At 37.5% G+C, this 63668-nt stretch overlaps 2 protein-coding genes, 1 long non-coding RNA gene and 1 pseudogene across 3 annotated transcripts; 2 read left to right on the plus strand and 2 right to left on the minus strand.

Annotated features, from left to right (window-relative positions):
- Window positions 1-11368: 11368 nt before the first annotated feature.
- Window positions 11369-12313, minus strand: LOC140845945 (olfactory receptor 14A2-like). The gene has a single exon (XM_073221263.1). The coding sequence runs from the start codon at window positions 12311-12313 to the stop codon at window positions 11369-11371; it is 945 nt and encodes a 314-aa protein (XP_073077364.1).
- An 11404-nt stretch (window positions 12314-23717) lies between these two features.
- Window positions 23718-24660, minus strand: LOC140845943 (olfactory receptor 14A2-like; annotated as a pseudogene).
- A 2012-nt stretch (window positions 24661-26672) lies between these two features.
- Window positions 26673-35572, plus strand: LOC118973752 (uncharacterized). The gene is made up of 4 exons (XR_012125103.1): window positions 26673-26786; window positions 31873-31944; window positions 33314-33502; window positions 34309-35572. It is a non-coding gene; the product is annotated as an uncharacterized lncRNA (long non-coding RNA).
- A 15682-nt stretch (window positions 35573-51254) lies between these two features.
- On the plus strand, window positions 51255-52199 carry LOC140846298 (olfactory receptor 14K1-like). Its single transcript, XM_073222169.1, has one exon. The coding sequence runs from the start codon at window positions 51255-51257 to the stop codon at window positions 52197-52199; it is 945 nt and encodes a 314-aa protein (XP_073078270.1).
- The last annotated feature ends 11469 nt before the right edge of the window (window positions 52200-63668 follow it).

The following is a 63668-nucleotide window of genomic DNA, read 5'->3' on the forward strand; positions in this document are numbered from 1 at the left end:
TCATGAAACCATAAGAGTCTTAGAAAAAAACATAGGCTAAAATCTCTTGGACATTAACATGAGCAACTTCTTCATGAACATATCTCCGCAGGCAAGGGAAACAAAAGCAAAATTGAACGAGTGAGACTATATCAAGCTGAAAAGCTTCTGTACATCAATGGACACTATCAATAGAACAAAAATGCATCCTACAGTATGGGAGAATATATTCATAAATGACAGACCCTATAAAGGATCAACATCCAAAATATATAAAGAGCTCATGCACCTCAACAAACAAAAAGCAAATAATCCAATAAAAAATGGGCTGAGGATCTGAACAGACAGTTCTGCAAAGAAGAAATTCAGATGGCCAACAGACATATGAAAAGATGCTCCACATCATTAGTCATCAGAGAAATGCAAATTAAAACCACAATGAGATATCACCTTACACTGGTAAGGATCACCACCATCCAAAAGACAAACAACAACAAATGTTGGTGAGGTTGTGGAGAAAGGGGAACCCTCCTACACTGCTGGTGGGAATGTAAATTAGTTTAACCATTGTGGAAAGCAGTATGGAGTTTCTTCAAAAAGCTCAAAGTAGAAATACCATTTGACCCAGGAATTCCATTTCTAGGAATTTACCCTAGGAATACAGCAGCCCAGTTTGAAAAAGACAGATGCACCCCTATGTTTATTGCAGCATTATTTACAATAGCCAAGAAATGGAAGCAACCTAAATGTCCATCAGTAGATGAATGGATAAAGAAGATATGGTACATGTACACTATGGAATATTATTCAGCCACAAGAAGAAAATGAATCTTACCATTTGCAACAATATGGATGGAGCTAGAGGGTATTATGCTCAGTGAAATAAGCCAGGTGGAGAAAGACAAGTACCAAATGATTTCACTCATATGTGGAGTATAAGGACAAAGAAAAAACTGAAGGAACAAAACAGCAGCAGACTCACAGAACCCACGAATGGACTAACAGTTATCAAAGGGAAAAGGACTGGGGAGGATGGGTGCGAAGGGAAGGATAAGGGAGGGGAAAAGAAAGGGGGCACTACCATTAGCATGTATAATGTTGGGGGACTCACACGGAGGGCTGTACAACACAGAGCAAACAAGTAGTGATTCTACAGCATCTTACAACACTGATTGACAGTGACTGTAATGGAGATTGTGGGGCGGGTGGGACTTGGTGAAGGGGAGAGCCTAGTAAACATAATATTCCTCATGTAATTGTAGATTAATGAAACCAAAAAAAATACATCAAGAGGAATATACAACATGATCAAGTGGGATTCATCCTAGGGATGCAAGGGTGGTATAACATTTGAAAAGCCATCAACATCATCCACCACATCAACAAAAAGGACAAAAACTACATGATTATCTCCATAGATGCTGAAAAAGCATTTGACAAAGTTCAACATTCATTTACAATAAAAACTCTCAACAAAATGGGTATATAGGGCAAGTAGCTCAACATAATAAAGGCCATATATGACAAACCCACAGCCAACATTATACTTAACAGTGAAAAGCTAAAAGCTTTTCCTCTAAGATTGGGAGCTAAGCAAGGATGCCTATTCTCCCCAATTTTTCAACATAATACTAGAGGTCCTAGGCATGGAAATCAGACAACACAAAGAAATAAAAGGCATCCAGATTGGTAAGGAAGAAGTTAAACTGTCACTGTTTGTAGATGACATGACATTGTAGATAAAAACCCTAAAAAATCCACTCCAAAACTACTAGAACTAATAACTGAATTCTGTAAAGTTGCAAGATACAAAATTAATATACAGAAATTTGTGGCTTTCCTATATACTAATGATAAACTTTCAGAAAGAGAAATCTGGAAAACAATTCCATTTACAATTGCATCAAAAAAGAAAAGTCAACCTAGGAATAAACCTAAGCAAGGAAGTGAAAGACCTATATCCTGAAAACTACAAGATACTCATGAGAGAAATTAAAAAGACACCAGTAAATGGAAATACATCCCATACTCATGGATAGGAAGAATCAATATTGCCAAAATGGCCATCCTGCCTAAAGCAATATACAGATTCAAAGTAATCCCTATCAAAATACCAACAGCATTCTTCAATGAACTATATCAAATAACTCTAAAATTCATATGGAACCACAAAGGACACCAAATAGCCAAAATATCCTTACAAGGAAGAATAAGGTGGGGGGAATTATACTCCCTAACTTCAAGTTCTGCTACAAAGCCACAGTAATGAAGACAATTTGTTACTGGCACAAGAACAGACCCAGTCCAGTGGAATAGAACAGAGACTGGGTATTGGGGGGAAGAGAGCACAAACATCCCATTTTATCATGACTATGTTCTGATGGTCTAATGTACAGCATGGTGATTGTAGTTAAATAATACTGCTGTGTATACTTGAAATTTATAAAAAGTAGGTGTCAGTTATCCTTATAAACACACACAGAAAGTTAACTTTGTTAGGTGATGGATATGTTACCTTGGTATTGGTAAAGATATCACAATATATACATACTTAAACATCACATTGTAAACCTTAAATTTATAGTCTTTATCAATCATGCCTCAATATAGCTGTAAAAAATATAGTGTCTATAATCATGATGTGCTGAATACAGACAGTACTCATACCACTATATTCTTGCAGTAATTGCCAAAGAAGAAATTACAATTATCTGGAAGCATCTATACAAAATTCAGGATATATTTTCCTCCTCTTTTATAAAGAGGTTTTCTGGACCGCAATCCCACCAACTCTTACAGGTGAAAACCATTTTTAAAGGCATGTTGCTTCCTGGAGAACATGAATTACCTTATGCATAGGGTTTATAATCACTTATTTTAACTGCCAGGGGACAAAACCACCTTGCATTACTTTTATTAACAAAATACCCAGTTACTCTAGGGTCAGAAAATACAGGAACTTTCCTAATGGGAGTGCAAGTCTTGAGAGAGCTAATCATTGACTTATTTTTATTCAGTCCGAAAATACAATGCTGAATGAATTTTAAATATATCAATATGTATTAGTAAATCATTAGTAAAGCAAGCACTAGTGTATACAGTATAACAAATACAGGGGGATTAATATATTTTGTGACATATCAACTTAATTTTGGGAAAGTGAAGAAATGAGCTAAAAAAATCATTGCATCATTGAGAAGCTTACCTTTTCTTTGAAAATTGTATAGAAATAGTTTAATTTACAGATTAGTTGGGAAGGTAGAATTAATCCCTATGTCTTCCATTCTCAGTTTCTTGTATTAGTAACATTACAAATTAATATGAGAATTTGTTGAAATTAATGAACCAATATTGACACATATTAGCTAATAAGCTAAAGTCTGTACTTTATCCAAATGTCCTTAGCGTTTACCTAATGCTCCTTTTCTTTTCAGAATAGTGCATCTATTTGTCATGTCACCAGGGTTACCCTGGCTGTAAAACATCATTGTTATGTCTCCTAGTGCAGTGATTTGATGGTAGTTATGTGACAAGGGTTCTTCAGTTCCTTCAAAGTTCAGATGAGAAAGCTAATAAATACAGATATCAATTATCCAAAAATTGATTTATATGTCTGATACTACTCCAATCAATATGACACCGTAGACATAGACAACCTTATACTAAAATTTTAGTGGAAAGATACATACATGAGAGTAGGTATAACAATTCTGGAACTAAAAATAATTTAGAAATAAGTACTTCAACAATATTATTCTCTAGATACCATAAGACTGGCTTTGTTGTTTACACTGTAGGATAGGCACATGAATCAGTGGAACAGATGAGAGAATCCAGAAACAGACTGTAGAATTATGACAGTGTTTTTTGACAAAGTTTAAAGCAATTGGTGGAGGAAAGATTGCTTTTTATGCAATTGGTGCTGGAGAAATTGGGCACGAATAGCTGAAGAAAAAATTACTACAGTTCACTCTATTGGTTCACATTAACACAAATTAATTCAACATGGATATCATAGGAATTCATTTATTTGTGGAATATAAAAACAAAGCCAAACAGAATGAGCAAAATAGCAGTAGACTCATAGACACTCAGAAATGACTAGTGGTTCCTAAGGGGGAGGGTCTGGGGCGGGTGGGCAGTGAAGGTGAGGGAGATCAAGGGGCACAGAAATTCTTTATCATGATATAAGTTGGTCACGGTGATAGGAACACAGCACAGGAATACAGTCATGGTTCTGTAACATCTCTCTGTGTTGACAGATAGTAACCACAACAGTGGGGGTGAGGGTTTAATAACATGGGTAACTGTGGAACCACTGTGTTGTATACTTGAAACCAACATGAGACTGTATATCAATGATACTTCAATAAAACCAATAAAAAATATTAAACTGGATCTTATCACAATTAAAATAATTTTCTCTGCAAAAGCTAACATAAAGAATTTGAAAAGAGAAGGTATATGAACACAGTGAGATAACACTGGACAATTGTTAGAACTTCCAAAATAAGAATGCCAACAGCACTCAGGGCTCTCAGGGATGCGAAGCGGCAGAAGCTCTCACCTCCGGCCCGTGAGAACGTGACCTGGTGCAGCTGTCACACTGGAAGGCAGTTTGGCCATTTCTTACAGGTCTAAGCAGACCCTTAGCACATAATCCAGCAATTGCCAGTAAAATGATTGTTATATTTTAGTTTAGTTTTGCAGAATGTTACCATGGTGAGATACTGAGTGCAGTGTACAATGTACATTTTTGGTGTTATTTCTTACATGTTAATTTTGTGACCTCAGTACCAGTTTCAATAAAAAAAATAAACTTGAACACATGGAAAGCCAGCCCATGTTCTAAGTTGGGAAATCTCACTAAGTGGTGAGTTCTGTCATTTTATTAAATTTAAAATAATATCAATAAAATTTCCAAGGAGCATTTTTATTGAGCTAGATAAATGATCATAAATTTCCCATGGAAAGAAATGCGTAAGATAAGTTTGGAAAATACTGTTCAGGAAGAGTAATGAAGGGGGTTGTGCTCTAACACACACTGAAAATATTGCAGCAACTGTAGTAAGAGAGTGAAGTATTCTTAGCTGCATTGAGAGCATAAGGGAATGGGAGCGCAGTGTCAGGTAAGGAAAGGGAGAGAGAAGGAAAAGGAGGGTCCAGGTGTTCCCGACAGGACGTTGTTCAGGCAGAGGAGCTGGACGTGACTACGGAGGGGTGGGCCATCCTATGAGATTGGTTTGGGGAGCATATCTGGCTTTCTCTGGTTGGTCCTTAAATGAAAATGGGGCAAAAAATTTGGAAACAGGTAGTTACTGACCGAGTCCTGGCCCTGCTGCTGATGCTGCAGGGGCTGCGGTCTGACTCCCTGAGCTGACTGCTTGGGAGGTTGGAGTCAGAGCTCTGTTTCATCTGCGGTCAGGCCATAGTCTGTTTTTACGTTTAGTCTAAAAAATGAATGAGTCTTTGCTCACATGCAATCATCAATTGACTCTTCATTAAGAAACCTTCATTGAAAAGTGACGCTTTGAAAATTTAGAAGGTTGAACATTGTACGTCAGGAATCTGGAGACCCTGGAGGTGACAGAACTCTCACAAAGTTTGCTTGATTAGGTAGTAAAGGACCCAAATTATTAATTCATTAACTTAATAAAGAAATAAATAACAGTAATTGAGGAGTAAGACAGAATAGTAAGGAATACAAAGAAAAGATGTTCAAGAGCAATAAATCCTAAATAATGGGTTTTACAAATTTATTAAACCTAATATGTAGCAACGTCTGAATCACTTATGGCCAACCAGTATATGTAAAAACAGTCTTCTAGTTCAAAATTGTTAATTTCTTTGGTGTTGTCCAGTTCTTTAAAACTGTAGTCAAGGAGCTGCCATGTAAATGTAAACTCCTAACAGCTAACAGTGAGGAACATATGACAAACGCTCACTTGACGGTCATAGCCTACTATCTAACATGATCTTTGTGAGTCATTACTTTGGTTCTTACTGTTAAATAACTAGTTTTAAAGATGAGAAAACTGAAACACAGTGAAGCTAGAGAAGCTGTCCCAAGTGGAGCTATGATGATCAATTCAATGTCCAACCCCAGAGGCACGGACTTTGGACTTTCTGCTTTAAGAGACATTTTTTTTCCACAGGTCTCTATGGTATCTGTTTGGTTGGTTCAAGCAAATGGTATTTTAATCAATTTTCAAACTCGTCAAAGCCTTTGCTAAAATATGCTAGTATGAAATAATTCTATCCTAACTTGTGTAAGTAATGTGTATGACTATATATATAATTTCCCAATCTTAATGTTTTAAAATGGATTTGTGAGGACTTAAAAGTGGAGAGTAAATTGTATATCCACTACCAAATTAGGAGTGGCATTTTCAGATTTCACGTTCAATTACATTGTTTAATTTGTCAGATGCCATGGACAAACAATATTTGTTTTAAGCATGCAATGATTATGCCCCATATTTGAAAACCTGTATGTATTGCTATACATTTAAGTAGTTTCAGTATTAAGTCTAAGATGGTCTATATGGGACTCTATGCATATGACTCAACAAGATTTTTAAAAACTGGAAAAATAATTTGATTTATTGATTTTGGATTAATAACCTTTTAGTTTTACAAATTACCTAATAGGTTGATCTTTATTATAAGAAAGAGTTCAAGTTTTTAACAATCTGCTGACTGGCAGCAGAATAAGAAAAGAATTAGAAAAAGTAAAGACAACTTAAGGGATATTTTGGACAACACCAAGTTGAGTAACATTCATATTATAGGGGTCTTACAGGGTGAAGAGAGAGAAAGGGTTGCAAAAATAATTTCAAGAAACAATGAATGATTCAAGTGGGAAGTATTAAGTTCTGCCCTAATCTGGGGAAGGAATCAGGCACCCAGGTACAGGAAGCCCAGAGAGCTTCAAAAAGGATGATGCCAAAGATATCCACACCAAGATACATTATAATTGAACTGCACAAGTTGAAGACAAAAATAAAATATGGAAAACAACAAGAGAAAACAGCTTGTCACATACAGGGGAAACCCCATAAATCTATAAGCAGATATTTTAGCAGAAACTTTACAGGCCAAAAGGAACAGCATTACATATTCAAAGTGCTGAAAGGAAGCAAACAAACAAACTCCCAATCAAAAATTCTCTACCCAGCAAGACTAATATTCAGAATTGAAGAAGGGATTAAGAGCATTTAAAGTTGGCAAAAGTTAAAGAAGTAGATCACTACTAAAAACCCTACATGAAATTTTAGAGGCACTTCTTTAAGCCAAAAAGAACAGAAATTAGTTCATGATAAGAAAAAATACAAAAGTACCAACCTCCTGTAATAGATAACGAGGGGATAAAGGTAGTGAATCAATCATTTACAAAGTAAGCATGACAGTTAAAAGGCAACAGTAGGACATTTAACTAAAATTGCAAAAATTAGATAAAGGAGGCATTGATAAAAAGAAAAATGCATCATTAAAATATAAAATGGGAGGAGTAGAAAGGTAACATGCTGGAATATGTTTAAATTCAGTGTTTGTAAGTTTAAAACAGTTATTTATGCAGAATATTTTATGTGAACCTTACCTTAACCACAAAGAACAAAAACTTAACAGCAAATACAGAAATGAAAATTAGAAAGGAGTCTATACATAACAAGGAAGGTCATCAAACCACAGTGTTTTGCAACAGTGGAAGATACAGAGATGATCTACAAAAACAACCACAAAAAGGGGGAACAATAGTGACAATATTTGATATCTTGATCTGAGAGATGGTTACATAAGTGTATAAACACATCAAAATTTATGGAGTTAAACACTAAAATTTGTGTATTTTATTGTATGTACCTTAATATAAATACTTAAAAAAATAAATAAAACCATTGATTCTGGGGGAAAAATAGCCACAGAACAATGAACAGTGTGAATAAGTATATACTATTCATTATTGCTTTATTGTTTTAAATGTAAATGGACTATGTTTGCCAATCAAAAAAACGGGGAGTGCTTGTATGGATAAAAACACAAGACATATCTATGTTGACTGCAAGAGACTCACTTGAGAAGTAAGGACATATATGCATCCCTATATTTACTGCTGCATTATTTACAATAGCCAAGATATGGGAGCTACCAAAATGCCCCACAATAGATGAATGGATGAAGAAGAAGTGATCCATATACACAATGGAATATGAGCCAGCCATAAAAAAGAAAGAAACCCTGTTATTTGCAACAACATGGTTTGATCTAGCGGGTATGATGTTAAATGAAATCAGCCAGACAGTGAATGACAAATACCATGTGATTTCACTTACATGTAGGATATAAAAACAAAACAAAATGAAATGAAAACAGCAGTAGACTCACAAACACTGAGAAGTTACTGGTGGTTACCAAAGGGGAAGTGTTGACATGGGTGCGTGGGTGGGGTATGTGAGGGGGATAAAGAGGCAGAAAATCTCAATCACAGTATAAGTTGGTATTGGGGATGGAAAAGCAGTATGTAACACCTTTTTATGTTGGCAGATAGTAACTACACTCTTTGGGGTGACAATTTAATAATGTGTGTAATTGTTCAATCACAAATTTCTATTCTTGAAACATAAGATTGTGTATTAACTAAACCTCAATGAAATAAAATAAAACATTCATAGAGATTTAAGTACAGCATAGGGAATATAGTCAGTAATATTATAATTTATTTGGTGACACGTGGTAACCACAGTTTTTTTTTTTGAACATGTGGTGATGTATATGTTGGTCAAATCACTATGTTGTACATCTGAAACCAACACAGCATTGTATACTAGCTAAATTTCAATTAAGAAATGCACTTCTCTGAAGGTTCTGAACCACTCTAAAAGATAGCCAAAAGACATAGACAACCTCTCCCGATATCTGCCAGGATGAGTAGGATGTTACCTGTAGATGGGGTGTAGCTCACATTTCTCTCTGGCCGTATAATAAATAAAGCCCCCACTTGACAGCTGTCCTCCTGCACAGGCAAGAGAAGGCAGCTGGCGTCCGTGGTAGGAGGAAAAGAAAGACAAGTCCTCAAGAGCCACAGGAAAGGTGTGACTGTATATGAAAGAGGAAGGACCTGCAGAGCGCGTGGGCGCCCCCGAGTCACAGGGACGGGAGCCACAATGCACAGAACTTTTAAGGCAGAGATCCAGAAGAGCGGACTTGGATAACAGGTGTTAGCCTGTGCCGTCCTCTTCTAGTTTTCCCAGGAGCCTCTCTGCGGACTCTCCAGTGGGGTGTCCCGGCCATTCCTGCTGGGGTGCCGGAAACAGTAGTGGTAGAAAGTGCGTTTCCCTCCCCCCTTGAAGTGCTTGACCGGAACCTCTGTAACAAGATTATTTCATACACATTTATTTATATAAGTTTTCCTCCATGGGAAAAAAAGACCCAAAGAAATGGTGAAACCTGAGAGTCCTTATGCTCGGTTCGGTGAAGAGGAGGATACTGTGGAGAGGCGGGATGGGACAAAAGTTTGAGCTGACCGCACACTGGGAAGGACTTCGTGAGGCTGGTTTAACAGTTTCCTCCCGGTCTCTGGGAATAAAGAGGCTGGTGGTTACCAAGGGGGAAGGGTTGGCATGGGTGGGTGGGTGAGGGATGTATATCTCTGGGTGTAGAGAGGGCACCTTCTCATGTAAGTGTTTCATCATCTGCTTCATAGGAAGATCAGAAATTCCTTCCTGCCCTTGTCATTTCCTAAATTCCTTCTGTTTGAAAATCCAGAATTCCCAGTCGTCATCGTCACGTGAGAACCTAGTTCCCTCACAGGGCTCCCCCTGCCGTCGGGGTGCCCACTGCGGATCACCGCTTGGATTAATCATGATATAGATGATTAAACATTATGACTTTTCTAACTGTATCTTTGCTTCTCTATTTACCAGCTGCCACTCTTCTGAAGGAAATATAATAACTTTTAATCAGTGTTTTCTCTAGTAATAAAATATATTATAGACAATGAAGGAACTGAAGTATCTCCAAGGATTTTCATAAAGAATTCAAATTCTGAAATATTTAAACCAGTTCTACTTTATCACAACAAATTTAATTGAGGACAACCTAATAATCTTTTCTGTGGTGACAATCTTCCTTGACAGTAACCTTGACACATGGTGAACCTTTACATGAAATTAATTAATATTTACATATGTCTTTCTTTAAGGAAAAAGAAAAAAATTTTTTGGTGTTTTATTTCCATTGACCATGGAAAATCTTAAGGATAATTTTATATGTAAGAGAAACAAAAATTTTATTTTATCTTATCATATTTTTACAATATCTAGTATTGGTATGGTAAGAATCAAAAGTTATCAGAGGGTATTTGGGAACATGTTAAATGATGTCGCATGACTGAGAAACAATGCAGAATCATACATTTACACCAAGTGATAATGAAACAAACACTGGCATCACATTGCAGAAAAACATAACATGATTGAAACAGTGTATTTTTTTATCTTAAGGAAAGAACAAAGTCAATGTTAAATACAAGAAAGTTACTTGATAACACATAAAATAAATCATGGATTACATTTTGCATAATGAAAAATCTTTCGCATCGTAGGAATAATTAGCGAGTAGCTCATCTTCAATTGAACTACTTCCATAATTTTAACACATATCCTATCTTCTTTCCAGACCTAGTTTAGATACCTTATCTATGGCTCAAGTAGAGGTAAAAGGCTCTCTGAATTATAGACAACTAAACGCTCAGGCACACACACAGCTTCAGACCTCTGCCTGGTGTCTTCCAGGAAATAATATTCACCAGGAAGGGCACTATTTATCTTTGGTAACTGGATCACCTTCCTCTAGGGTGTTGTCTCTGCTTCAGGTGTCTCTCCAAAGGACTGTTTATTGATAGGGGCACAATCCTAAAGTGGCCCTGAGCACACCATGTTAATTTTGCCTGCTTTTTATTCTGCTTCAGCACTAGACAGTCAGATCCTTCAGGAAAGTCAGGAGTAAATTTAACCTTTGTAGATCAAATGCTTCATGTACTGTCCTCATTGAAGCACCCCAATATTTTTTTTGTTTTCAGTTAATGAAATAGAGAAAATGAGTTGAAAGATGACCAAAATCAAAACTTATAAAAAGAGAAACAATTCTTTCAGAGCTGTGCCACAAAGGGAGGACCAATTTCTTGCAAATGACCAACTGAGCACACGCCCCCGTGTGTCAGCCTGACGGGATTCAATTCTCTGAACTTTGCAACAGTCATTCAGGCTTTTGAGCACTTAGGACACTGTGTTCTTTCCTCAGTCTTTCCCAAATTTATGAATAAGTTAAATGATGAGAAAAAATGTCCAGCGATCTGAAAGCGCTCTGTCCCTGCGGATGTTTGGATGTATCACATGAAGTGAGAGTCTTGGCCATGTGTCCTATGCAGCAATCCCAGCAGAGCCTGCTTCATGTCCTTGTTCCTGAGGCTGTAGATTACAGGGTTCACTGTTGGAGGTACCACAGTGTAGATCACAGAAAGCAGCCTCTCAGTAACTGAAGGTGAGTTTGAAGGTGGTTTGAGATCAACAAAACAGGCAGTTATAATAAAAATGGTGACAACAATGAGATGGGGAAGGCATGTAGAGAAAGCTCTAGACTGACTTTTCGTGGTAGGAATCTTCAGCACCGTGGAGAAAATATAAATGTAAGAGATCATGATACAGATAAAACAAGACATGCCTAAACACATACCTAGTCCAATACTCACATAAACTATCATTGATGTTTCAGAGCAGGACATCCTTAGTAATGAGGAGACATCACAGAAAAACTGTGGAATCACATTGGAGCCACAGAAGGGCATGGAAAATGTGCCAGCTGTGTACACAGCTCCAAATAACCCCCCAGTAACCCAGGAAACAGCAGCCATCAGGGCACAGGTGCCACTACTCATGAAGACCTCATAGTGCAGGGGACAGCAAATCGCCACATAGCGGTCATAGGACATGGCAGTGAGCACAAATATCTCACCTGCTGAAAAGGAAGTCATTAAGAGTACTTGGGAAGCACATCCTAAAATGGAAATTGAAGTGTTGTGAGTTAGGTTGTTGACAATGAATTTTGGGATTGGGACAGACACGAGGAAGACATCCAGTAAGGACAAATTCTTCAGGAAGAAGTACATGGGTGTTTGTAGCTGCAGGTCTAGGGTGATGAGAGTAATGATCAGAAGGTTACTCATTATAACAGCCAGGTAAACCACTAGGAAGAGCACACCGTGTACAATCTGGAGCTCCCAGACTTCAGAAAACCCCAGAAGAAAAAATACTGTTACAAAGGTGACATTGGCCATGCTAGATTCTCCTCACTGTCTGTCAAGACAAGGAGATATGCAAAGGAACATCAATTTACACTTTCTAACAAGAATCATGTTGTTACCCAGAATAACATCAGAGAAAAAGAGGCATATGCCTTCTTTAAATAACTCAAGAATTACTAACAAGTTCCTTTTTTAAAAAGTAATGGGATTCCATGAGTTATGTGTGCAGTCAAATAGTCTTTGTGTGAGTTACACATGCTCCTGTAGTCTCAACCTTAACTAGCCACCAGAAAATATAATTTGAGTAAATACAGGACTTTTACTGTATTATTTGTATCATAGTGACATTGTTCTATGATTAATGAAAAATACTTTTGTTTTAAAACAATCCAAACTCCTGTCTTTAGGACTTTTATGGTATCATCCCTAATAGTATAACTGGAGCAATTTATCAATTCTCCTTTGTTCTAAGTATTATGACCTCACATTTGTGCTATTTAATACTCCAACATAGCCAAATAAATATTTTAACCTTATGGGTCTAAAGAAAGGAATATTAAAAATGATTCTATGTTCAATGATTGTATTGTCTTGAGATCATGTAATTCACATATGTTGAACATTTTATTTATGTGTGTGAAAGAATAATTTAGGAAAATTTCAATTCCTTTGAATATGCACATGTGTAGAGAATGCTGTTATTAGGAAATGTTCCCAAAGGTTGATATTTTTATAAGGGTGTATCTTAGAGTCACCGTAATAAAATTTCTTCCCCTATCTGAGTGAACATGTTTTCTTTGTCATGTGTTGTCTATTTTAATATCAGATATCTGCTTTCAGAGTTCAAAATGTTTCCTACATTATTATTTACTAGTACACATTTATTTATTTATTCTCTATTGAAAATATCAGGAAGTGCTCCATATTTATTGGGCACCAAACTGTTTAGTAGAGATGTATTTTTTTTGAAAGGCTTATTACTGAGAGCTTCCTGTCAATGTAAGGGGACAGACAATGATGAATAAAAATACATATAAAAAAGAAAGAAAACCAATGGTGATGGGTGTCTTTAAAATAAGAAAAATCTATTATTTTAGAGATCAACAAAGTATCTGAGATTGGAGGTGGATGATTCGATTGCTCCCTGTTGGGGTGACCTTGAAACCGACCCAAATGGGAAGAGAACGAGAAAACAGGCCAGAGACCAGCGGGGGAGCCTCTCGGGGAGCAGGGCTCAGGCGGCAGAGTAGGGCGATGGGCGTCCAGGGCGCATGCGGAGAGTCTGTGTGTGGTGAGTGGCAAGAACACACAGTGCAGACATCAGATGGCTTGGAAGGCATTTATCACTCTATTCCAATTTTCTGGAGAAATACCCAGAGACCTAGCAAAATAGGAACAAGAGTGAAAAAATATGTTGATGTCCTCCCTAAATTTCACAAAATTGTTTAAGACTCACAAATCATTATTTTGGAATAGTGTTTTAACAATAGAAACATTTTACCAATAGAAACTTGAAATGCATACCTCAAAATAATTCCAGTTCTTCAATCACCTGTGAAGGATTATTTTTAGATGATTCCACCAAGTGCTCTGGAAAGTGAAAATATTTAGTATATCACTTAAGCTCCTGGAATTAAAACAGAACTGTATCTTCCTTTGGAATTTCTCTGTCATTAGAGCATATAGTTGTATTTCTAGTCTTCTGTGGAGGACTGAAAAATGACTGTTAAGATGTGGTAGTTTCTTAACATGGAAAGACAAAATTTAAGCAACCAGGAAATTCATTTGCTTCTTTTATTTTAAAATTGACATCATTGTTGTAGACAATAAGTGTCTACAACAAATTATTTTTAATGTGACTGATGCTTAGAATTCCCCAAAGAAGAACGTCCTAAGAGTCCTCTGAGTAGACTTCATACATAATTACCTCTTAAGGCCTTAGAGTTATAATTACAGGTATTTTCCAGAGGCAGAACTGTTCACACCCCAGAAAACATTCTGGAATGCACCATGAAGGACATGAGTCAGACTTTGGGTAGAAAAATAACAGAGTATTTAAATGGTCCCTTTAATTCCGCTTATTAATAGACTATAGGCTAGTGATTGCCACTTTATAATTGATGATTATCACTTGGGCATGTGGGCACTTGGCTAAAAATGATGATTGCTGTCAGATATTGCTAATTTATGACTCAGTGGGTCATGGCAAAGTTGGAGAACATAATTTAGTCTGTCAAATGGGCAAACCAGATGGATCTTATGCTTTGCATATCCTTGCTGTAGACCTATTCATCTAACACAAAAATCAAAAGACATTTTATTGTTCATCTGGTTAAGGCCCTCAGTGTAGAGTAATGGAACTGGACTAAATTTTAAAGAGAGAGAATTTGAAAATGAGGTGATTTTGGCTTATTTGTGAGGGTTTTTTTCTTTGGCTTTTAATGTGTCTTACTAGCATTAATCATTTTTAGTTATTTTATTTGAAAATACTTGCAACTACTTGAGTTATAATTAACAAAATGCCATTGTGTACTACATAGTTCCAGGAAATTATTTTAGTAATGAAACTGAATAAAATTCAGAGCACACTATATCCACCTATCTTTATTTTGTTAAATGGATTTTGAGCCATGGTTATTATTTGTTTGTGTGCCAGTTACCGTTTCTGGGAACAGACGCTTAGGTGGAGTAGTGCTGGAGAATGTTTCTTGGGTGATTAAGAATGTTGAATAGAAAAGAAAGAAAGCAAAAATGGTATTTAGAAACAATGACCTGGGCTCAAATTTTGGTCATGGCTACTGGGGATTCATTGATTTTATATATTTTTGGCAGAATGTATATAATAAGTTCATACTGGAGATTTTTCATTTCAATCCAACTCCAACTAGATTTTCCTGTTCTTCACTTCTTCCATTTTCTGTACTGACAACCTGGATCTCAAAAATACTATTTCTGGATTTTCACAGTCTTAAAATGTGCATAACACAGTTAATCCCTAGTCACACCACTACAGTGACCAGTTTACATAAGATAGTTGAAGATTCTTTGTAGTCCTCTTTCTTTTCCTTCTACCTTAAGTATATATGTTCAAGATGCTCTGGCCAAAGTTATGCTGAATGAATTCCTTTTAAAAAAATCTATCTTCATAGCTTTGCTCTTCATCTGGTATAGTTATTTCATTTGATTCAGTCTGCACTCACTTAAAATTTTTCTTTACTTTTGATGACAACTTTTTAATGGGTGGAAAATTAACATGTCTTCCAAAAATAATGAAAAATATTTGAAAACAATATCTGTGATAACAATAACAAAATACATATCATTGAAATTCCACTTCCTTCCCATACTTTTTACTCTAATCCTCAGTATCATCCAGGAAACGAGTCTCAAGGTTTAATGGACTATTTTCACGTTTTATTTTTTTGAAAAAAGAAGAGTGACATATGTTTTCTTATTACATAGCATACTGTGAAAACTGTTTTGCCTTAGATATTTCACTTAATATTTTCTGGGAATCACTACAGATCAGTTCTAGAGATTGCCTTCCATCTCTTTTATAAACCAAAGAATAACTCATTTTATTATATGTGCCATAGCTTAAGTAATATCCTGTGTTTGGACATTGAGCTACTTTCTAAAATTTGGCAACTACAAATAATGGTGCAAATAAAAAGCCTGTGAAAATGTAGTACTGAATACAGGATTTGCATCTTCCAGGTATTATCTAACTGAGCTGATGATTGCCCCTGTTTATTGGCCCCTATTTTGTTACTTCGTCACTGCAGTCTATGACTATACTTCGAAGCCCAGTGACCCTAAACTCATTTTTACATATCCACTTGTTTTGAATACAGCAAAATAAATTAAGATGAAGTAAAAATTTTTGGTCTATAGAAATTTCCTACCTCATGTACCCCACAAATGGCACCACAATATCTCTTAATAACAAAGACACAGTCTGAGACAATAAAGTTAGTGAGTCTGCCAGTTAATTTTCGTTTCCAACTCTTCTTTTTTTTTTCATTACCTCTATTTCAACTTTCCTGGCAATTTTTAGGGATTACCTATACATTTTTTTTATAATCTACTTATAAAATTTCATTGGATTTCTATTTTTATTTCCTATAGCAGTTCTAGGAATTACATGCTTGTCTTTGCTAAGTCACTTAAAATTATTATTCTACTATTCTTGAAAATATAATAATATTTGCAATCACATGGAATCACACATATTGTCAATCATACTTCCATATGTGCTATAAACCCAACAAGGCCATGTTAAATATTTAGTTTTTAAACATTCATAAAGCTTATAAAGAAATGAAGTTGGAAATTGTCCAAAAATTAAAAATGAATTATTGGCACTTATCCACATATTCATTTCTTATACTATTTAATAATTTTTCTCAGGAATGGAGTATACTTCTCATAACATTTTATTCAGTTTGAATAATTTACTTCAGCATATTTTGTACAACAATTCTTCCACCAACACATTCTCTTAGTCCTCTATAAAATGATGTCTTTATTTTTATTTCAATCTATGTATGACACTCATCAATGCTGTGTTTACTGTGCAAATTACACACATCTAACTCTTAAAGCTGAGATGGATGAAACCTGTATGTTACTCCTGCAATTGAGCAGGATCTGCTTGCCAGGGTCTGCTACTGATCATTCTCCAACAATATCAGGTATTTACACCATAGATTAAGTTTGGGTTTTACATTTGTTTTCTATCAGAGAAGAGGAATGCTCAGAAAGTGTTCTTTCCTAGTCCATCATTTTCAGAAGTAAAACATTTCTTTCGACAAGACCAAACATGAATATATAATCTGATCAGTAAAACTTGTTTTCTGGTACTTACTAATGTCCAAACAAACCCTGCAAATGATTCAGTAGTTGTATCACCAAAGATGAAAGCAACTAAGGACTCCTTCAATAGGAGATCGGGTGAACAAAGCGTAGTCCAATCATACAATGAATACTATTCAGCAATATAAATGCATAAATTATTAAAGCATACAAAAACCATACATCAATTTTGAATGCCTCATGTGAAGTGAAAGAAGTCAACATGATTCTAATTACTTTTCTTTGGAGAAGCAAAATTATAGACACAGAACAAATCAGTGTTCTTTATGTTTTAAGGGGGAGTAGGTTGACTACCTCATAAGAGATTTCTTAAATAAACTTTTAAGAATATACTTTAGATTATTTTATTTTGTAAAATACATATCACATAAAATTTCTATTTTAGTCATTTTAAAGCTATAATTTGGTGGTATTAAATATATTCATAGTGTACAATCCTCACCAACATCCATTTCATGAACTCTTGTCATATTCAAAACCAACTATATCCATTAGGTAGTTATCATATTGATCTTCTCACTCTGGCCCCTGGAAATCCCCATTCTACCCTTTTTATTATTACTGTCCTCAGCTTTTGCCCATGTCCAGCCTCTGGTAGTCACCATTCTACCCTCAGCTATTTTTATATATGAAGAACATTCCATCCAGAAACAGTAAAATATACATTCTTCTCACATGCACATGGCATATTCTTCAGGGTAGACTGCATGTTGGACCACAAAAGAAGTCTCAATAAATTCAAGATAATTAAAATTATGTCAAGCAACATTTCCAGTTATAGTCACATGAAAACAGGAGTTTATTACAAGAAGGAAATGGTAAAATGCAATATTCACAAAGAAGAATAAAGCTGGAAGTATCACGCTCCCTGATTTCAAACTATATTACACACTTTAGTCATCAAAACTATTACAAAAATAGACACACAGGTCAATAGAAATGAGAGACCAGAACAAACCTACACATATATGTACAATTAATCTAAGACAACGGAGCCAAGGGCATACAATGCAGAAAAGGCAGCTTTAGAGTAAACAGTGTTGAACAAACTGGAAAGATACATGTAAAAGAATGAAATAAGATCATTCAGAGAAAATTAATTCAAAATGGAGAGACTGAATGTAAGATCCAAATCCAGAAAGTTCCTAAAAGAACTCTTGGTAGTAAATTGGCATTTGTCTTAAGGACATCTTTGTGGATATGACTCCAAAAGCGCAGGAAGTAAAAACAAATATAACAATAGGAGTGCATTAAACTGAAGTGCTCTTATGCAGAACAGGAAAACATTATTAAATGAAGAAGCAACTTACTAAATACAAAGATATTTGAAAGCAAGTATTACATAGGTGGTTAGTATCCAAAATACATAAGGAACTCACACAATTCAACAGTAACAGCAAAAATCCCATACATTTCAGTTAAAAATGTACAAGAGATCAGGATAAATATTTCTACAGAGAATAGGTACAGATGGCTGACAGGCACATAAAAATACTCAAATCACTAATTAGAGGAATGAAAAAACAAATCACAGTGACATTGTCACTTAACTTCTGTTGAGTGTTTGTTATGAAAAAGACAAGAAATAACAAATGTTGAAGAGGATGTGAATAAAAATTGTTCCCAGGATTGTTAATTGGTGTAGTCCCTAGGGAAAAGAGTATGGGAATTCATCAAGCATTAAGAATAGAACTTCCATGTGACCCATCTATTCCACGTCTGGGTATTTGCTGAATGAAAACAAAAGCAGTAATTCGAAAAGATATATGGACCCCTGTATTAACTGCAGCATTATTTATAACAGGCAATAAATTGGAACAACCTACTTGACCATCAATAGGTGAATGAATAAAGTGTAAGGGTTTATGTATAAAATGGAATACAACCAAGACAAAAAAAAGGAATAGAACCATGTCGTTTGTAACAAGGTCTATGTATGGATATGAAGTTATTACACTAAGTGAAATAAGTCAGATGTAAGATGAAATAATTCAGAAATAAGATGAATACCTTATGGTTTCACTCTTACTTGTAATCTAAAAAAACTGAAAATATTCAATAAATAAATAAAATAAAAACAACTTATAGATGCAGAGAATAGCCAACTAAATACCAGAAGGAAAGGGGTTAGGGGTGAGAAAAATGGGTGAAGGACGTCACATACTGTGATAGATGGTAAATGAACTTGTAGTGATCACTGCAGTGTATACAGATATATAATTATAAGGCTATACAACTGAAAATTATGTAATGAAATAATCATACTTGATTGCTCAAAGAAGATTCATGAGACATTAATCAACTCATGCCATCATCACAATTAACCATTTTTTGTTGAGAAATTAAGTAAATATTGCACAAAGAAAATCACAGAAGGTAAAAGCCAAAAAAAGATGAGCATTTGATTATTTTTAGTGATGTGCCTGTCATGTATCATGAAATCAATTTTTTCAGTACATTTTGTTCAAAGGAATAATTTATAATTTTATAATTTTAAATATCAAGTAGAAATAACATAAGCCTGCTCATCTCCTAAACCTAGGGAAAAAATACTGTATGTTCACATTATATTTAATGCTGGCAAATCAAAGTTAAATGTGTTTTTATTTTACTAACAATTTTAAAACTGGTTTTATTTACCTAAGATCACTTCAGATAGTGTATACTTTAAAAATATTGGTTTAAATTCTTTATTTCTGAAAGATTTAGATACCTAATTTATGTAAATGCTCATTTATCTCTAGAAATTGTGAATATAACTTCTTTAAGAAAGTTTTTAAATTAATTTAGCAACACCACATGTGGATAGAAAGACATCACACAGATTTAACATACGTATAAGCAGACATACATGAACATGCATAAAGATGGAAACAGAGCTTTTTCTACTTTGTGTTTCCAAATTTGCAGCCATGGGTCAATAGAACTTAGTAATAGAGACTCTGGTTTCTTTGAAATAATTAGTTCTTGTCTTTTCTCCACATAACATATCTTTTTCTGAATTGTGTTTCTGTCAAGTAGGAAAAATGAAGGGTACCTGTTTCCTAATATTTTCTGGAGGAGAATTTCAAGTCCCTCCCTTGACCTGAAATGTAATATTAAGGAGGCAGTGGACCAAATTTTAGGAGACTGACCAAGGAGACATCTATGGTCTGTCTGAATCTTACAAGAAAAACTAGTGGCCCAAGAATCCATTATATTTCCGATTCATTTTTTTTCCTTCTCAGACGGTGGTTGGCCCTCCGGGGGAGTGTCTCTGGGTGCCTGAGAGTCCCCCCGTGAGGAGGGGCCCAGAGCTCAGGTGACGGTCAGGACTGCAGCAGGAAAGGATGAGACAGCGGGGAAAGGGTGACAGAGGAGCAGAGGTCCGAAGGGGGGCCTCTCAAGGAGAGCAGGGGAACTGGGTGAGAGCTCCGAGGCGGCAGGGAGGGAAGGGGGCAAAGCCCTCGGCGGGAGGCGGGCTTCCAGGGGTCACACTGGGGGGCATAAGTTTCACAAGGAAGCCAGTGAAACAGCAAATTGCCTTCAGCAAAATCATGCCAGTGAGGAGATGGTCAGAGCTGTCAGATCACAGAGTCAGCGGGCATTCAGACAGGGGCTCAAGTCAGCGGGGACATTCCCACGGACAAAGCAGGCTCAGGCTGAGATGGAAGGAAAGAGGGCTTTAAACCGACGGCTTCTGCGGGACTGTCATCATCCGCTTCCGATTAGGCCAACCTCTGACCACAGAGCTCTTTACAAATACAGTTCAGAAGTGGCGTCATCTAATATCATCTTGGACACAAAGACATTCCTGGGAATATTGAAGTCTTTTAAATTATTTTATCTTTTAAACCAGAAATAAACTTAGAAAGGTACTCAAGACTAAAATAATAAGCCTTTTATTATATAACCATAGACTCTAGAGGCATCCCCAAAGGCAGGGTACAATATTACAATTTTAACATAAATTAGTCATGGGAGTGGAAGTCCAGAAATAGGATGATAGCCAATAATACTCTAATTCTTTAAGTGTTGCCAGGGGATAACTATGCTTGATGTGGTAAACATTTAGTAATGTATATATTTGTCAAATCAGTATGTTGTGCACCTGAAACCAATCTTATAAAGTATATCAACAATATTTTGAATAAAACAATGAAGCCCTCTCAAAGTCCAGAACGCCTCCCAAAGCGAGCTGCAAGGCTGAGACAACTCACAGCCTCCCCTGAGATCCGGCAAAGGCCGGCAGGATGTCAGCTGCAGATGGGGCACGACTCACATCTCTCTCCAGCCTTGTGACGGGCCCCCAGTCTGACAGCCGGCCTCCTGCACACACAGAAGCAACGCCCTGGATCCTGGTAGGAGGAAAGCAAGGCAAGTTCTTAGGAGCAACAGGAAAGTAATGACTGTCCCAGGGACAGAGAAGATCTATGACCAGTTCCAGTGTGAGCAGAGTCACAGTGCAGAGAAAGCTTTTACAAGTAATTTTGTCCTGCTCATCTGAATGGGGAAAAGAAGAAAAATGGGACAAATTTATTTTTCTTTCTCTCTCACCCAGTCAGCACAGAGACCCAGGAGATCTGAGTCTGATAATAATTATTGCCCTTTGACAGCTTCTGCCAATTTTCCCAGGACGTCTTCCTCAGGCTTTGGAAGGAATGGGTTTTCCTAGCCATCCCTGTTAGGGCGTCAGAAACTGCAGAAGAAATATTTACCTTCCCTCTTTCTTTTTAGTTCTTGAGTAGGACCCCTGAATAAGATAAATCATATAAGATTAATCAATGTATGTTTTATGTATATAGGAGCCTCTCTAAATGAAGTAAAGACCTGTAGAAGTGGTTCATACTGAGAAATTTGCTCTAGTTAATGAAGGGGGAAACGCTGTGGAAAGCTGCGGAGGGACGAAGAGTCGGGGCTGAGTGTGGTGAGCCGTGGGAGCCCTACCAGGGCTGGCCTGCTCAGACGCCGCTGTGCTCCTGGTCGGGGAGCCGAGGAAGCTCCTTGCCGCTGGGTACACAGACGGCACCGCTCACATTAGCGTTTCATGATCCACTCCACAGGAAGGTCAGAAAGTCCTTTCTGCACCTGCCATTTCTCAATTCTTTCAGTTTGAAATATTCACCAGTTACCATTATGAGAGTATATTAACCTTTTGCAACTCTTATCCTAATGGATTTCATGTCCATTATTGATCACCACTTGAAGGAATTATAATTTTGAATATTAAAATTATTATTCTATAATTTTTTCCATAAAACACACTGCCACTCTTCTAAGGAAAAAATAGGTTTTTAATCACTGTTTTATCTGGTAATAAAAAGATAATATAGAGAGTAAGGGAACTAAACATTTCCAGGGATCTCCACAAAACACACAAGTTCTGAAATATTTAAACTAATACTCTTTTACCAAGACTGGTTTAACTGATGCAGAATAACATTCTTTTCTGTTGTCACAACTCTTCCCAACTACCTTGACATGTGAACATATCTAATTGTGTCCACAATAACTACTTCTTTAAGGTAAATGAACATATAATTTGGGGAATTTTTCCATAGACCCTATGGGAAATCTTAAATATATCTTTATGTATAAGAAACACAAAAGTTTTATTTTATCATATTCAGGTTTTTTCTCCAATCTGATATTAGTATAATAAGAATCAAGAGTTGTCAGAAGATACTTGGGGACATGTTAAATGAGATTGCATGTGAATAAGAAACAGTAACTAACCATATATCTAAACCAAGAGACCATAAAGAATTTGGTATCATCCTTAAAACCGACATAACATGATTTAAGCATTCGAAGAAAACTTTGTATGCTTTTGTTAAGTAATTAAGAACAGAATAAATCAATATAAGGCCAAAAACATAATTTTGATGAGACACACACTCTATAGGTAATGACATTCAATGCCATGAAAATCTTCCATTGAACAACATCTGCTATAATTTTAAGGTACTTCATGGCTTCTTTTTAGACTCAGATTAGAAATATTAATATTAACTTGAGACATCGTTCAGATGCAGTTTCCTCTAGGATTTGTGTCTGCTTTAGGTGTCCCTCCCAAGGACTCTGGAAGGGTCTGCGTGCACGTCCACAATGGCCCTGAGCCTACTGCATTATTTTCGCCTGCTGTTTGTTTCACCTCAGCACTAGATGCACCTTCAGTCAAGTCACATGTAAATTTCATCTTGGCAGCTCATATATATTTCATGGTACTGCACTCATTCAAGAGTTTCATTTTTTTGTTTTGAGTGAATCAAATAGAGAAAGTAAGTTATTAGGTGACCAAAAATAAAAACTCTTCATGAAAAATAAAACAATACCTTTGTTGTTACATCGCAGAGAGAGTGGATCCTGGTCAAAGAAGATCAGGAGGTGGGAGCTGCACTGTCTGATGTGGTGCAATTATCTAAACTTTGAAACAATCAGGCTCTTCAGCGTTCATTTCCTTAAGTGTGTATGAATACAGTCCTTTCTTTCCTCAGGTCTTTCCAAAGTTAAGGATGAGGCCAAAGAAGAATAAATGTCCAGCGATCTGAAAGCGCTCTGTCCCTGGGGATGTTTGGATGTATCACATGAAGTGAGAGTCTTGGCCATGTGTCCTATGCAGCAATCCCAGCAGAACCTGCTTCATGTCCTTGTTCCTGAGGCTGTAGATTACAGGGTTCACTGTTGGAGGTACCACAGTGTAGATCACAGAAAGCAGCCTCTCAGTAACTGAAGGTGAGTTTGAAGGTGGTTTGAGATCAACAAAACAGGCAGTTATAATAAAAATGGTGACAACAATGAGATGGGGAAGGCATGTGGAGAAAGCTCTAGACTGACTTTTCGTGGTAGGAATCTTCAGCACCGTGGAGAAAATATAAATGTAAGAGATCATGATACAGATAAAACAAGACATGCCTAAACACATACCTAGTCCAATACTCACATAAACTATCATTGATGTTTCAGAGCAGGACATCCTTAGTAATGAGGAGACATCACAGAAAAACTGGAATCACATCGGAGCCACAGAAGGGCATGGAAAATGTGCCAACTGTGTACACAGCTCCAAATAACCCCCCAGTAACCCAGGAAACAGCAGCCATCATGGCACAGGTGCCACCACTCCTGAAGACCTCATAGTGCAGGGGACAACAAATCGCCACATAGCGGTCATAGGACATGGCAGTGAGCACAAATATCTCACCTGCTGAAAAGGAAGTCATTAAAAGTAGCTGGAAAGCACACCCCAAAATGGAAATTGAATTGTTGTGAGTTAGGCTATTGACAATGAATTTTGGGATTGGGACAGACACGAGGAAGACATCCAGTAAGGACAAATTCTTCAGGAAGAAGTACATGGGTGTTTGTAGCTGCAGGTCTAGGGCGATGAGAGTGATGATCAGGAGGTTACTCACTAGGACAGCCAGGTAAACCACTAGGAAGAGCACACCGTGTACAATCTGGAGCTCCCAGACTTCAGAAAACCCCCGAAGAAGAAACCCTATGGCCATTGTGGCATTGACCATATGCTGGATTCTCTTCACTGCCTGTCAAGAGAAGGAGATATGCAAAGAAACATTAATTTACAGGAACCATACTGATATACAGAATCATTTCATTGAAGAAGAGGCATAGATCCACCTTAAATGCCTCTGAAGAGTACTGAAAAGTTCATTTTTTAAGATAAAAGGATTCCATGAATGATACATGAAGTCCGTAATTCCTTATATGAGTTACACCTCACCCTGTAGCCTCTGCTATAACTTCCTACCAGATAAATACAATAAATTATAATTTATTATAATTTAATAAATTTTCCCAGCCCAGTTAGTGCTGCAATAATATTGTGCTGTTATTAATGAGAAATTCTTTTGCTTTCAGAAAGGAATCTAAAGGCCTTTAACTGTAGGATTTTTATGTTATTATCCCTAATTGTCTAAAAGGAGTAAATTTTAAATTCTCTATTTTTCATAATAATCATGATCTCTCATTTACAAAGCATTTAATAATCAAACATAGCCTAATAATTTATTCTTACCTTATACACACAAAGGAATATCAAAAATTAATTATTTGTTAAATGTTTGTATTGGACATTAAACTGGCAGAGACAAATTTTTTAAAAGGTTGATTTTGGGGAGCTTGCTGTGAATGGGAGGAGAAAATTAATAAACATACCTATAAAGACACATTGCAAATAGTTTTTGTGTCATTAAAATAACACAAATGCATTATCTGACAGATTACCTGGGTCATAGTGGAGACTGGAGGTGGGCAGTGGCTCCCTGCTGGGGGACCAAGAATCTGAAACCCAAGTGAAGAGAAGAATGCAGGACAAAGGCCATTGAAGGAGACACTCTGGGAAGCACAGCTGAAACAAAAGAGAAAACGCAGCGGGCATCTGAATTACATATGGAGAATCCCTGTGTGGTGAACGGGAAGAATGCATGATGCAGAAATAAAATAACTTTGAAGAACATTTATCACCCTATTCTAATTTTCTCCAGAAATACCCAGAGAGGGGTCAAAAGAGAAAGAAGAGTAGAGAAATCGGCTACTGCGTTTCACTGCTTTTGGTGCATTTCATAAATTTCCACAAGATTTAGATATTATTATTTTGTAAGAGTATTTTAACATTTCACCAATAAAACATTGAAATTCATACCTTAAAATAATACCAATGCTTCAACCACTGGACAAAGGATTACTTTATAGATGATTCTAACATGTAAATGAAAAGTGGAAATTCTGAAAAAAGAAATATATACCAAAGAATATACCAAAGAATATCTAAAATTAATCACCTGAAATTAAAACAGACCTATATCTTCTTTTGGAATCTCTCTATCATTATAGGATATAGTTGTATTTCTGTTCTTCTGTGGAAGGGCTAAAAGATGTCTACTAAGATGTGATAGTTTCTTCAGAGAGAAAGATTAATATTTAAGCAACCAAGAAATTCATTTGCCTCTTTTATTTTAAACTTGACATCATTTGAAACATTCTTTAGTCAAAGTGTCTACAACAAATTATTTTTAAAGTATGTGACTGATGCTTAGAATTCCCCAAAGAAGAATGTCTTAGGAGTCCTCTGAGCAGCCTTATTATGTAATTGTCTCTTATGGCCGTACAATTGTAATTGTTGGTATTTTCTGGAGGCAGACTGTTCACACCCCAGAAAACTTTCTGAAATACACTGTGAAGGATATTATCCAGACTTTGAGAATAATAATAATAGAGTGCTTGAATATATCCCTTAATTCTGCTCATTCATAGGCTATATGCTAGTGGTTACCACTTCATAATTGTCAATAATCACTGGGCACTTTGGTAAATGCGAAGATTCCTGTCAAACATTGCTAATTACTGACTGAGTGGGTCACGGTGAAGTTGGAGAAAATAATTTAGTCAGTCAAATTGTCAAAGCAGATGGATATTATGCTTTGCAAATCCTTTCTGCAGACTGAGTCATCTCGTTGCCAGGCAGCCGCATCTAGGGAAGTCTCCCCCTGGGCACTCGGTGGGATCTCAGCCTGGAGGTGGGACTGCTGGTGACTCTGATGGAGCAGGAATTCTCAAGCAGCTCAGAGGCAGCAGTTAAGGAAGGGATTCATTAAGGCAAGAGCAGCAGCGAATGGCAGCTGCCCTGCAGGTAGGAGAGAGCAAGGAGGAGCAGAGGGAGCAGAGGGGAGGAAGGACAGCTTGTTGCCCTCCTGCTTGGCCACGGGTAGATTCCCTTGCCAGCTCCTGAAGCCAGGGCCCCCGGGTGGCCCATTTCCACTTGGATCTGAATGTCATGGGGACTAGCCACTACCACCCCAGGATTTGGGGGAGCCACAAAGCACAGGATGGAGGGAGATTATGTTCTGAGAACTTTCAAAAGAAAGGAGATTTTCAGGCAGGCTGCTAAAAGCCGATGCACAGCTGCAGTTCTGCCTGGGTCACTCCGGCGATGGGAACTTGCAGGCCCAAATCAGAGCTCTCAGGAGCCCCACCCTGCATGTCAGGCATACAGTGGAGACAGAATAAAGACTGGGAAATAAAATGAAATAGCAGAGCCAACAAAGACAATTGCCACTGGAAGAGGGCAGAGACAAGACACAACAAGCTGGGCAGTGAGAAGGTTTGTTTAAGAGCATGCACTTAGAAAGGGGTGCAGGCCACCTCAGAGAGCAGGTGTGCTAAAGGGCTGGGGATTCTGGCTTTCAAGGCTTTCAAGAATGGGGCAAAGGGTGGAGGGGCGCTGTGGGACCTAGGCCTGACCTGCAGTCTGATGATGTCCGTCCCCAGTGAGGGACACTGCGTCCTCACGTACAGTCAGTTCTCTAGGTAATTCTGTAAGATAAACTGAACCCAGGGTGTTTACTGATCTGGTTCCCCTCCAAGGGAGTGGCTTCCCTCAAGCACTGGGACCACATCAGTTAACACTGCATGCACCGCCTTAAGATCGGGTGGGTTACTGTCTCATTACCAAAGAATATCTTAGGAATCTTACCTCTTAACTCTCTGGTTTTCAAAATGGAATCTTAACCATAAGAAGGGGTCCCTCTTGTTCTTTCTATACTGTTTATATCTTGGTGTTTTCATCAGTCAGGAAAAGTTATTCATGGTGCTTCTCCCATGCTGTTCAGCTACCTCAGCCTAACATAAAAAACAAAGCACATTTTATTCTTCATCTGGTTAAGGCCCTCATTGTAGAGTAAAGGAACTGGAATAAATTTTAAAGATATAGAATATGGAAATGAGGAGATTTTGTTTGTGCATTTATTTTTTTTTTTGCTTTGGCTTTTAATAAGTCTTAAAACATTAGACACTTTTAGCTTGTTTCTTTGAAAATAATTTTGACTACTCAAGACATAGTTGTCAATATGCCATTCATCTACTACATAGTTTCAGGAAAATCTTTTAAACAATAAAGCTGATCAATCTTACATGGAGAATTAATAATATCAATTATGCAGTAGAGAATTAAGTGAGATTGTTTAAGAATCAAATACACAGCAGTGTATATATTAACAATATTAAAATACTGACTTCTTTTTTAATGAGTATTAACCATATTTTCTTTTTGTAACAAAACCAATATTCAGAATAAAAGTCTGTTTTTATTTTGTATTAGAACATAGAATTTTAGTATGCAGGATCAATAGGTCAAGACATCAAATTGAAATACTACTTATCTTATTAAGTCATGAGATTATTAACTCTTACTAAATATGTCATTAAATATGCATTTGGAAATTATTAAAAATATGCATTAGTTTATTTGCTATAATCTTGTTTTACATGGACACTCCCTAATTGTGTTTTAAGTAATTTTAAATTTACAGAAAAGTGCAAGGATGTTGTAGAAAACTCTTAAGTAAACTTAGCAACAATTCCCCATGTTTCAATACTTTGCCTAAGTTCAGTCATCAGAAAAAATAAAGAAAAATACAATAATTGTATTTAACTCTTGTTCATTTTGAAATTAGTTTCAGTATCATGTGTTGTGTATAGTTGCATTGTTCATTTAATCATTTAATCTATCACCTGAAACAGCTCTTCAGTCTGTCTTTGTCTTTCCTGATGTTGACACTTGAAAAACAGGATTGTTTGTAATGGAAATGTGCTTTTTGAGGGGCAATATTCTATTTTTTCCTCATTACATTTAGGTTAGCGTTTTTTACCAGAATATTATCTCTGGATCAAACTCAGAGATACACCATATCGACCTACCTTTATTTTAGTCGGTAGGTTTTGAGCCACTACTGTTTGTATATATCTGTGGGGCACTTGTGGTCTGAGAGGAGGTGCTTGGATGTAGAGGGCTGACAGCATTCCTTGGGAGAACAACAGGGAATGAAAAGGAAAGGATGCTGGGGTTTAGAAACCGAGGCTTGGGCCTCAGTGTCAGTCACTGCCGCTGGGATCCCATTGATTCTGTGTGTTACTAGGGGAACTTACATCACACACTCTCACTGGTGGTTTCTCATTTCAAAGACCTACCAGGGTTTTCCTTTTCTTCACTTCTTCCATTTTTTCCATACTGGAAGCACTGAATCCCACAAAATATTAAATTATTCACTGATGTGCACAATCCTAAAATATGCATACATAATCCAAGCTTTCCACATCATACCCTTTGATGACCAGTCTACATTAAATAGTTTTGGAATTTATGTAGTTCTTTTTCTCTTCTAAACTAAGTATATATATTGCATGTACACTGCTTAAAAGTTGTGGAATGAGGTCTTTTACATGTACTTTCCAACATGCTTATTTTCATTTGAACTGCAGTTATTTCATTTGATTGAGTTTGCATTCAGTTTCAATTTTTGTTCACATTTGGTCACTTCACTTTTTTAATATTTAGAAAAATAGTATGTCTGCTCCAAGAAAAGAAAACTGTTTAAAAACAGTGTCAACAATAAAAACAAAATCTATGTTCAGTGAAATGCCACTCCTTTCCCATCCGTTTCAGCCAATCACACAGCACCTTGTGAGGAAAAACACTCTCAGCCTTTCAGGGATTAACTTTAATGTGTTTGTTTTTTAAAAAGAAGAGTTATGTATGTTTACTTATTGCACAGCATACTATGAAAACTCTCTTGTGTTAGATTTTTCACTTATTGCATGGTGGGAATCACTACTTATCAGCTCTAGAGATTGCCTTCCTTGTATTTTATAGTCAAAGAATAACCCACTATTATATACCATAGTTTTACTAATATCTTGGGTTTTGACATTGAAGTATTTTCCAAATTTTTCAATTGCCCATAATGCTGCTAATAAAAAACATGTGGAAAATGCATTACTGAACACAGGAGGTGCACCTTCAGGGTATTATCTTATCCGGTGATTGTCCCTGTTTATTAGACCCTGTGTTGTTTACTTTCGCACAGCAGTTTACGCCTGCACTTGAAGCCCAGCACTAAGTTCAAGTTTTAAACATTCAATTTTTTTTAATATACCAATAGAAAAAATAAGGGTAAGGGATTATTTTGGCCACATAGAGACTTCCTGCTTCACATACCCACAGAACTGTATGGAATACCCGCCAGCCCTCAATGTCACCCTCCGGGCCTACAAAATATTCCACCTCAGGGAATCAGCCTGATCATTTGCTTCCAATGCTTTTCTTTTATCCTTTCCATTTCTTTTACTAGGAAATTTTTAGGATATTTTATAGTTATTAGAATTTCTCTTTTAGTTTTGTTAGCTTTATAGCTATTTTTGTTGCATATGTCTGCCCCAGGAATTACAACACACCTATTTAAATTTATAGAAGTTTTATGATTATTAATCTGTACCTTCTTGTAAAATATAAAAATTTTGAAATCATATAGAATCACTTAAGTTGTCAAATATATTTCCATATGCATTATAAACTCCACATGGCGATGTTAATATTTTAGTTTTTAAACAGTTATATAGAGCTTATGAAGAAATGCAGTGGTCACTGTCCAAAAGGAAAAAAAAATAACTTACATTTATCCACAAAGTCACCATTTTTACCCTATTCACAAATTTCTTAGGGATGAAGTCTACATGTAACATTTCCTCCAGTCCGAAGCATTTAATTTCATATTTCTTTTACAGTAAGCTTGCAGTAAACATATTCTTTGTCTTTTATACAATGGTATCTTTGCTTTTATTTAACTTCCAATCATATTTTTGAAAGACATAGAAATTTGGCTGATCATTCACATCACTTTCAGTACTGTAAAATTATTTTTCTACCATCTTTTGTCTACCATGGTTTTTAGTGAGAAAATACCCAGTATTTGGGGCACTTTCTCGTTTTATTTCTGGGCCCTTTCTTTTTCTTAAGTGTATTTTTTTATTGATATAGTGGAAATACAATATTGGTTTGAAGCACACAACACAGGGGTTCAATAGTTACACACATTGTTAAATCCTCCCTCCTGCTAGTGCCGCTAGTCTTTGTCAACATAGGAAAATGTTACAGAACCACTGACTATATTCTCCATGCTTCACTTCCATCCCATGACCAACTTATATTATGACTGAGAGTCTGTGCTTCTGTATACCCCTCACCCACCCCACCCCCTATCAGGACCCCGCCCCCATGGTAACCACCAGTCACTTCTTAGGGACAATGGGTGTACTGCTGTTTTGTTCATTTTGTTTTGTATTGTTTTTAAATCCCACACATAAGTGAAAGCATATGGTATTTGTGTTTCTCCACCTGGCTTATTTCACTTAACATAATACCCTCTAGGTCCACCCATGTTGTCACAAATGGCAGGATTTCTTTGCCTTTTATGGCTGAATAATATTCTTTTGTGTATATGTACCAGCACTTTTTTATCTATTCATATCTGTAAGGACTTTGGTTGCTTCCATATCTTGGCTACTATAAATAATGTGGCAATAAACATAGGGCTATGTATATATTTACAAATCAGAGATGTTGTTTTCTTTGGTTAAATTCTTAAAAGTGGAGTTACTAGGTCTATGGCATATATTTTTTAAATTTTTGTGGAACCTCCATTATTCTTTCCATAGTGGCTGCATCAATTTTCATTCCCACCAACAGTGTAAAAGGGTTTCCTCTTCTTCACATCTTCGCCTACCCATGTTCTTTCTGGTCTTTTGCCCAGTGGGATGCTGGGCTCTCTAGCCCATTCCTCGGGACTACAGTCTCCTGACCCGCCCTTGGAGACATCTGGGATGGGAAGAGTTGTGTTTCAGGTGTTGGGACACTAACTTCTAACCCATTTCTTTCTTCCTAGGTGGGCCACGTCACTGGGCTGCATTCTCCCCCAATGAACCCAATTCGACCCTGAGACTCTCAAAAGGAAAAGGTAATACTCTTCTGCAACACATCTTGGCCGCAACACCAACTAGGAGACCAAGAACAATGGCTTAATCCTAACACTTTTACTGAATTGAATCTTTTCTGGAAATGGGCAAACAAAAAGGGCAGAAGTGCCTTATGCTCAGACTTGCTTCTATGTCAGAAGCTGAAAAGGCCACGCCAAGCTTGCCAACTTGCTGCAGCCCTCTCTCCACTCCTCTTCCTACTTTACCTCTGCACCAGTGTCAGCTAAAGCCGACCTTAGGTGAGCAAGAGAGAGTTATTAAAGAGGCTTGTAAGTTTTCTAGCAGCCTTCACTTGTCTAATACTGTTTCCCATTAGAGAGACTGCTGTTCCCTCAGTAGACCGTAACAGGACCCTAAGTGTTCCAAAGATACTCTGTGGGAAAAAAACCTCTTTTCCTTGTGCATAAAGACAGGGCTAAAGAAAGCTAGTATAACAGTTCACAATTGCTTCTTATTTTCACTGAAAATTAAGGTTTCTAAGGGTTTTAATTTCTAATTAAGGCTACTGGAAATAATAAGGGCAACGTCTGCATGCTAGAAAAGATGTGTTTTGTTAAGAGAAGGTATGAGGAATGGAAATGCATTTTTATTGAGGGAAAAGAAGGTAATTTCATCCTAAAGTACAGCTGGTTATTTTAAGAGGGAGAACTCTGAATGGAAAAATAAAGTTGTAGAAATTTTGTGGAAGAAGAAATTAATGTCATGCTATATGAGATTGAAGTAAATGAAGCTTAATATAAAGTACACCATGAGATTAGAATTTTGCTTTCTATTAAAAGGACAAAGTTTTCTCAAACTATTGTTCTATTCTTAATATTAAGATATTGCAAAAAGTTTTTCTAATTCTATCAATTTCTCATGTTTAATGTCTAAATAAGGTGTTTGAGTACTTAAGAAAACAAAATCATAATATTAAAAAGCTATGAGCTAAGTTTTGCAACAACTATGTAACTTTCTGTATTTGGTATTTAACTACCTACATTTTAAAGTATTTTGTCATGTTTAGATACTGTTTCACTTCAGAACTATTTGAGAACAACTAGATTCAAGCAGAACAAGATTTAATTACATAAGATGGAGTAAACTAAGGGGGACGATTTTACTTTTTAAGACATTTTTGTTTCATATGTTGTTGATCTTTTAAAGTAAGTGTCTGTTTTAAACCTTTCTCTTAAGCTGACTTATAACAGTTTAGGAAATTATACCTTTATAAACAAAATTGAAAACATGTATTTTTCTCTCTGTACCTGATCCCTCCAGAATTCAGAAACTCTCAGTGAGTATTTTTATATGTTAGGGCAATATTCTTATTTAAATAAATTCAATAAGAATTTGCTCTCCTTGTGACAGGACACAATTGAAAACACTGGTTATATTATCAAAGCTGTGACTGAAGTGACATATTTGAGAGAGGCACACGTATACTCAGACATGACCAGGCAGCTTGAAGGAGCCAACATTGACTTTATGGGGCCAACAAAGCCCCTCAGAAGAACTTGCCTACAACCTTGCTTACAGGGGTCCCAGCTGCCTTACAGGGTGAGTAAGAAGGTCACTACCTGACAAATGTATGAACCTCAGAGTATCTTGGGGACCTTGAGGAGAGAGTAGTTCACCCAATTTCTACAGGTACTGAAGGCTTGGATTTCCTTTCCTCGAGATGCCTTTAAACGTTCAATCTGCAATTCCTTACAACAAAGCACACGTAAGAGCCTGTGCAATCAACTGCTCTTCTTGCTGCATTTATGTAAACAATCAAGCCAAGTGTTTTGAAGCTAAACTTATTTTAAACTTGAATTTTAAACTAAAATTATTTTCAATTTTAATTTGAAGCTAAACAAATTAGTCTTACTATGATTGCCTCTAATTAAAATGAAGGTGATTTTGGGAGAAAAGAATTATGTTTCAATAGTGCAGCCTTATCTATACTAGATTCTAATACTTGTGATTGTGAAATAGACTGGATCCTGAAATCTGCTTTCCAATTTTTTGGAAATGTTTCCAATTTTCTTCCATCACTTCAGTTGAAGTCTTACTGCTCCTAGTCTCATATTTAGCCGTGCATTCTTAATCTCCTGGTCAAATTTATTCCTTCCAGAATGGAAAATCCAACTGCAGTTATTGCTCAGATAAGGACTTCAACCTCTGTCTCTGACAATCAATGAAGAAACCAGCTGATCAAGTCTCTCAGATTCTTCAGAGGCTCTCAGAATCATGAATTCAGTCTCACTTTTAGAACTGGGATCCTAGCAACTATCCTTCATTGGACTCCCACTAATTCTTCTACTAGCCCCAATGTGTGAACCATGCTTACTAAACCTCTTAACTAAATTTATGTCTTCCAGACTACAGTCACTCAAGGTTAAAGCCCTGCTGTCATGAAGATTCAAGCCCTTACCAATTGATGAACCATGCAACTTCCTGAGACCCTCGATGGGAACCCTTATGGTCCCAATCTACACCATCCCGACAGTCAGCTAGCAGAGGGACCCAATGACCACACCATCCCTCACAAGCAGGAAGCAGTCAGATTGGCCATTGCCCCTCACCCGGATGATTTGGATTGCAACTACGTGAGGCAGGAATGTTAGACAGAAGAATAAATATGTGTGAGGTGGAAAGAGAATAAGGCCAGTAAAGCCCACTAGAAGAGACTCAAAGACTTAGCCAAATAGAACTAGAGCCAGAAAGGAGTATAGAGTTAATGGGTTAATTAGTTGAAGCTGCAAAGTCCAGAAGTAACTTGGAATATCCAGAAATTTCCCAAATAAAGAAAACTATCTGAGCATGGCCCATGTCTTCATTGTATCAATTAGATGATGTCATTGCAAAATCTACTTAGCCTGATAAAAGGCCCATTTTATTCTTTAACTTAACCTATATGCTGTTTTTTTCTCTCCTCCAGCCCCTAATCAATAAACTTTGCAACTAGGACAGGAAGCCTACCTCAGAGGTGTAAATAAGCCTATGTGGAAAAAGAATGCTGAGGTCCCAAACCAACATAGTCACCTAGATAAGCCTATTCTTAAAACAAAGCTTCAAAGGAATTATAAATCACCTGTTCATGCCTTATGCTGACCCTTATCCAAGAAAGCCTTATAAAAACCAGAGCCCAAACCCTTAAGTGCACCTCCTCTCTGAGGTTGCCCACGCTTGCCTTTCTTTGAGTGTGTCACTCTCTAGATCCTACTCCATATAAGTAGGGAGGGGCTGCTGGGAGCTCTGATCTGGGGCTTGCGAGTTCCTGTCACCTGGATGATCCAGACGGGATTGCAGCTGTACCATCCTGCTCTTTAGTAGCCTGCCTGAAAATCTCCTATATCTTTAGGAGGTTCTCAGAATGTAATCTCAGTCATCCAGTGCTCTGCAGCTCCCCCACATACTAGGTGGGAGGGGACCAGTTCCAATTCTGTTCAGATCCAAGGAATCACTGGACACCAGGTGACCCTGGCTTAAGGAGTTAGCAGGGATCTGTCCCATGCTGAGTAACAATTCAATGAGTATCCCTTTGCTTACTTTTCCCTTCCTCTCTGCTTTAGTCAAGTAAACCTGCCTTTGTCTGTCTTGACTCTGTCCTGCTTCTCTTTTTGGGGTGCATTCATATAAAACTTTTACTCTGCTTCACTAATTGTCTCTGCTTTCATTTCTTTGCTGTGGTGGGAACAAGAACTGAGGAAAAAAAATCAACTGCCATTAACAGTAAAAAATAATATGTAGAGAATTAAATGATTTTCCAACCATCATATATACAGCAACATTGGTATGATTATAATTTAATATTCTTAAATATTGGCTTATCTTTTTCATGAATATGAAAGAGACTGTGTTTTTGCCAAAAAGGAAGGTACATTTAAAAATAAAAATCAGGTAGGTGGGTTGCTTCAGATAGACTTTTAGTATGAGGAACAATTATGTCCCCAAATTTTGAATTATAATAGTGCTAATTTTATTAAATTATCACTATATTAACTTATACTAAATATGACTTTAAAGTTTTAAATTATCACAAAATATACATGGCTTATTTGGTATATATTTTTTACTCTGATGCACCCTAATTTTTTCAAATAATTTTAAACTTACAGAAAAGTTCAGTGATATTGTGAAGAACTCTCAAATAACCTTACCATGTATCCCCAGTTTTCAATCCTTTTTTGCATTAGAGGCATGTGATAAAAGATATTAAATATACTATAATTATATTTGATTGTATTCCCTGTTTTTGTTGATTTTTTTTTATTTTTGCATTTCAGGATCAGGGTTTTTAGTTGCAGTGCCCCTTTAGTCTTCTATAACCTGAAACAGTTCTTCAGTCTCTGTCTTTCATGACATTGGCATTTTTTGAAACACATTACTGTTATTAAAGGAAATGTGCCATTATTTGGATTTCCTTTTTTACCTCGTAATTTGTAGTTAGCATTTTTGACCAGAATATTACATTAGGATCAAACTCAAGGCACACTATGACAACATATCTTTATTTTATTTAATGGATTTTGAGATGTTACTGTTTTTATTTATTTGTACTCCAGTTGTGATCTCTGAGGCTTGAGAGGTTAACACCTATGAATACAAAGGAAAGAGAGGTTTCTAAATTGGTAATTAGTAACTCAGATATGGGCCTGAGGTTTGGTCACTGCTGCTGAGGTTTCAGAGATTGTACATCTTGTTGGGAGAACTTATATCATGGGTTTCCACTGAGAGGTGCTGTTTCAGTACAACGCATGCTGGATTCCTCCTTTCCTTCACTTCTTCCAAATTTCCATACTGGAAAGACAGGATTTAAAAAGTTAAATAATTTATTGTTTTCACAATCTTAAAATATCAATGACACAATGTATTACTTCCATAATAACACCAATACAACGTCCTGCTTATATAAAATAGTGAAAATTCATTATAGAGCTTTTTTCCCTTCTAGATTAAGTACATATATTCAGAGTTCACTGTGTAAAAGCTACGTGGAATAGTTTCCTTTTAAAAAAAAATCAACAGGTTATGTTTTTCAATTGAAATGCAGTTATTTCATTTGAGTCAATATTCATCAATTTTGATTTTTACTTCCACCTCTCATGACTTACCTTTTGCATACAAAGTATAAATATGCCACCCCAAAGGAAAAAAATACAAATAAATATGTTTATATAAATAAATAAATATAAACATATAAATTGTACATGTATAAACAATAAAATCTATACTCAACAAAATCTCACTCACTTCTGATTTTTTTCACTATTTCTGTCAGCACCTCAGAAGAAACCACTCTCACAGTTTTAAGGATTATCTCTCTTGTTGTAACTCTGGGAGAAAATATGTTCCTAGCCTGGGGAAAATTACCTTTGAAGCCAAAATCAGTTAAAGGGAGAAATAAAGTGGAAGAAACACATTTATTGCTTACACGCAGTTGTCTATTTCTGCTCACCAGTGTCTCTCGTGACCCAGCTTCCAAAAGGGATCCCACCCAACCACTCTGGCCCAGTCATGCCCTCACTCCCCTTGTAATTATCTATTGATATGGAGATAGACTACTTCTCTCCACTCTTTGGAAACACCTATTGATATGGAGATGCACTGAGGCCAGCTGAGAGCTTCAAGAAATATTACAATTTTATCCGGAGCACACCCCTTCAGAAATCTCACCTCACAATCTACTCACTCCCCATCTTTCACAATGGCACCTGTGTGAGAAAGGTGGAGCACTGTAACCAGACTAATAATATACAACAACTACAGCAAGAAAATCATGATAATCCTCAGGCCAGAGGATTCAGCTAGATTCAAAGTCCTATGCAGTTTAAGGCCATAACTCACCCATTCCACAGGCAGTCAGCAGGTGAACAGGTAGGGAGTTCACAGCAATCACCATGAGGAAACTGCAGCCAGGGGTCAGGTCCAGGCCACAGGGACTGTAGAAGCAAATAACTTTAATGAAGATAAGATGCATGTTTTAATGACACCAGCAAAGTCAAATCTTGTCCATCAGGTAGGATGCATCCAAGAGAGTGGTCCTGTGACAGGACAGTGGCAGGTGAGGGGCTGCGAGGGAGGGAGTCCGAGGGAGTCTGAGGGAGTCTGAGGGAGCTCAAGGGAGTCCGAGGGAGTCCTAGGGAGGAGCAGGGATTCCAGGGATTCCAAAGGAGGGTGAGGGATTCCGAGGGAGGGCGAGGGAGGGCGTGGGATTCTGAGAGAGTCCAAGTGAAGGCGAGGGTGTCCGAGGGAATCCGAGGGAGGGCGAGGGATTCTGAGAGAGTCTGGGTGAGGGCAAGGGTGTCCGAGGGAATCCGAGGGAGGGTGAGGGACTACAAGGGAGTCCATTGGAGGGCGAGGGAGTCCGAGTGAGGGCGAGGGAAAGCAAGAGAGGGCATGGGAGTCCGAGGGATTCCGAGTGAGGGCGAGGGTGTCCGAGGGAACCCGAGGGAGTCCGAGGGAGGGCAGTGGGATCTGTGGGAGTAGGAGGGATCCCGAGGGAGGCCAGGCCAGACACTTAGATTTTAGTCTGTATCCCATTTTTTTCTGGCTATGATTTTGGCAAGTCACAAAACCCCTGTGGGACTCAATTTCTTCATTTATAGAAATGGGAGGTACGTGCACAGACCATAAAGATAAAGAAAACTTCCCTGTAAGATGCTCTTACATCCTGAATGTTTTAGGTAAACTACCATGACCATTGGGTGTCATTCCGCTGTTATTCCAGTAACATAGTAACATACAGGAGGCCAGCTCCAGGCATTTTCCCAAGGTGCCAGAAGGGCCAGCCATTGCTGGACCATGTGTCAGAATGTCCAGGGCGGTGTCCACTCAACAGAGTCTCCAGGGTTTAATGCATTTGGGACTGGCAGCAGGGTGTTGCTCTGCTGGTCATATCCTAACTTCAATAACTCTTCTTTGGTTTGCACATACACTTGTATAGGAAAGGCAGCCATGTGTGTTAGAATATCCACAGGGCTCAAGGCTCCTTTTCAGTGCTTCTCATTCAAAAGCCATAGAACTGTGCATAAGTGAACTGACCATCCCTGTAGACTATTGGTGTCTGACTTCAGGCCAGATTTCAACAAACCATTGTACCTTTCTATCATGCCTGCCCTGGTAAGGATATATGGTACATGAAACTTCCACTTTATCCCTAACTTCTTGTAATATATGTTCAGCAAAGTGGGTGCCTTGATTGCTCTGTCACCTGTGGCTGGCCATAGGCTGCAAAGAAACACTCTAGACCCCTCTTGTTGTTTTGTTGATTTGCACAATGTGTAGGAAAAGCAACTAACAGTTCAGTAGCTGTGTCCACACAAGTCCCCGCATTCTGATATCCTTCTGATATGGGCAGAGGCCCAATAGAGTCTAACTGCCACCTGACAAGGTGTATCAGACCCTTTACTGTGGTCCATGTTGCTGTAGGATATAGTGTAAGTCCCTCTTAGAGCACACAAGACACTCATTCTGGGTTCTGCTGACTTATTCAAAGGTCTACAGCAAACCCCACTGATGGGCTACAGCCCCCATTGTCTTTTGTCCTGCATGCAACAAATGCTAATGAAACTATTGGGCCACATCAAAGGCAGGTTTTCTTGTAGCCAACATACCTGGGCCAATGTGTCTGCTTCATCATTCCCTGGGGATGCCAAAGGCAAATGGCCAGTCGCATGATCTATGATAACTGTCTTAGTTTAACCAAAGGTCCATAGGTCTTGCCACAACTCTTGCCCCCAAAGAGGCCAGTGAAAAACCATCCCATTGGCATGGTGCCATAATGGTAGTTGTAGAGTCAAGTGCCAATAGACAGACCAGCTGTCAGGGCAGACAACTATAGGGGAGGTCTCCTGGTTGATCATGAGCCATACCGCCCACATCTCAGTGCATTGCGTGCTCTTCCCCACTCCATCCTCCATCCATGTTGTCTCAGCCTTAGGATGGAAAGCTACAGCCCTCCACTTCGGGGGCTACCGGCAACTGGAGCCTCTGTGTACCAAGCATCTTCAGGTATAGAGGCTTTTCCCTCCTGACAAGGACTCGTGGCTACAAATGGCTCAAAACAAGTTCTTCCCTCTTTCCACAGGTATATATTACTGGCCCCAATAAGCATTGGAGTTCTCCCTTAAGGGCTATTTGACAGCGTGCTATGATGCTGTAAATATGTGACCATTTGGTCAGTTTAGGTCCCTGTGCCATGTGATTTCATGACCTTTGGGTCTAGTCTCACACCCTGTGATGGGATAGGTGGTTATTATGTAGGTCAGAGTTGTTCCAGTGATGGGCTCAGTAGCCAGCAAAGCGTGGAACTCAGCAGCCAGTTGCTACTCTATCAAGGTGTACTGGACCTCTGCTCCTTTCCATAGTTGTGACCATCCAATAGGTTAGCAGGTCCATTCAAGATGCTGCCAAAGGCCCCATGCATTACCATATTCAGTTACATGAACATCTAGCTTGTAGGGCTTTGATGAGTCCATTACATTCAAGGACTGAACTGTCTTGACTACCCACTTATCAGCAGTAAAGTAAGCTGTATATGTTTCATCTCAGTCACACCAGAAGACCTTCCATACCAACTGGTAAAAGGGCTTAAGAATTTGTGCCCAGTGCAGGATAAACACTACGAGTAGCCCAAAAGACCCCAAAACTCTTGTAATGCTGCCACAGTGGTAGGTGTGGGGAAAGCCTGGACCTTGTCTATGACTGCTTCTGCAAAAAGTTTAATTTTACCCAATCTGACAACCCCCAGGAACTGTGCTAACAAACTAGGTCCCTGAACACTGGTGCTGTTCACAGCCTGTCCTTTCTCCTGTAGATGTTGCAGCAGTCTAGGGCTGTTCCTAGACTGTGACACTTGGTGGAACTGTGGAGGTATTCCTGTGGAAGGACTGTGAATGTACACTGCAAGCTTTCCCAGGTGAAGGCAGACTGTTTCTGACTTCCCTTTGTTATGGCAGTAGAGAAGAAAGCATTAGCAAGGTCCACACCATAATGACACATTCCTTGTTCATGACTGAGGGTGTCCACAAAGGGCTGCAATAGAGGGGACAGCAACATGCAAAGGGGGTGGGACTTTATTCAATACCCTGTAATCCATGGTCATATGCTTGGAGTTGTCTGGTTTCTTCACTGGCCACACTGGGGGATTAAAAGGACTATGAGTGGCCTTTATGATGTCCAAGTTCTCCAACTCCTATAGAGTTTCTCCAATTTCCTTATGTCTCCAGGGGGTATATACTGCTTAGTATTTGTCTCCCACTGAGGTACAGGCAGAGCTACAGGTGGGTGCTTGGCTAGTCCCCTCAGAACTGCCTTTACCACATGTACCCTCACTCTGAACTCACCTGCAGTGGTCTGTAACCTCAAGTGCTGCAGGATATCTATACCCAAAGTATATTCAGGGATGGGAGAAATATACTCAGTATACTCTATTGGGGTAATGCCCTATAAGCAGTAGGATTTGGGCTTTATTCAGTCCAATTGCCTCACCTCCATAGCTGCCTTTCACAGCTGAGGTCCCAGGAAAATGCTCAGAGTTGCCATTAATCAGATAACATTCAACTCCTTTGCCTTCCAGTGCCAGGACAATTTGTACATTCATGGGGGATCAATGAATTGGTAATTCTGCATGTGGCCTCTGGTCCCCACCACATCCCCTAATTTTGGAGCTTTGACCCCCACCTCAGTCAAAGCACAATGCCCAATCTTCCTCCTGTGTGGGTGAGGGCCCAGGCAGAGCCTGAGTACTGTCCCCCAGGAAGTCCCATAGGGATACAGGCCAGACATGAGGCTATGTCTCCAGCCTCCGAGTCCTGGACCTCAGTGGCTGGAACTACTGCTCTGGCTTTAACTGGTGTCACAGTTCTAACAGGACCCTATTGCACTGCCCATCAATAGGCACTGTCACTACCCCGGCCCTTATTAAATCAACCCACATCTGAGTCCTCGAGACCTTCCCCAGTCCTTTGCACCTCTTCTTTCAGTAATAGCCTGTACTTCCTTCCATTCTCTTATTGTTTCTATCTCCTCCAGAGCTGCTAAACTATGAGTAGCCTCACTTATGGGCTGCTCTATGTGGGGGGTAAGAATAGTCGATAGGGACACAAGGAGACATACAAAATATCTTCCAGTCGCGAAACCTGTCTTCTCAATAAATGCCTTTTATGGGCATCCTATAGGTCACCGCCCAGCTCCTCCAAGTGAAGCCAAATTGTGTGTCTCTCCTCGAAAACACTTTCCCCTATCTCAACAAACAAACATCCCACAATCCCGGCTTTGGCATGTCTGCTCAGGGCCTCTGAGCAGTCTTCTTTCTCACAGAGGGCTGATTCCAGAGCTTCTGGTGTCTCCACCCTTCCCCAATTCTGGGAAGGTACCCACCCATTTAGTAGGAGCTTTACCCTAGTCTAAATTTCCCTAGTCTAGGTGCTCCCCAGTTGGGAGCCCCACAGATACGGGTCTCCCGGCTGATGTCACACCCTCCACTGCTGGAGCCACGGGGGAACTCCCTACCATCCACAGGGACATTTCCTGGTATCTCCCCCATCATCTCCAGGGGCAGCCTGCTGAAGTGTCACACCCACAAAGACAGATTTTGGATTCAGATGTCCTACTGACTCTTGCCACATGTAACCTGGGGGTGGAGTGAAGAATAAGTTCCCAGACCTGGGAAAATAATCTTTGAAGCCAAAATCAAAGGGAGAAATAAAGTGGGAAACACTTGTTTATTGCCTACAAGCAGTCATCCACTTCTGCTCAACTGTGTCTCTCATGAACAGGCTGCAAAACGGGGTCCCACCCCACCTCTCCAGTCTAGTTATGCCCTCGCTCCCCCTTGTAATCACCTGTTGATATGAAGATGGACTACTTCTCTCCACTCCTTGGCAACATCTATTGATATGGCGATGCACTAAGGCCAGGGGAGAGATTCTGGAAATATTGCAATTTTACCCACACTTGTGTTTCATTTTTTTTAAGAGAAGACCCACGTATGTTTCCTTATTTCACAGTATAGTATATAGACTCTCTTGCAATAGCTTTTTCACTTACTACTTGCTGGGAATCATTACTTATCAGTTCTAGAGATTGCCTTTCTTATATATTATAACCAATGAATAACCTACTCTGTTATGTATACCATAGTTTTACTAATATCCTGTTTTTGACATTCAGGTATTTTACAAAATTTTGCATTTATTAACAATGCAATAAATAAAAAACCTTTCAAAGATATTATTGAATATAGGAGGTACATCAGGGTAATACCTAACTGAGCCAATGACTGTTTATCAGCCGCTGTTTTTCACTTCCTCACAGCATTCTATGACTATATTCAAAGTCCAGTGCCCATAAAATCATTTTTTCATATCAAATTATTTTGAATATAGCAAAAACAACTCAAAAAAGGATTGTTTTGCCCATGTAGAGATTTCCTGCTTCAGATACCCCAAAAAACTGCACCAAATATCTTTTAGCTCTAAAAAAGAAACACTCCGGAACCACAAAATATTCCAAGATATTGAGTCTTCCATTATTTTTTCTTTCCACCTCTTTTCTGTTTTTCTGCTCTTTCTTCTTTCCTTGCAATTTTTAGTTATTATTTGAATGTTTTTTAGAATCTATATTTTGTTGGTTTTCTTGCTATTTTTATTGCATATAGCTGCCCTAGGAAATACACTGTATTTTCTATGTCATTTAAAATTAATAACCTACTCATTCTGTAAAATGTTTTGCAATTGCATAAAATCAGATACTCCCATTGATTTGTTACCCTTTCATATGTACTATTACTATACGTGCTATAAACCCCAAAAGGAAATGTAATACACATGGTTTCTGAAGTTATAGGTCTCATGAAGAAATAAACAATCATCAAATAAGAAAAAAATATGTTTGGCATTTATCCATATATTCACCATTTATTTTTCTATTCACTATTTTTCTCAGAAAAGGACTTCTACATCTTGCGTTATCTCCTTCTGTCTGATTAATTTACTTTAGTATGCCTTCTTGAACAATTCTGTCATTGACACATTCTCCTAGTCCTTTCTGTAATGATTCCCTTATTTTTCTTTCTATACCCAATCATATTTTTGATGGGCATTAAAATTTCTGTTGACCAGTTTTTCCCTTTCAGTACTTTAAAAATATCTTTCTACCCTCTTTGTGCTACCATTATTTCTAGTGAGAAATCATCCATTATTTGGAGCACTTTTTCCCTTTTACATACTTTTGTCTTTGCTGCTTTCAAGATTTGCTCTTTATACTTTGCTTTCAATAATTTTGAAACTATTTATCTTTGGGTTATCTGTATGTGTGTTTTCTGCTTGATGTTTATTTAGTACCTTTTATCTACAGATTTCTATGTCATCAAATTAGAGGAAATGCTGGCTATTGTATCTACAAATTATTGGTGGAAAATTATCTCTTTTATATCCTTCTCCTTCACTGCATAATTTCTATCATTTTATGTTCAATTTATCTGCTCTTTCTGTAAAATTTTCCTTTCAGAAACTTAAATTTCCAAATCTATAATTTCTAATTTTTATGTTTGCATTTCTTTTTGAGATATCGCATTTTTATGCTAAGATTTCACGTGCATTATATGCACTGACTGTGTTATGAGTTGAAATGTGTCCTCAGACATTTCACGTGTTGAATTCCTAATCCACAGGACATCAGAAAATGACTCTGTTATGAGACAGGGCTTTGAAGGCACAACTGGGTTAAAATGAGGCCTTTAGGGTGGCCTCATCCAATCTGATTGCTGCCCTTTTAAGAAGAGGAGATTAGCACACACAGGGAGACACAAGGGGCACTTTTCACAGAAGGATGCACCCATATAAATACACAGCCAGAAGTCAGGCTTTTGGAAGTCAAAGAGACACAACTTAGAGGAAACCAACTTTGCTCACACTTCACTCTTGGACTTCTAGCTTCACATCAGTGAAGAAATAATTTCTGTTGTTTGAGTCACTAAGTCTGTGATTTTTTTTTAATGACAGCACATGCAAACACATTTGGACCAGAAAATGAAGTATTAGTGATGGGTTTAACAAAATTTGTGCAAGGCTTGTGTACTCAATCTGTACACATTGCTGAGAAATTTAAAGAGCTTTTTTAAAATAGAGAAATATACAATATCATTTCTTGTTATATTCAGTATTATTACCATGAAAAGTTCCCCTACATTGATTTGGAAACAATTTCAATAAAAATTCTTCTGGGGGATTTGGAAATTGTTAACTTGATTCAATTGGGCTTACGGTCTTATGTTTCCTACTAAATGCAATCATGATATCAGGAAATAATGAGGATGAAAACATCATCTAAAAAGCAACTTTAATGAATGTGGGAAAGCAAACAAGGCCTTGCTAGGTGACAGAAAAATAAAATTGGCAACATGGAGGTGTGCCATCCAGGATATGTGGAGAGGCAATTATTTGGCACAAACCAATGTACAGATTCATATACATTGGTTTGAAATTTATGTATGTTCTAGAAGATAAGAATATTAGATGACTAGTCTCTGAGAATAGATGCCACTTATCCTAACAATGGAGAGGACACTGCTGCTTCATTAGGATGCTGCTCCCAAGAGGAGCCATACATTTTATGTGTTCATAAGAATGCCATTGACATCACTTGAGAACTGTTATAGATGCCAAAAATGAAGACTTCTGGGGAACTTCTACCCTGGCATCTCTGGTTCATTAGTGAGAATCTGAAGGGAAGTTATTCACCCTGGAAGCTGCTTTAAGTCCAATATAAAGGAAAAATCGATGAGGCATTTGGTGGTTTAACATCTTAAAAACCATGCTATCAATCCCAAAGTCAGAGGACTGTGTCTCTCAATGTCCTTCTCCACTGAAGCTTAACTGAGATCGTCAGACTCAATCTAAAGGTTACTGGACTCAGACCTACATTTAAATTGTTGGATGCTTTAGAAGCAAATGAATATCTTAGGATTCAATAGTCATACACATATTAGAAATATTTGAAACTTTGCAGAGAAGTTTTTTCTAATGAAACACATTGGGATCTCATCTTTTGTGTCACTGGAGGAAAGGGTGGTGGCGTCAGCCTTCCAATCTGGGTTGGGAGTTAATGGCAGGCTCTCCAAGGACTTAGAATCTGAGAAATGAAATGTAAGCCCAACTAAATGTCTAAACCATAGAGTCTATGAAGGTCCTCTCATACTTGCTCAAAATCTGTCGTCCTTTCCTGGGGAAATAATTGCCTGAGACACAGGACATGAAGGACACATATTTCCCCTAGAAGTTGGATTCTTCAAAAAGGAAATAAACGCTGATATGTGGAGGACAGAGAAGCTCAGTCAAAATCATTGTGAGTTTGAATGGCACGGGTATAACTTGAAACAGGAATCTGGAAGCACGTGGGAAAATTTTTGCTGTGCTCTAGCTTTTCCTATTTCTTGAAAATAAGATCTTTCACTTTAACAAAAATTGATGAGAAGCCCCAAATTATTTAGCTGTTTCATTTTTACCTCCTTGTTTCTTCACTAAAATTATTTGAAATCTAAACATATTTGGGAACATGTTCTTTCCCGAATTTTCTTTAAGTGTTGTTCTTATTGATCTTACTGGATAATGCAAACATTACCATGATTATAGACCCTAAGCAATTATTTTTTATATATTTTTAAATGAAGCATAGTTAATAATAGTATGGGTTTTAATTATACAACTAGTGATTTGACAGTTACCTCCATTATTAAATACTCACCGCAACTAGTGCACTTACTGCCAACATAGAAGGATGTTCAGAACTATGAAGCAGGTTTTCTCTTCTGTACTCTCACCCCCGTGACTAGTTTACATTATGAGTGTGATTTTGTGCCTTTTGTCCCCTTCATCCGTTTCACTCACCCACTCCAAACCCTCCCCATGGTAACCACTTGTCACTTCTCAGTGTGGATCAGTCTATGACTGTTTTTCATTTTGTTTTGCTTTTAGATTGCATATAAAAGTGAACTCATATGGCGTTTCTCTTTCTCCACATGGCATATAAGCAATAACTTTTCTCCCTCTCCTTTTAATTTTCCCATCCCCACCCTCTGTTTCTGCTCAAGGGGCAGATATGGTGTTCACACAATGTTGAAACAGGGCAGGCACAGCTACACCAGGCCCTCCTTGATCTTTGGGGCTCCTTGGAGAAGGGCAGCTGGGACAAGGCTGTAGGCTACTATTCAGGTACGTGGAATTGCTGTGGACAAGTGTCTCAGCATGACGTGTCTCGGAGCTTTATGATATCGATATTGTCTTCAGTCCAAAGCACTCAAAAGGGAGAGAAAATCCATTATCAAAGGCAAACACTGTGGGGATTAGTGGATCTTTAAAGGATGCTCTCTGGGTGACTTACCCTGTCCATCCCTAAAGCAAACAGGCTGAGCCGAAACCATGATGGGTGATCCGCTGGTTTTGGACCAGCTCTCAGGGAAAGCAGACAGTGTTTAAAGATTTTTTTCTCCAGCAGGTGAAACAGCAGAGTCTTTAAAAGTTGAAGTGTGTGATCTAGTTCATGTTGACTAGTGAATTTTGAGTTAGGCTTTTTAATACTTTCCTAAAAGGAGGTCAATGCTGTCTTTCCATTACAGAGGTCTCCAAAGTTTGCAAAAAAAACCCATGAAAATGTCATTTTCTTTTTTTTTATTTTTTTATTGAAGTACCATTGATATACAATCTTATATTGGTTTATTGGTTTCAAATATACAGCACAGTGGTTCACCAGTTACCCACATTAGTAAATCCTCATCCCCATGAGTGCAGTTACTGTCTGTCAACAAAGATGTTACAGAATCATTAGCTATATTCTCCACACTGTACTACCAGCCCAGCGACCAACTGACATCATGATTGAAAATTTTGTTCCCCCTTTTCCCCCCCATTCTCCATACCCACCGACCCCAAACGCTCCCCCATGGTCACCACCAGTCACTTCTCAGTGTCTATGAGTCTGCTGCTATTTTGTTCCTTCTGTTTCACTTTGTTTTTATATTCCACAAATAAGTGAAATCATATGGTATTTGTCTTTCTCTGCCTGACTTATGTCATTGCACATATTACTCACTAGATCCATCCATGTTGTTGCAAATGTAAATTATCATTTTCTTATGAGCCCTTTAAATTTGAAAACACTTGTCATTTTACTCTGGAAATTACCAGTACTGGAGAGGATGGATTCTATGAAAGTGCAAAATAGGTGTGCTCACACAGAAAAGCTCAGTTTGCCCTTGCTGACCCCTCTCAGTGTATGGATACAGGAAAAAAAATGGCAATGTATATTGAAATGATCGTATGTTTGAGAGATTACTATTATTTTCTTCCCTTCTGTTCTGGATGGAAAGTTGCTTTCTCTCCCTAAATGTCTTCTGTGCTTTCCAATGCTTTTTGTTCCTACTCTCCTTTATTCTCTCAAAATATTGTGCTTCTCTCTACCTCCCTCCTAATCATCCATTTTATTACCCTCTTTCACTTTCTTTATTCTCAATCTATTCTTTTATCCTCTCTCTGCCTTTTCCCTTTACAATCTTAATTTGTATCTTTAAATTTATGAGTAGTGTATTCAATTCTCAAGAAAAATAATTGTAATTCCCACTGCTCAGTTATAACTCACCACTCCATTTTTTAAACCACCTTCCTTCTCATACTCTCACCAACGAAATTGTTCCCAAAGTTTGGTGAATACTCTTCAGGTCAGTCATAAATCATAAATTTTATATGTATCTGTATATATAAGATTCTGGAAAGTGGAACTTATCCTGAGAGAAAAACTCGATGCAGAAAATGTATATAAATCTGAGTCATTATCTCTGAAATAATGAGGGCTTTTTTCACTTGACTCCATGTCTGTGATACCCTGGTCTGATTCACAAGGCATACATTCTGGACAGTGCTGGGAGGAACATGTGAAGAGCATGTGTGTGTGTGGAGGGCGCATGTGGTGTTTGTACATGTTGTGTGCTGTGTGTGTGTTGGTGTGGGTTTGACAGATGCTCTGCATGTCCTGATTAAGTTCTTTATCTTTAACTTCTTATCTATTTTAATCTTCCAGATTTAAATCATATTTAATTTCACTTTCTCATTGCCTTTGCCCTTTGATTTCTCTCCCCTCTATTTTACCTAAAAATAAAATAAATCAAATGCCTAATGTTTTGTATCAGGTGTTCACTTTCATGTAATTTATTCAACTTTCTGTTATTTATTATCTTTGAAAATAAAACATGAAACCAGAATATTAAAAAAATAAAATTTTATAAATGGTCTTGGGAGAAAAGGCCTCTCCTTATTTAAAGTCCATGGGGGTGAAAGAAATTTTCAGTCTGTTAGATATTTTTAATCATTTAATATTTATATGAACTTATTTTTGCATTAAAATATGACTATTTATTCTCCATTGGTACACTAGTTATTTAGAATTAGGTAACTTTAATACATTTTCTTATAAGATGAAAATAGAAAATATTAACGTCTTTTGGTTTTGTAAATTTAACCTATGCTAGATGACTTGCATTAGACAATATTAAGGGAAAATTTCATTATAAAATGTTAGTAATTGTGTTTGATTGCAGAAAATATTAATAATTATTTCTGATTTTGAAACTGGTAAATGCAGATTTCATGTTAAAACCATTGATTTTATTAATAAAAAAAAGTCCACATTGTAAGCAATAAACTGAACTGATCAGATCACATGTATATGCTCTAGTTTATAGTTTTGGGAATTTCAGATTAACAGAATATCAACAAAATGGAACTTGCAAAAATTTGAGAAACCATTACTTTGAAAGGTGTAGAAGACAAATAAGGAACCATCCATAGAAAAACACCTAATTTTCCAGTCATAGAGAGGAAATACCAAGGAAAGCACAATGGAAAATTCAAATTTGACAATCCATCATGTACAGAATCAATAATTGTTGCTTTTGTTCCAGGCGTAAAAACACTGTTAGCCGTGGTACGCAGATAATCAAGACACTGAAATTAAAGTGAATGAGAATCTTCCCATTGGCAGAAGAATCTAAGTAGGATACTAATTATGAATTCCCACTACCTTTACATTTTAAGAGAAACTGCTTGGTGTGGAGGCATGGCGTGCAAACACAGCCACTTGGGAGCTGAGCAGTGACGCAGAGGAGATGGGCTCAGGGCCCGAGCCTCCTGAGAAGCCTGACGGAGGAAAAGGACAGGCCGCTGGGGACGCTCCCACGGGCGGAGACCGAGGCCGCACAGTGTCTCTCCGCAGAGCCCAGCCAGAGCTGGGCACCAAAGGTTGGGTTTCATGCACGCAGGTTAAGGAGGAATACTTTTTCTTAAACTTACATTGTCCACTGAAAAAGCCACATATGTTGGGGAAGAAACGAGGTTGGTAGGGAAATGAATTGTCATTGAAGTGATGCTAAAGTGAAGTCAAAGAGAGTCCCTAATGACAAGGACGATCTGAAGGAGGAAAGCATGATCCCCGCCCCCCCCATTTTAGGTTAAGTGCATGATATTGGATGACAAGCCTGTGTGTCTTTAAGAGAGGAGGACGCTCTGCTTCTCTCATTAGATGCAGGTGACATCCCTAATATTTGGTGGTTCTTGGTGTTAATTAAATGCTTCCTAGTGTTACATGCTAAATACTTGGCTTATAGTCTTAAATTTTGCTCTTTTTAAGAAAACATGGCACTGTACAATCTTAAATCAATTAGTCAAAATGTCAAAAGTATCTTTCTAATTTTTCTGGTACAGTAAATATCTGCACTAAAGGAACATAAATTTCTATAATGACATTTTCATCAGAGTTAACATTTTTACGAAAAATGGGGAACAATTTTAATGTTCTTCAATGGGAAGTAGATAATAAATTGGAGTATCATCTAAATGATATTTAAACAGATTACAATATGCAGGAAAGAGAAAATTCATTATGACATCTAATACACACCAAAATTTACAACAAATAAGATAACATTGATTCATAACAAATATGTACTCTATTACAATTACTGTTACATAGCTAATCCTGCAATTCCACTAGAAATAAACTTTTAAAATCATTTCAAGTAATATTGAGGGAATTGAAGTTCTTTTCTTCTTCCACAATAAATTTAAGCCCAGTTATATTGGGCTGTTCTACCCATAATTGTTTTGTACCTAAGTCGGCTCTGTATATGAATATCTTGGCATTTTAAAACTTTCCATTTAACCCATTGTAGTGAAGTATACATGCTTCAAAATAAAGAAGCAAATGATTTCTTAATTTGTTATATTAATATAACTTTCTTATTTACTCAACAGGTGGCTTATAATTTTAAAACATGATGAATCAGACAGTAATGATGGAATTCATGCTTGTGACTTTTACTGAGAGCCAGATGCTGTTAAGGCTGCGTGCTGCTCTCTTCTCAGTGATCTACCTGGTGGCCGTGTTGGAGAATTTAATTATCATCCTCCTCACAATTCTGGACAAACACCTCCACACACCAATGTACTTTTTTCTCAGGCATTTGTCCTGCTTAGATCTGAGTCTCATTTCTGCCACAGTCCCCAAATCTGTCCTCAGCACCCTCACCTTGACTGACTCTATATCTTTCCTAGGATGTGTGATACAGCTCTTCCTGGTGGTGCTGATGACCGGGTCAGAGATAGGCATCCTCACTGCAATGTCCTATGACCGCTATGTCGCTATCTGCCGCCCTTTGCATTATGAGTCTGTCATGAACAAAGGAGTTTGTGTCCAGTTGATGGCAGTGTCCTGGCTCAATGGAGTGGCCTTGGGAATCTTGTACACAGCTGGGACATTCTCTCTGAATTTCTGTGGGTCCAATAAGATCCATCAGTTTTTCTGTGATGTTCCTGCCTTGTTAAAGCTCAGTTGTTCTGAAGAACATGCAACTATTAAGGTCAGCGTGGCCATTGGGGTCTGTTATGCATTTTCATGCTTGGTATCCATTGTTGTTTCCTATGTGTATATATTTTCCACTGTGTTAAATATTCCAGCAAGAGAGAAGCAGTCCAAAGCCTTCTCCACCTGCCTGCCTCACCTCATTGTTGTGAGTGCATTCCTTCTAACAGGCGCTGTGGCGTACTTGAAGCCAGCCGCCAATGAGCCTTCTCTCCTAGACTTGCTGGTGTCTGTATTCTATTCAGTTGTACCCCCAACCTTGAACCCTCTTATATACTGTCTGAGGAACAAGGACATTAAATCAGCTCTAGGTAAAGTCCTGTGGAATGTGAGAAGCAGTGGAGAAAAGGAAAAATGACCTAATTTGAAGTTAGGAAATAGGAATTCCATTTCTGTTTTGCCATTAACTAGCTGTTTGAAATTATTTGTATTAGAGATGAATCTATCACTGAGTCCTGTTGGTGATAGCCTCAGGTGGTCAGTTTTAGTAGATATTGTCTTCCCTTATACTTTTTCACTTTATATCTTTTAACTATATAGGTATCAGGAGGGCTTTCCTCTTACATCTGACTTTGGTTCTTGTTCTGATCTTTATAAACATGATATTTGTATGAGGTTCTTACTCGTCCCACACTATCATCTTCTTCACATTTTTCTTATTTAGCTTGCTAGAGAGAATTATGAATACATTATGTATTTTCCAATCTCTAAACCCTTGTACATAGCTGATGAAAATAGTTTAAATATCTCTGCCAGGGAGTCCCATACATGTAGTAACAGAAAACTCCCACAGCTCTTCTAAGGGGCACATTGCTACAACCACAGCAAGTGGTGTCTGTGAAGCCTGTGTGAGAAGCCCATGCATTAACTCTCTGTCTTCACAGAGCATGTCCTATTTCTGAGCATGTGCTAGTCATGTCATAACTCCCTCTTTAACATAGTCTGACCAAGAGTTAAATCATTTCAAATGCATAATAAATATATATATACATTTTTCAGGAAAGTAAACATTACATTAAAGGAATATATCAATTTTCAGTTGAGTGCCTATTATAAAAACATTGAAATATGAAAAAGTTTATCTGAGAATCAAGTAATGTTATAATGACTCAATTTGGGAAGAAATTACAAGTATGTGGTAAATCACACTAATATACCTATACAGACATTGACAATGCAATCAAAACTTCAAGTGGAGGAGAAAAAGGAGAAGCAGTAGTGTAATGTAGAAAAATCAAGGTGGTTTCATACGGTTGTCCTCATGGGACACAGAACTATGACACATCACTGGTCCTCTGGTGGTGCGGGGCGACAGTCGGGCAGAGCATCGCCGCAACAGCCGGGCCGTGCGGCCCTTTGCCCAGCGTCGTGGTCCCCCTTTGCCTGCTTCACAGAGCTTCCGCTGTGATAGACTGTCCTGCATCCCCTGGGAACCTGGCTCACCTGTGGGAGCCCCTCAGACCTGCACAGCACTTCCCTTCCACGCCTTCCTACTCCGTTTCCCCGAAACGTCACAGTCACAGGGAACATTCAGATGAAAATGAGTGGAAATAGTGCCCCCACCTCAGTTCAGGGAGGTCTTTTGAATCTGAAAAAAGAAAGTGTGGTCCTCATAAATGGAAGCAAAATATGCCCAGTACTCTCAAAAAGCTTCTCCATAGTTCCCATGGGCCTATAGAAAGTTCTGAATTTGTTATGGTGTAAACATATTTGTTTATTATTTTCTGACATAGTAAAACACTTACCTAAAGGACTCCACAAGCAGGTAATTAAGTCAAATATCCAATACTAGTCATTTGACAGCATCTCCAAGGAATGTGGGTTCCCACTGACTGTGGTCTAAATTCCAGATGATGATCAATACGATAATATTTAACAAGATTGCAAATATTTGCATTTTTAATTAAATTTGGGAAGCTCATATATGGGAATACTGGTTTGTGATGGCATAACTTGAAGATCATACCAGCAAAAAGGACATGACAGAGACCAAAAATTGCCCAAAAGTTTTAAAATAATATTCAATGGAGAATTTTTAAAAAGTGAGTCTTTTAATTAGAGGTAGGAATTCTATCACTAGACATAAGCTTACAAGTCAAAGGTGCCCAGAACTGTACTATCAAATACGTTAATACTCGATATATGTGACTATTAAGGGCTTGAAATGTAGCTAACATGACAGTGACATAATTAGTATCAGTTCATTTAAATTTAAAATTGGATATTCAGTTTGGTTATTGGAACATCTTAAGCTATGCTTGGAACAGCCTTAGCATGAGAATCAAAAATATACATGTATGTATTTCATTGTGTTTCATTTTCTTTTTCTGTGCGACTTATTTCTAGAGACTTGGTCATGTGAAACTACTACAGTAACAACTACAAATAATGATGTGTTAGACAATGCTCTAAGAACTTCTCACATACTTTTCATTTTAAAAGCCCCAAATGTATTATAATGTTAAGGGTTACTTTCTTTATTTTTAAGTGTAGAATGAAATAGATATAATTCTAAATATAAAGCATGATTTCATATTATTTATTCTGAAGGGAAAGGAAGATAGATATTTGGATAGACTAAATGGGTTTCTAGATGGTTGATATAATTGAGTGGAAAAGAATAAGATGAAATAAAATTAGCAATTTTCAAAGTCCATGGTCAAGGCCAGCATTTTGGCTCCCAAGCCCATACTTCCAGCCAACAAATTGGACTATATGAAATATATGTGGCTTCCAGTAATGAACCATGACTATAAAAACCATCCTAAACATATATTATAATGGAAAATTTCCCTTTATTAACTTTTTCAGTGTGCTAGTTAAGTAAAGATAATTTGCTCCTATGTGTACCGATTTCATTTGTTTAATGGATAATACAAGGAAAATGAAGTCCCCTTCTTTTCCTATGTACATGATTTCAATTATCCATTGCAGTAACAATAACAGTGTGCCACATTTCTCAACTCTCATTCAATAGAGTTTTACACAGGTATATAAATATATTTACACATATATACATGGAGTAATATATATGTTGAGGGTTAGTTTCACCACAAATTTACTCCCACTTTGGAAAGGCAACCTACAGTTCAGGAAAATATATTCACAAATAATTGATCCAACTAAGGGTTAACAACTAAAATATATAGACCATAAAAAACAAATAACCCTTTTAAAAAGTGAGCAGAGATCTGAACAGACATTTTTCCAAGGAGCACATACAGACGGCCAACAGGCACATGAAGAGATGCTCCACATCAGTAATCATCAGGGAAATGCAAGTCAGAACCACAATGAGATATCTCCTTATACCAGTCAGAATGGCCACTATCCAAAGGACAAGAAATACCAAGTGTTGGTGAGTATGAAGAGAAAAGGGAAACCTCAGGCACTGTTAGTGGGAATGTAAGTTGATGCATTGTGGGAAACCAACATTGGGATTCCACTAAAAAATAGAAAAAAAACAAATGACCCAGAAATTCCACTTCTGGGAATTTATCTGAAGAAAGCAAAATTACTAATTCCAAAATATATATGCTTACCTATGTTCATAGAACCATTATTTACATACAGTAGCCAAGACATGGAAGCAACCCAAATACCAATAGACTGATGAATGGACATAAAAGATTAGCACATATACCCAATGGACTATTACTCAATCACAAAAAAGAAGGAAATTTGCCATTTGTGACATGGTTGGACCTAGTGGGTAATATGCTATGTGAAAAACGCCAGGCAGAAAAAGATAAATACCATAACTCATATGTGAAATCTAAAAAAAAAAAAAAATGGTCCTATAAATATAGAAAACAGATAGCAGTTACCAGAGGGAAGGAGTGGCGTGATGGGTGAAATACATGAAGGGGATATAAAGGTCTGCACTTTTTTTATGCTAAATGATACTCCATTGTGACAATCAATTCCATACATTATCCACACTTGCTACATTTTCTTTATTCATCGGTTGAAAGACATTTACCTGGCTGTCGTGTCTTCATTTTTTTAATTAATTAAATAATTTAGTTTCATTGACATAAAATCTTTTGTTGGTTTCTGGTGTACAGCACAGTGGTCCAGCAGGTACCCGTATCACTGAATCCACACCTGCACTGCTGCAGTCGTGTTTCTTTCAGTGAACAATTCTTACAGTAAACATAAAAACACAGGTATAAGCCTGATATTAAACTTTCATAGTATCTGTATCAATTTATATTCTTACTAACAGTGTACAAGTGTTCCCTATTCTCCGTGTCTTCACCAACATTGTTTTTTTATTAATAAAGGTTCCCCTAATAAATGTGAGTTATACCTCATTATGGTTTGCTTGGCATGTTTTTGTAGATGATTAGTGATACTGGCTATTTTTTAATTTTCCTGTTCACAACTTGTACATCTTCTTTTGGAAAAAACATCTGTTCAGGTCCTTTGCCATTATTTTAATCATATTATGTATTTCTATTGTGTTGTATGAATTCTTGCATATATTAGTCATTAGCCCCTTGTCAGCTTTATGGCTTTCAAATATTTTTCCCATTACATAGGTTTCATTTTTATTTTGTTGGTTATTTCCTTTGTTGTGTAAATACTTTTTTATTTTAGGTGTTATTGCTGATTTTTTTCTTTGTTGAATCGAAGTATAGTTGATAGACAATCTTATATTGGTTTCCATTATACAACACAGTGGTTCTACAGTTACTCATATTATTAAATCCTATCAACTAGTACAGGTACTGTCAACAGAGGAAGACATTACATATTCTCCATGCTGTTCTAAAGTTTTGTGACAAACATGGTTGACAATTTTTGTGTCCCTTTATCACCCTCCCTCCCCCAACCCACCCATTCCAAGCCCTCACCCAAGGTAACCACCAGTCCCTTCTCAGTGTCTATGAGCCTCCTGCTATTTTGTTCATTGTTTTGTTTTGTATTTATATTCCACACATAAATGAAATTATATGGTATTTGTTTATTTAATTAATGTTCCTTAAATTTCTACTAAAAAATTCTTACCGAATTGGATACCCAAAATAAATGTTGTACATCTACCTAACTAAAGAACAATTTATTTCTAATGATTCCTCTTACTCTTTTTTAAACTTAGATTCCCATAATACAAATCAAGCAATGGACACATATGAAATCAAAAGAGAAATATCTACTTTCAGTGTTTTGAAGTGTCTGTGGTTTTTTTAATTAATTATTTAAATACCTTACTGATTTTTACATTAAACAAAAAAAGTTTCTGGATTTTCCATGTTTGGAAAACATTATGTAATTCCTATAATATTCTTTTAAAATTTATTTTATTGATATAATTTACATATAGCATTCCGTAAGCTTATGGTGTGTTGGTTTAATTCATGTATTGCAGTTTGATTACCACTATAGTGTTAGCTAACCTCTATCACATCACGTACTTATAATTCTTTATTTTTTGGTGGAAACAGTTAAGATCTTGTGTCTTAGAGACTTTGAAGTTTATAAGACTGCATTGTGTATAATCACTATGTGTGCATTATATCACCAGGGCTTCTTTATCTATTAGTTCCAAGTTTGTACCCTTAAAAAAATCTATCCTAAATACCCCTACCCCCACCCATCTGATAATCACCGTTCAACTCTGTTTTTATGAGTTTATTAAAAGCAATGTTTTTTCTTTTTTTTTTTTACTTTAAATCCCATTTTATTTCATTTTTCTTATTTTTTATTTTTTTTTGAGAGGGCATCTCTCATATTTATTGATCAAATGGTTGTTAACAACAATAAAATTCTGTATAGTGGGGTCAATGCTCAATGCACAGTCACTAATCCATCTCAAGCCTAGTTCTCTTCAGTCTCTAATCTTCTGAAGCATAATTAACAAGTTCTTACATGGTGAATGAATTATTACATAGTGAATAAGTTCTTACATGGTGAACAGTACAAAGGCATTCATCACAGAAACTTTCGGTTTTGATCACGCATTATGAACTATAAACAATCAGGACAAATATGAATATTCATTTGATTTTTATACTTGATTTATACGTGGATCCCACATTTCTCCCTTTATTATTATTATTATTTTTATTTTAAATAAACTGCTGAAGTGGTAGGTAGATGCAAGATAAAGGTAGAAAACATACTTTAGTGTTGTAAGAGAGCAATTGTAGATGATCAGGTGTGTGCCTGTAGACGATGTGCTAATCTGAGCTAGACAAGGGCAATAAAACATCCATGGATGCAGAAGCTTTCTCTCAACACAGGGGGGGTGAGGTTCTAAGCTTCACCACTGTTGTTCCCCAATTTCTCACCTGATGGCCCCCCTGCGACTGTGCCTGTCTTAGGTTGTCCCTCCCTTGAGGAATCTTACCCGTCTCTAGCTAACCAGTCATCTTCTGGGGCCATACAGGGAAATGTAAAGTTGGTAAGTGAGAGAGAAGCCATATTGTTTGAAAAGGTTACCTTTTTACTTCTTTGCAGATTTATGCCCTGTGGCTTCTATGCCCAGCACTTGTCTCAAGGTATCTTTACCACCTGGAGGAATTATGATACTCGGTAAATTCAATATGAGGCATGAATTCTATTTAAGGGTTGTAATTAGGAAGGAAGAAGAAAAGCTATAGAGGTAGCATATGGAAGAAAACATGGGAGGATTGATTATTTCTTTGACATATCTTCTTGTAGAGTACCTTAAGTATGTATAGGTTTTAAACTATCAACTAACTTGCGCACACATATTAACATAACAGGAATACGGTGACATAAAAAAAGCAAATCTATAATTACCAGCCATCTCCAGTGAAGCCAAGAAAACCAGTTAGGCACCCTAGGCATTTGTGAAAATTTGTCTATGATATGATGGATATTGTCCAACTGTACTTGAACAGTCTGAGAGAAATCAGACAAATTAAAGCAACCCATTTCTGGGATCTGTTCACATCCCATATGTTCTTTTAACCGTAGATAGTCTGTAGTCATAAGATTTTGGAGCGTAACAACTTGCACCCCTCCCAACTCCTGGTTGAGTTCCAACAGTACAGATCCAGTCAAATTCGCTGTCTCACTGTATGCACATGCCAGCCTAGACATGTCCCTCCTCATTCCAATGGCAAGTCCAGGAAACGGTGGGATGGACGCAGCCACAACCGCAGCTTCGCCTGGATCCCTGTGGAGGCTTTTTGATGATCATCCCCAGGCAAGAGTCCTCCAGAGAGTGCTGATGCTGGAAGCTCCTCCTCATATCGTATCTTAGTTCATTTTCTGGATAGCCAAGCTAGGCCTTGATCTACTGTTAGTCCATTTTTGGGTTCTGTAATTCCACTGCTGTTTTGTTCCTTCAGTTTTTCCTTTGTTCTTATACTCTTCAGATGAGTGAAATCACTTGGTATTTCGCTTTCTCCGCTTGGTTTATTTCACTGAGCATAATACTATCCAGCTCCATCCATGTTGCTGCAAATGGTAGGAATTTTCCTCTTCTTACAGCTGAGTAGTATTCCATTGTGTATATGTACCACATCTTCTTTATCCATTCATCTATCAATGGACACTTAGGTTGCTTCCAATTCTTGGCTATTGTAAATAGCACTGCGATAAACATAGGGGTGCATCTGTCTTTCTCAAACTTGATTGCTGCGTTCTTAGGGTAAATTCCTAGGAGTGGAATTCCTGGGTCAAATGGTAGGTCTGTTTTGAGCATTTTGATGAACCTCCATATTGCTTTCCACAATGGTTGAACTAATTTACATTCCCACCAGGAGTGTAGGAAGGTTCCCCTTTCTCCACAGCCTCACCAACATTTGTTGTTGTTTGTCTTTTGGATGGCAGCTATACTTACTGGTATGAGGTGATACCTCATTGTAGTTTTAATTTGCATTTTTTCTGATAATTAGAGATGTGGAGCATCTTTTCATGTGTCTTTTGGCCATCTGTATTTCTTCTTCAGAGAACTATCTGTTCAGTTCCTCTGCCCATTTTTTAATTGGGGTATTTGTTTTTTGTTTGTTGACTTGTGTGAGCTCTTTATATATTCTGGACGTCAAGCCTTTATCGGATCTCTCATTTTCAAATATATTCTCCCATACTGTAGGGTTCCTTTTTGTTCTATTCATGGTGTCTTTCGCTGTACAGAAACTTTTCAGCTTAATGTAGTCCCACTTGCTCATTTTTGCTGTTGTCTTCCTTGCCCAGGGAGATATATTCAAGAAGAGTTCACTCATGTTTATGTCTAAGAGGTTTTTGCCTGTGTTTTTTTTCCAAGAGTTTAATGGTTTCATGACTTACATTCAGGTCTTTGATCCATTTTGAGTTTACCTTTGTATATGGGGTTAGACAAAGGTCCAGTTTAATTCTCCTACATGTAGCTGTCCAGTTTTGCCAGCACCATCTGTTGAAGAGACTGTCATTTTGCCATTGTGTGTCCATGGCTCCTTTATCAAATATTAATTGACCATATATGTTTGGGTTAATGTCTGGAGTCTCTAATCTGTTCCACTGGTCTATGGCTCTGTTCTTGTGCCAGTACCAAATTGTCTTGATTACTATGGCTTTGTAGTAGAGCTTGAAGTTGGGGTGTGAGATCCCCCCTACTTTATTCTTCGTTCTCAGGGTTGCTTTGGCTATTCGGGGTCTTTGGTGTTTCCATATGAATTTTTGAATTATTTGTTCCAATTCATTGAAGAATGTTGCTGGTAGTTTCATAGGGATTGCATCAAATCCGTATATTGCTTTAGGCAGGATGGCCATTTTGATGATATTAATTCTTCCTAGCCATGAGCAGGGGATGAGTTTCCATTTGTTAGTGACCCCTTTAATTTCTCTTAAGAGTGACTTGTAGTTTTCAGAGTATAAGTCTTTCACTTCTTTGGTTAGGCTTATTCCTAGGTATTTTATTCTTTTCGATGCAATTGTGAATGGAATTGTTTTCCTGATTTCTCTTTCTATTGGTTCATTGTTAGTGTATAGGAAAGCTACAGATTTCTGTGTCTTAATTTTGTATCCTGCAACTTTCCTGTATTCTGATATCACTTCTAGTAGTTTTGAAGTGGAGTCTTTAGGGTTTTTTATGTACAATATAATGTCATCTGCAAATAATGACAGTTTAACTTCTTCTTTACCAATCTGGATTCCTTGTATTTCTTTTTTTTTGTCTGATTTTAATGGCTAGGACCTCCAGTCCTAGGTTAAAAAACAGTGGGGAGAGTGGGCATCCCTGTCTACTTCCTGATCTCAGAGGAAAAGCTTTCAGCTTCTTGCTGTTCAGTATAATGTTGGCTGTGGGTTTATCATATATGGCCTTTATTACGTTGAGGTACTTGCCCTCTATTCCCATTTTGTTGAGAGTTTTTATCATGAATGAATGTTGAATTTTGTCAAATGCTTTTTCAGCATCTACGGAGATGATCATGTGGTTTTTGTCTTTCTTTTTGTTGATGTGGTGGATGATGTTGATGGATTTTCAAATGTACCATCCTTGCATCCCTGTGATGAATCCCACTTGGTCATGGTGTATGATCCTTTTGATATACTTTTGAATTCAGTTTGCTAATATTTTATTGAGTATTTTTGCATCAACATTCAACAGGGATATTGGTCTGTAATTTTCGTTTTTGTTGGGGTCATTGCCTGGTTTTGGTATTAGGGTGATGTTGGCTTCATAGAATGACTTTGGGAGTGTTCCCTCCTCTTCTATTTTTTGGAACACTTTAAGGAGAATGGGTATTATGTCTTCTCTGTGTGTCTGATAAAATTCCGAGGCAAATCCGTCCAGCCCCGGAGTTTTGTTCTTGGGTATTTTTTTGATTACCATTTCAATTTCTTTGCTCGTAATTGGTTTGTTAAACTTTTGTGTTTCTTCCTTGGTCAGTCTTGGGAGGTTGTATTTTTCTAGGAAGTTGTCCATTTCTTCTATGTTTTCCAGCTTGTTGGCATATAGGTTTTCATAGTAGTCTTTAATAATTTTTTGTATTTCTGTGGGGTCTGTTGTGATTTTTCCATTCTCATTTCTGATTATGTTGATTTGTGTTGATTCTCTTTTTCTCTGAATAAGTTTGGCTACAGGCTTATCTATTTTGTTTATTTTCTCAAAGAACCAGCTCTTGGTTTCGTTGATTTCTGCTGTTGTTTTATTTTTCTCAATTTTGTTTATTTCTTCTTTGATCTTTATTATGTCCCTCCTTTTGCTGACTTTAGGCCTCATTTGTTCTTCCTTTTCCAGCTTCGATAGTTGTGATGTTAGACTATTCATTTGGGATTGTTCTTCCTTCTTCAGGTGTGCCTGGATGGCTATATACTTTCCTCTTAAGACTGCTTTTCCTGCATCCCAGAAAAGTTGGGGCTTTGTGCTGTTGTTGTCATTTGTTTCTATATATTCCTTGATCTCTATTTTGATTTGTTCATTGATCCGTTGATTATTTAGAAGCATGTTGTTAAGCCTCCATGTGTTTGTGAGCCTTTTTGTTTTCTTTGTAGAATTTATTTCTAGTTTTATACCTTTGTGGTCTGAAAAATTTGTTGGTAGAATTTCAATATTTTGGAATTTATTGAGGCTCTTTTTGTGAGCTAGTATGTGGTCTATTCTGGAGAATGTTCCATGTGCACTTGAGAAGAATGTATATCCTGTTGCTTTTAGATGTAGAGTTCTATAGATTTCTGTTAGGTCCATCTGTTCTAGTGTGTTGTTCAATGCCTGTGTGTCCTTACTTATTTTCTGCCTGGTGAATCTATTCTTTGGGGTGAGTGGTGTGTTGAAGTCCCCTAAGATGAATGCATTGCAATCTATTTCCCTCCTATTTCTGTTTGTATTTGTTTCACATATGCTGGTGCTCCTGTGTTGGGTTCATATATATTTAGAATGGTTATATCCTCTTGTTGGACTGATCCTTTTATCATTATGTAGTGTCCTTCTTTATCTCTTTTTACTTTCTCTGTTTTGAAGTCTATTTTGTCTGATATTAGTACTGCAACCCCTGCTTTCATCTCACTGTTGTTTGCCTGAAATATGTTTTTGCATCCTTTGACTTTTAGTGTGTGCTTGTCTTTGGGTTTGAGGTGAGTTTCTTGTAAGCAGCATATAGATGGGTCTTGCTTTTTTATCCATTCTATTACTCTGTGTCTTTTGATTGGTGCATTAAGTCCATTTACATTTAGGGTGACTATTGAGATATATGTACTTACTGCTATTGCAGGCTTTAGATTCGTGGTTACCAAAGGTTCAAGGTTAGCTTCTTTAGTATCTTACTGCCTAACTTAGCTCGCTTATCGAGATGTTATATACACTGTCTGGAGATTCTTTTCTTCTCTCCCTTCTTATTCCTCCTCCTCCCTTCTTCTTATGTTGTATGTTTTGTTCTGTGCTCTTTTTAGGAATGCTCCCATCTAGAGCAGTCCCTGTAAGATGCCCTGTAGAGGTGGTTTGTAGGAAGCAAATTCTCTCAGCTTTTGCATGTCTGGGAATTGTTTAATCCTGCCATCATATTTAAATGATAGTTGTGCTGGATACAGTTTCCTTGGTTCAAGGCCCTTCTGATTCATTGCATTAAGTATATCATGCCATTCTCTTCTGGGCTGTAGGGTTTCTGTTGAGAAGTCTGATGTTAGCCTGATGGGTTTTCCTTTATAGGTGACCTTTTTCTCTCTAGCTGCCTTTAAAACTCTTCCCTTGTCCTTGATCCTTGCCATTTTAATTATTATGTGTCTTGGTGTTGTCCTCCTTGGATCCTTTCTGTTTGGGATTCTGTGTATTTCCGTAGTCTGTTCGATTATTTCCTTCCCCAGTTTGGGGAAGTTTTCAGCAATTATTTCTTCAAAGAGACTTTCTATCCCTTTTCCTCTTTCTTCTTCTTCT

This window comes from Manis javanica, chromosome 14 (genome assembly GCF_040802235.1).
Source record: "Manis javanica isolate MJ-LG chromosome 14, MJ_LKY, whole genome shotgun sequence".
Lineage (NCBI taxonomy): Eukaryota > Metazoa > Chordata > Mammalia > Pholidota > Manidae > Manis > Manis javanica.

Coding starts and splice junctions, on each gene's coding strand:
- LOC140845945 (XM_073221263.1), bottom strand. CDS start 12,313: ATGGCCAATGTCACCTTTGTAACAGTATTTTTTCTTCTGGGGTTTTCT.
- LOC140846298 (XM_073222169.1), top strand. CDS start 51,255: ATGATGAATCAGACAGTAATGATGGAATTCATGCTTGTGACTTTTACT.